This window comes from Glycine soja, chromosome 3 (assembly GCF_004193775.1).
Source record: "Glycine soja cultivar W05 chromosome 3, ASM419377v2, whole genome shotgun sequence".
Classification (NCBI taxonomy): domain Eukaryota; kingdom Viridiplantae; phylum Streptophyta; class Magnoliopsida; order Fabales; family Fabaceae; genus Glycine; species Glycine soja.
The window spans coordinates 18,479,481-18,551,569 of NC_041004.1; the positions used below are offsets into that span (position 1 = coordinate 18,479,481).

General features: G+C 35.9%; 4 protein-coding genes across 4 annotated transcripts; all 4 read right to left on the minus strand.

Annotated features, from left to right (window-relative positions):
• Nucleotides 1-2,955: 2,955 nt before the first annotated feature.
• On the minus strand, nucleotides 2,956-8,715 carry LOC114405005. The gene is made up of 2 exons (XM_028367708.1): nucleotides 4,359-8,715; nucleotides 2,956-3,155 (listed from the first exon to the last, which is right to left on the minus strand). The coding sequence occupies exons 1-2, from the start codon at nucleotides 8,503-8,505 to the stop codon at nucleotides 2,956-2,958; spliced, it is 4,347 nt and encodes a 1,448-aa protein (XP_028223509.1). The 5' UTR covers nucleotides 8,506-8,715.
• A 1,717-nt stretch (nucleotides 8,716-10,432) lies between these two features.
• LOC114406244 (UDP-glycosyltransferase 85A7-like) lies at nucleotides 10,433-11,733 on the minus strand. The gene has a single exon (XM_028368890.1). It carries the CDS (start codon nucleotides 11,664-11,666, stop codon nucleotides 11,124-11,126), a length of 543 nt encoding a protein of 180 aa, XP_028224691.1. The 5' UTR covers nucleotides 11,667-11,733; the 3' UTR covers nucleotides 10,433-11,123.
• Nucleotides 11,734-25,020: 13,287 nt separating this feature from the next.
• On the minus strand, nucleotides 25,021-31,195 carry LOC114406245 (GDSL esterase/lipase At5g33370-like). Its single transcript, XM_028368891.1, has 5 exons — nucleotides 30,836-31,195; nucleotides 30,234-30,361; nucleotides 29,652-29,894; nucleotides 27,303-27,555; nucleotides 25,021-25,377 (listed from the first exon to the last, which is right to left on the minus strand). Exons 1-5 carry the CDS (start codon nucleotides 31,095-31,097, stop codon nucleotides 25,145-25,147), a joined length of 1,119 nt encoding a protein of 372 aa, XP_028224692.1. The 5' UTR covers nucleotides 31,098-31,195; the 3' UTR covers nucleotides 25,021-25,144.
• A 5,595-nt stretch (nucleotides 31,196-36,790) lies between these two features.
• LOC114406246 lies at nucleotides 36,791-40,576 on the minus strand. The gene is made up of 9 exons (XM_028368894.1): nucleotides 40,471-40,576; nucleotides 39,698-39,782; nucleotides 39,541-39,606; nucleotides 39,327-39,424; nucleotides 39,172-39,209; nucleotides 38,966-39,053; nucleotides 38,403-38,738; nucleotides 37,452-37,517; nucleotides 36,791-37,314 (listed from the first exon to the last, which is right to left on the minus strand). The coding sequence occupies exons 2-9, from the start codon at nucleotides 39,765-39,767 to the stop codon at nucleotides 37,156-37,158; spliced, it is 921 nt and encodes a 306-aa protein (XP_028224695.1). The 5' UTR covers nucleotides 39,768-39,782; nucleotides 40,471-40,576; the 3' UTR covers nucleotides 36,791-37,155.
• Nucleotides 40,577-72,089: the final 31,513 nt, after the last annotated feature.

Here is a 72,089-nt window from a genome sequence, read left to right on the forward strand (position 1 = left end):
CTAGAGGCTTTACCTCCCACATTCCATGATCATCATCCCTTGATCCAACCACTCACTATTTTGCAATCTAAATGGGACCAGGCTTTTTCTCCCCCCATTTAGTGGGTGCTAGTACAATGGATGGGTCTATCTCCGGAAAGGTGGGATGAGCTTTCACAATCTTTTCACCTTGAGGACAAGGTGATTTTCCCAAGGGATGGCAATGATAGTGCGACTAACCACACCGAGGCTACCAACAATGAAAATTTAACAGACGAAGGGAAGGAGGAAATCAATTACAGTAGGCCCAAGAGGAACCAATATGTTTCAAGGATTAGAAATAGAGTTTGTTAGAAGATTCTGAAATTGTTAACAGAATCTAAGTTTGTTGGAGTGGATAATCATGAGCTGGCATAACTGTTAGTTTTGTCTTTTTTTCCATAACATTCTTCTCATTGTAGTGACAGAGGACCAACATGCTATGGGCACTCTAATATATATATATATATATATATATATATATATATATATAATGCCAAACGAATGAACGAAATACAAAGAAGAATTTTCCTTACTTTCATTGTTCCCTTTCAGGAGGCCTCTTGTCCTGGAATTCAAGTAAGCCAGTGTCTCTAATACCTTATGTCATATCATAACTAAGATCCTCCACCCAGTGCAGGAATCAATTTTTTTGAAGTCATCGGGAACCAAAAACACATTGATCACACCGATTGGTGGAGTCATTGTCACTGGCACATAGGCTATATTGGTGTTGTTGGTCTTTTTTTTATTCTATGGAAAAGAGAAACAAAGGCTATACTAAATCATCATCAAAGTATTGTATATTCGTAATAACATGTTGGATACCCCATATGTCTGTTTCAAAAATATGATTATTACGTCATTTCCAAATCCACCAAATGGTAGCCACAAAGAGATAGCAATGAGTACCTAAGAGTTGTGATCTAAGCCAAGAATAATTATTGGGAGAAAATAACAATCCCGAAGGCAGTGGAGAAAATCCTCAATGGGATTGGAGTAGGTTGGGCATGCAGCATTATTGGCCATGTTGCGTCTAAATCCCACTGCATTGGTGGGCAAAGAGTTATGAAGGATCAACTAGATCATTATGTGAATCTTTCTTGGGACTTTAAGCTTCTAGAGCCATTTAAAAGATGCATAGTGGTCAGCTGTAGAGCTGGGGAGGGAGTTAGATAGCCACTTGTAACCAGAAGCAGCTGAGTAATCACCATTCGAGGAGCTACTCTAGATCCAATAATCGCGAATGTCTGGATGAATATTAGTGTCAATTGCCTCCAGCATCTCCACAAAATTCCGAGGGACTCGAGTGTGAAGGTCGTTTATGTTCCAATGGCCCTCATGAATGAGGTTCTTGAGACACAGATCAATGTCTTCAATGACAAAACTAACTTTTTGGCACATAATCCAGCAGCAGATCAGTTATTGAACCACAAAGAGGTCTCCCCCGAGTCTAGTCGAAACTTGAATCCTTGTAAGGTGTTGTTGGTCTGGTTGCATTTTTGGTTTTTAATTTGATCAGCAAGATGCGTCATTTACTCTGAGCAAAAGCAATTCCAACTGCCGGAAAAAAAAAATACCGTGATAGATCAAATATCACATTATTTAAATAAAATAGTTGATGACAAAAGTCAAAACCAAATGAAAAAAATAATTTGGGAATCAAAATTAAATAAATTTTTGTTTAGAGACTTAAAAATAAAAACATCGATTAATTGGGAATTAAAAATATATTTTGCTCAAAAATAAATTACATGTGAATGTTTCATCAAACTCGTTAAAGACGTGATAAGTCATTAGATTGTTAATATAATTTTAATGTTATTAATTTATAAGTTTTATTTGACAATAAAACTAAAATAATTCATAGAGGAAAAATATAGGACAAAAAATGTTATAAATTTCCTTTGGAAACTAAACGTTTAATTTGCAAAAAAGTATAAAAACCAAAAACATAATTAGTCCTATAGATTATTATCTATTATTAAATTATTATATTAAATACTAAATTAATAAAGTTAAAAACTGCTTAAGGAAAATTTCACAAAACAAACAACAATAGGTTACAAATAAGTTAAACAAGATGAACTCAAGCTTTAATTATTTTTTTTAAGAAAATAAGGCCCATAAGTTTGGATCGTTTATGAAAACAAATGAAGCTTGAGTTATCTATTTTTATTATGAGCTAAGTCTAAATTTTTAATGTTCATCTCGTTTATACATCCGGTTGTAAACACCTTCCAAATGTTATTCTAAGTGTAAAACAACTAACTAATAGTTGGAAACAACTTTCAAGTGATATTCTAAGTGTAAATCAACGTAAAACAACTAATTGCAAATTAATAAGGAACCGAATAAAAAAATTATTGTACTACGAAAGACCAACTACATATATATAAAGCTGATTTTCGCATCAAGAAAGGTTAGCTATTTGATTATTTTACAACAATATTTCTTCTTCTCTACAACTGTATATCTCCAGATTAACCCTATTTATTATTAATACAAATAAATAATTGTATACCCCTTTTCGTAATTTATCACATAAAACCTTATTTTTTATTTGCATCCAAACGAATTTGATTCTGATTATAATCACTTTCAACAAACTTATAAAAAATTAATTCTAATTATAATCGATTATACATATAATTGATTACTAAATTAATCTAATTTTTACCGTTGCCCTAAACACACTCTAGGGGAAGTGCATTAATTCTTGGAAAAAGAGGGAGCAAGCCTATAAAAAAAATGGATGAAAGTGAATTCAATGAATAGATAGAGTCAACTAAGTCTACAAATTTTGATACATGAAGATGTTTAAATTCGGAAATGCACCAGGAAATACATTCAACCTCTTATACTAGTTCCTTACCTTCATTAAGCTTATGTCCTTGATCAAACTCTCCAAATTATGATAAGAAGAACCATTCTCTTTTAACCATGAAGAGCTTTTTTAGCAACATCATTTGCTAATCTCATGAGATCTTCATTCTCCATTATATCTCTCACCATCTTTTCTACAAAGAATCTATCACACGACCCATTCATATTGAGACCAATCTTCCACTGTTCACTCACACACCTACTGTTAACCGTTTGATCAGCAATCGACGGCCAACAAAGCATAGGCACTCCTTCGGCAATAGATTCCAATGTAGAGTTCCATCCACAATGGGTTAAAAACCCTCCCACAGCAGGATGGGCCAAAACCTCTTCTTGAGGTGCCAATTTACCAAAAAACCCCTTTCTTTAGTCCCTATCTCAAGCTCTATAGGTACATTTTTTTGGATTATTAAGTCCTTTTGGAGTACCAACAAGAAAGGCTTCAAACTGTTCACCAAACCATGCCAAAACTCCATTAATTGCTCATGTGATAGCTTCACCACAGTACCAAAGCTAACATACAAAACTGACTTTGCTTTTTGGTGGTCCAGCCAAGTTATGCAGCTTCTATCTTCTTGATGTGAACCTGAGTAGGAGTGGATGATGTGAACCTGAGTAGGAGTGGATCGTTTGATACAGGCTACGGAGGTTTGGATGACGCCACTTCCGGTGAAGGAAGATAAGTCAGGGTAGACGCCACAAGGATTACCTTGATAAGTCTGAGATTGGTTCAACAAGGAACTCAGAGAGAAACTCTCACCAAATTTTATCAAATGTCAAAAGTTTCTTTTATTGAAAACAAAAACAAATAGTGTATCTGAAGAAAAAGATAAAAATAGACATGGGCCTTCTAAACAGTTTGGGCCAAAATTACAATAAAAATAAATTATAACTAAAAACTTATTTAACTTGGGCCTTCAAGTTAGTTTGGGCCTTCAACAACAATTAGTAGTCTTGGTAGTGCCTCTGCCTCTGGGCCTTCATCTTTCTCCACTTGGGCCTTCAATCATCATCAATGGCAGCTATACAAATGACCAGCCTTGTCTCTATGACGTGTTGGGCTTGTTTAAGTCTGCCTCTGGTCATGGGACCTTCAAGTGCTTCATGGTCCTTGCCCTTGGTTATGTCCTCATCACTCCCTCCTTCTTGAAAAGGATTTGTCCTCAAATCCAAGGCTCCTCCATCTGCATCAAAAAGAGATAGATCAGACACATTGAAAGTGGCACTTACATTATACTCACTAGGCAAGTCAATCTTGTAGGCATTGTCGTTGATCTTCTCCAACACTTGGAATGGTCCGTCTCCTCTAGGTTGAAGCTTGGACTTCCTGTGTTTTGGGAACCTCTCCTTCCTCAGGTGTACCCAAACCCAATCACCTGGTTCAAGCACGACTTTCTTTCTGCTTTTGTTGGCTTGCCTTGCATAGCTCGCATTTTTCTTTTCAATTTGAACCTTCACTTGCTCATGCAACTTCTTCACATACTCAGCTTTAGCCTGTGCATCCTTATGCTTAAACATAGCAATGTTAGGCATAGGCAACAAATCAAGAGGAGTCAAAGGATTAAATCCATACACTATCTCAAATGGTGAACAATTAGTTGTGCTATGGACAGCCCGATTATAAGCAAACTCAACATGAGGCAAACAGGCTTCCCAAGATTTAAGATTTTTCTTTAAAACAGTCCTAAGCAGTGTGCCTAAAGTCCTATTGACTACCTCAGTTTGACCATCAGTTTGTGGGTGACAAGTAGTAGAAAACAACAATTTAGTACCAATCTTACCCCACAAGGTCCTCCAAAAGTGACTAAGGAATTTTGCATCCCTATCACTGACAATGCTCCTCGGTAATCCATGAAGCCGCACTATTTCTTTGAAAAACAAATCAGCCACATGACAAGCGTCATCCACTTTCTTGCAAGGGATGAAGTGTGCCATCTTAGAAAACCTGTCAACAACAACAAACACAGAATCCTTTCCATTCTTGGTTTTGGGCAGCCCCAAAACAAAGTCCATAGATATGTCAGTCCAAGGATATTCAGGAACAGGCAAAGGAGTATACAGTCCATGAGGTTTAACCTTAGATTTAGCTTGTTTACACACAATGCAATGACCACAAAACTTATGCACATCACGCCTCATATGAGGCCAAAAGAAATGCTCTTGCAGAATTTCCAGGGTCTTTTGAACCCCAAAGTGTCCCATCAACCCCCCCTCATGTGATTCACTCACAAGCAACTCTCTAATGGAACACTTAGGCACACACAATTTATTTGCTTTAAACAAGAATCCATTATGCCTATAGTAACCATTTTCAGAAAACTTTTCACATGCAGCAAAAATTTCAGCAAAGTCCACATCATGCACATACATGTCTTTCAAAGACTCGAGACCAAACAGTTTAGTTTCAAGCATAGCAAGTAAAGCATGTCTCCTAGACAGTGCATCAGCCACTACATTCCCTTTCCCCTTTTTATGTTTGATGACATATGGAAATTGCTCTAAAAACTCTACCCACTTAGCATGCCTCTTATTAAGCTTTCCTTGGCCTTTTAAGTATTTTAAGGACTCGTGATCACTATGGATGACAAACTCTTTGGGTAATAGGTAATGCTGCCAAGTTTGTAAAGCCCTAACCAAAGCATACAATTCCTTATCATAAGTTGAATAGTTAAGGGCATCGGCTCCTAACTTTTCACTAAAATAAGCTATCGGATGTCCCTCTTGCAATAAAACAGCCCCAATGCCCACATTTGACGCATCACACTCAATTTCAAATGATTTTGCAAAATTAGGCATAGCAAGAATGGGTGCATTAGTTAACCTATGTTTGAGGGCAGCAAAGGCCTCTTCTTGTTTCTTACCCCATTTGAAACCCACATTCTTCTTAACAACTTCAGTTAGAGGAGCAGCCAATGTACTAAAATCCTTAACAAATCTCCTATAGAAACTTGCTAAACCATGAAATCCCCTCACCTCACTCAGGGTCTTAGGTGTTGGCCATTCTTGGATGGCCTTAACCTTTTCCACATCCACCCGTACTCCCTCAGCACTAACAACAAAACCCAGAAACACCACATGATCAGTACAAAAGGAGCACTTTTCTAGGTTGGCATACAATTTTTCTTTCCTAAGCACACTTAAAACAGATTGCAAATGTTGAACATGCAAATCAAGACTAGTGCTATAGATAAGAATATCATCAAAGTACACCACCACAAATTTCCCAATAAATTCCCTTAAAACATGGTTCATCAATCTCATGAAAGTACTAGGTGCATTAGTCAAACCAAATGGCATAACCATCCACTCATACAAACCATATTTTGTTTTAAAGGCAGTTTTCCATTCATCTCCCTCTCTGATTCTAATCTGATTATAGCCACTTTTCAAATCAATTTTAGAAAACACACATGCACCATACAGTTCATCAAGAAGATCATCTAACCTGGGGATTGGGTGCCTATACTTGATGGTGATGTTGTTTATGGCTCTACAATCAGAACACATCCTCCATGAGCCGTCCTTCTTGGGTACTAGAATGACAGGTACAGCGCACGGACTCATACTATCTCTCACCCAACCTTTGCTCAGGAGTTCAGATACTTGCCTTTCGATCTCCTTAGTTTCTTGTGGGTTGCTCCTATAAGCTGGCCGATTGGGCAAGGACGCTCCGGGAATGAGATCAATGTGATGCTCAATTCCCCTCAATGGTGGCAAACCATCTGGTACACTTGCTGGAAACACATCATCAAAATCCTGCATAAGAGATTGAATACTAGAAGGCAATTTAAATTCATCAATTGGGTTAGCATGCAACATCTGACGTTGAGAAAACAATAAATAGAGGGGTTGTCTCGCACAAAGCACCCTCCTCACCTCCCTTTTTGTTGCTAAATAAAGCTGTTTGCCCTCAAGTGTTTCACTCTTTTTGTTTTCTCTCTTTTCCCTCTCAAGTGTTTCACTCTTTTTCTTTCCTCTCTTTTCCTTCTCAAGTGTCTCACTCTTCTTCCTCTCAAGTGTCTCACTCTTTTTCTTTTCTCTCATTTTTATCTGATCCTCACAAACCTCTTGAGGAGATAACGGTTTGAGAACAATCTTCTTGTCAGCTTGCTGGAAAGAGATTTTGTTGGTGAAGCCATCATGCACTGCCTTGGTATCATACTGCCACGGTCTTCCTAACAGCACATGGGTCGCTTCCATTGGGACCACATCACACAGCACCTTGTCATTATATCGCCCAATGGTGAGACACACCTCAACCTGTTGAGTCACTTTTACCTCTTCATCTTCACTAAGCCACTGAAGTTTGTATGGTCTAGGATGGGGCTTAGTTTCCAAATTCAGTTTGGTCACTAATGTGGAACTTGCAACATTGGTACAGCTTCCTCCATCAACAATTAAAGAGCATAGCTTACCATTAATTACACATCTGGTGTGGAAAATATTTTCTCTTTGATTGTCATCCAGTGGCTGCATTTGATTTCCCAACAGCCTTCTCACCATCAACATATCACCCTGCATAGCTTCCTCCTCATACTCTTCTTCTTCCACTTCTTCTTCACTGATTTCAGACTCACTAGTGATTTCTCCATCAGCCTTCATGATCATGGTCCTCCTGGTTGGACATTCAGAAGCAATATGTCCTCTGCCTAAGCACTTGAAACATTTTATGTTTCTGGTTCCAGTATTGGATGAGGAAGTGGAGGTGTTATGTTTGCTTCCACCTACACTGGGTGTTGCTGACTTTCCATACGGGGATGTGGCTGCAGGTCGGAACGAATTACCTCCCTCCTTCTTGGATCTGTTGGCCCAGTTTTGGTTGTAAGTATTGGGTGAGTTCCTCCTTGTTGCACTTCTTCTTTTAATTTGCTGTTCAACCCGAAGCGCCCTATGTAACAAGTCATCCAACACCACATACTCCTGTAATTCAACAACATCTCTGATTTCAGGGTTTAGACCATTCAGGAAACGAGCCATTGTGTCTTCGGAGTCCTCTTCGATGTTGGCCCTCACTAACGCCATTTCCATCTCTTTATAATATTCTTCCACGGTTAAATTCCCTTGGGACAGCCCTTGGAGTTTCTGTCGCATGGTTCTGTTATAGCTAGTGGGCACATACCTTTTTCTCATCACCCTTTTCATCTCAGTCCATGTATCTACCTCTCGTCGTTCCTCTCTCAACATTTCTCTTTGGTATTTATGCCACCAAACAAGGGCATAGTCGGAGAATTCAGCTGCTGCTAGCTTGACTTTCTGCGCATCAGTGTAGTCATTGCAGGCAAATACGTGCTCAGTCTTCATTTCCCAGTCCAGGTAGGCATCTGGATCACTTCTACCTTTGAAGGGAGGAACATTGAGCTTTACTCCCTCAACCCGGTTCTGCCTCGGTCCGTCATTACCGCCATTGTTACCTCTATTCCCATCTATATTTCGTCTAGCATTCTGATTGGCTTGGTTCTCCAAAGCTTCTAGTCGTCCATAGACCTCCTCTGTGGTACGGTCTAGCAAACGTTGCATCTGTGCATTCATCGCATCCACTAACAGACGTTGAGCGCCGTCCAACTGATGGTACTCGTCACCACCACCACCTGCTCCAGCCATAATTCAACAGGAAAAAAAAAATGTGCAATAAAAATTATTAAGGTTTCAGGACCTCACAACACTCTACTCACGTCTCTTAGATGGTAGTACACTCGTGTTTAATGCTCTCAATAGGCTTTTGTGTAATGTATTCCCTCTTGCCTTTTACCACTCGTGTTTCCTCTTAAGTTCCTGGATGGACCAAATTAGACACACAAGGTAATATAAAATAAAAGGAAAGACAATATAATGATCACAAACAGATTTGATTTGGGATAACAACTTGGACTTGATTTGGATAATAATATATTAGATTTGGATTTGGATAACAGGTGAGCTTTAATTTGGGTAACAGATATGATAACAAATAAGATATTATAGATAGGATAACAGATAAGATATTAGGTAGGATAACAGATAAGATATTAGATAGGATAACAGATAAGATATTAGGTAGGATAACAGATAAGATATTAGATAGGACAACAAATAGGACAAGTAAACTTCAAATGCTCATAACTTTTGCTACAGTTGTCCGTTTGAGGCCCACTATATATCAAAACGCTCAGAATTCAGAGGAGAATCTAGATAAGGGGATTTGTTCCACGATTTTCTTTCAAAAAACACCTCTAAATGCCTCAATTTCGTTTTCAAAGATCAAACACCCACTTTTTTTTTCAAAATTTTTGCAACTTTTTTTTTTTTTTTTTTTTGCAACTGTTTCCTTTTTTTCTTTCTTTCTTTCTCTTTCTTTCTTTCTTTTTTTTTCGTTTCTTTTTTTTTCTCTCTATTTTTTTTTTGTTTTTTTTTTCAGACGTCCAGCTATTAGAATTCGTTCAATAGGCAATCATCATTAGGCAAATTTGACAATTTAGCAATTCAGCAATTAGGCAATTTTTACCCCAAACAGAATTCGAATAGGCTGAAACAAAAGTTATGAACAAAAGACAGAATACAATATGATAGGCACAAGAACAAGAAACAAGAACTCAAACAATTTTATTTTTTTTTTACACAAAGTTTGAAAGACACAAGAAACAAGAACAAGAACGTGACAAGAACAAGAACAAGAACGCAAATAACAGAACAAGGACAAAAACACAAACCTAGACAAATTACGAAGAAAAAAAAATAGGATAGGATAGGATAGGATAGGATAGAACCTGTATCAAGAGCCGAAGCTCTGATACCAGATGATGTGAACCTGAGTAGGAGTGGATCGTTTGATACAGGCTACGGAGGTTTGGATGACGCCACTTCCGGTGAAGGAAGATAAGTCAGGGTAGACGCCACAAGGATTACCTTGATAAGTCTGAGATTGGTTCAACAAGGAACTCAGAGAGAAACTCTCACCAAATTTTATCAAATGTCAAAAGTTTCTTTTATTGAAAACAAAAACAAATACTTATAGTGTATCTGAAGAAAAAGATAAAAATAGACATGGGCCTTCTAAACAGTTTGGGCCAAAATTACAATAAAAATAAATTATAACTAAAAACTTATTTAACTTGGGCCTTCAAGTTAGTTTGAGCCTTCAACAACAATTAGTAGTCTTGGTAGTGCCTCTGCCTCTGGGCCTTCATCTTTCTCCACTTGGGCCTTCAATCATCATCAATGGCAGCTATACAAATGACCAGCCTTGTCTCTATGACGTGTTGGGCTTGTTTAAGTCTGCCTCTGGTCATGGGACCTTCAAGTGCTTCATGGTCCTTGCCCTTGGTTATGTCCTCATCACTTCTTTTCTCAAACGACCATCTTTGTGGGGTGATGAATTACTATTGGTTGTGATCATGGTCTTGCAGAGAGTGTGAATAGGACCAATAGAATACACTTTGGGAAATATAGTAGCAAGCTTAGTGATAATGGAGGGTTCAAGTTGCTCAAAAGTATTGAGTATAATAGCTGAAGCTTGGGTCATGGCTAAGGTTTCTTCGACAATTAAGTCCCTCATCCCGCCGGGATAGGGAAAGTCACAGTTTCTCAATAAATTCTCTAATCCTGGAATGTTTCCGGATGCACTTTTCAAATTTTTTGCATCTCAAGTCAATTGTGAAATTGTCAAAACTTGATAAGAGTATTGTTCTAGCAAATCTAATTGTCATTAATTAGAACGTAATAACTCAGACTAAATAATAATCATAGACTGTATATACATCGACTAAGATTTAAAATTGTGTCACTAAAAGAGTTTCACGACCTTTTTAAAACTTCACAACACTTGTGTCTTTTAATTTTTATCATTCATGTGTAACTTTTTGTGTTTGAAGTCATGTAATTTTATTAGTGTATTTGTATGTCTATAACTGATGATTAAATTAAGGCTTAAATATATTTAAAGTTATTGATAAATAATCAAATTTTATTTTGGATTTTTGATAAATTTTTTCGTTATTTTAAGTTTTTGTTGTGAGTTATCTAATGACGTGGTACCATAACAACTAATAACTTTTAATGATATTTGAAATATCAATTTATAAAGTAAAATATTATTATTTAATTTTGACTGAGACTCAAAACAAAAATTTTAATATATCTAATATTCAAATTAAAACAAAAAAATTTATCAGAAATTTAGAATAAAATTCGATTATTTATGAGAAGGAACCTTCAAACATATTTAAGCTTTAAATTAAACTTCCTTACTCACCTTGATTACTCCGAAGCAGTTGTGCTCCCTCCTGAGCAAGTTTACTCATGAAGATTGTGACCCAAGTGCAAGTGGGACTGTAGGTTCGGAAAGCAATCACTGGAATCCTAAACTCTTGTGCAACTCCCATGACAATCGTTGACATTAGTCCATCAACTATGATGCAAGATGGTTGCTGCCACCGATCACCATTTTTCTCGAGAAGTCTTGAGAACAATTCTCGGAACTCTTTGGCAACTAAGGATCTGGCGCTAGGAGTGATAAGCATTGGAAGGTAGTTTAGTAGGGCACCTTTTCTAGGATTGTCAGAGGGTATGCCATCAGTGATGGATGCAAAGAGGAAATCGGGAAATTGAGTGTGGAATGAGGGTAAATCTGTGAATTGGAGGAGGCGATTGTGGTTGTGATGTGTGTTCATGAAGGTGATTCTGTGGCCTCTATGGGAAAGAAGTTTGGCTAAATTAAACATGGGTTTGATGTGTCCTTCTGCTGGAAAGGGTATAGCTAATATGTGAGGTGTATCTGAGTGCTCCATGTTTTGTTCAATGGAGAGGCTGGAATTCAGTCAGTGAGACTAGATATGGATAAGCATAGGCAACAACTACATGAGTTTACGTTGATATGAATGTATATCACAGAAAGTTGGGTTTCTATAATTTTCCTATGTTGATAGTTTTAGTTTCTGTTGTCAACTAATAATGTCCTTGATAATGTTACAACTTAATGTTTTTTTTTACATTATTAAGGAATTTGACAAAAAAATAAATTAATAACACGTGACTTATTTTTTTAAATTTAGTTTGTTGGTCAACTAATTAGATGTCATGAATTGGAGTGGATAAATTAGAAATTAAAAAAAAATAGTTCACAAAAACAAATTATTCGTAACTATTCTGTCAAATTAATTTTTTGATGACATGACATGTTATTAGGCTGTCAAAGTGATTATTATGTAATTAAATTGTCTAAAAATGGTGATAGTGAGGTCACAAATGGTAAATATTTTGTTTTGGGACAAAGTTAATTTTGGAAGAAAAAAAATTAGGGACAAAACATAATTATCCTTATAGATTATTATAGAGTATTAAATTGTTTTTATTAAATACAAAAATTGATGGATTTAAAAGAAAGTTTAAGATAAATTTTCGCAAAATAAAAAATGATAAGTTGTAAATGACTTAAACAAGTAAAACACAAATTTTAATTTTTTATAATCAATCAAACCTAATTTTTAGTTAGATTAGTATAAATTTTAGTTGTCTCACCTATTTTTTCCACAAATCAAGCCTAAATTTTTATTGACTTTTGTTTACACCCTAGTTGTAAAAAACTTTTAAGCAATCTTTTTAAGTGTAAAACAACTAATCACTAATTATTGCCAAGGAACCAAATAAAATTATTATATTGTAAAAGATCAACAACATAGATTTTAGTCTTCATATCTTGATACATGTCGATGATTAAATTGGGAAATGCACTACAAAATACATTCAATGATGACGACAGACGTGGGAGACCTAATTACGGGAAATAAATTTTGTTTGTTAGATTTATTGGTTTTCAATATCAACCATTGAATTTATTTTTTTACTTTTCTATTTTTTTCTCCTTTTGTTTAGATTTCATTTATCCCTCTATTCCTGTAACAAAGTCTCACCTAGGGTTTACCAGACATAGCCCAAGAACATTCAATTAAGATAATTGTAATCTGCCTTCTTAGATCAGTCTTAGGGTTCTTATATACACAATCTCCCTTCTGAGCCTAGCATAATGATTACTTTCATCCTTAATTCCTTATAAATCACTAATATGGATATCTTGTAATGGTTTTCCCTAGGTAATCATTACCATGTTATGGAGGTTATAAAGGTGATCATTACTGGTGTGGGGGTGGGTCGTCCAAAAACCAACCGTTAAAGGATGAATGGGAGACCTATGGGGTGGACAAAAATCTGTAGATAGAAGGTTATATGATGGAAGTCTTGAGCCGATCGGCATACGACCAGTGCGGTACATCATTATTCTCTTGGTGATTATACAATAAGCACGTTGTTGAACTTTGTTATCCGTTGTGTTATATTTTTCCATTCATTTCTTTAATTAATTGTTGTTGAATTCTGAACAAGTTGTGATAATTACATCGTTATAGTTTTTCCTTTCATTCTCAATAATATATGTCCTATGATGGTGAGCTTTGCTACGATTTCCGAAATAAGAGTTTCAAAGGCAACAAGTCAAGAGGAGGATCTTCTCCATAGAGGTACAAAGAAGATTAAGGAAGGTGCAAAGGTATATATGAAGGGATCCTCTATGTCCTTTGCAGATAAACTTCTTCAACCTATGGGACGGGGTGACATGTCTATCGAGACGGCTATGAATTTGCATAAGGATGTGATGAATGAAGTTCCTAAGGAGAAAGAAGTATTGGAACTCACGAGAAGGATGGTCCGATCATCCCTTTGTCTAATGTATCACTTTTACACTGGTCTTCTCTTTCACTAAATAGGTTAGTTGTGAACGTATGGGGGGAGACAGGTGAACTTCCATATTATTGGAGAAAAGGTTCAACGTTAATGGGCAAGAAGTGGTACTATTCAGATTAGTAACCTTCATGATGGATACTACCAGGTGGTTTTTAGTAGTCAAGAGGACTACAACTTTGCTCTCTTTGAGGGACCTTATTGGCTAATCACTAGTTGGTGCAACGGTGGAAGCTGTTTTGTCTTATGAATGTGGATAAAATGAAGAAGGTAGCAATTTGGATCAGAATACAAAGGATTCCAATTGAAGTGTATAATAGAGTTGGCTCAAGCTTGGGAAAATTCCTTAAGATTGATCGGTTGATGTTAATTCATTCAAGAGGAAAATTCGCAAGAATGTGTTGAGTTAGACTTGGAAAAACCGTTGGAATCTCACATTAATGTTCGAGGTCATAAGCTAAATTGAAATATGAGGGACTCCATTCCATTTGCTTCCAGTGCAGATATGTTGGTCCTAGAAAAGGGAGTTGTACGAACTTGGTAATAGTGTTGGCGATGACACAAGATGTTAGATGGGCAATGAGTTAAGGGATTACAATGGTGAACATGTTGGAGAAGTTGAAGGAAAAGGGCTAACATCAATGTGACAAAGGCTGTTGAAATGGATACAATTAGGTCCAATCAAGGAATTAATGATAATGATAGACATTATGGAGTATGGATGATCGCCCAACAAAATTTTAGGAGAAAAAGAAGGGATGCGGGATTAAAAAAATGGAGCTTGTGAAGGTAGTTATGAGAAAAACTAATAACAGAAAGATTCCTATTATCTCTACTGAATCTGGAAATTCAAGAACTTCGGGATCTCGCTTTGATGTTATTTCTGATAATGGGAAACAAGTTTTTGAATCCACAAATTATGTTGACATTGAAGCAACATTTAATTCAAAGTGTAGGGTCCATGGAGGGGATAATTCAGGTGCAACAATGAAGGTTAATTCTAGAAAGAAGACTAACCACATGAAGGAGTCTTTGGCTGCATCAGGAAGCAAAAAGAATATGGCCCTACATTAGCATCTCGAATTGTGCAAGCTAATTTCAAAGGAGATAATGAGAAACAGGTCAAGGTTTGGAATGTATATGGCAGGAAGAATCCACAAAAAGGAAAAGGAAAAGAACTTAATAAAGAAGGGAAGGCAAATTTTAAAAAGAATAATACTCCTAAAATAAAATATAAGGAGCAGGTCGGTGTTGTGATAAAAGTCACAGTGAGTGCGAAAGAAGTACCAGTTGAGGAAAAGAAGAAACGAAACTATGACGAAACCTTTAACTTCTAAATATGAATTTTCCCAATTCTGACAGTGGAGGAGGTATAGTTCCTTGTGTTTAAGTTCAGATAGATAAGGATGTTATAGCCTAAGCTGCATGTAGAAGTAATTTATATGAAGGTGCTACTCCTTCTCAAGATAAGTCAAAAGCACCCATGGATGCCATGATTACAGATGATGGGGACTTTGATTCTCACACAACTGGGGGGTATGGATCTCAAGGTATTAGATATCAAAGTGAAGAATGAAAATAGATTGAATTAATTGGTGAATGTTCTACAAGAAATGGTTTATATACAAAGGATTCAATAAAAAACAGAAAAAGAGTAACTAACTAACTACATATCTGTCATAACAGTTTGACAGCTAATTATAACTAACTAAAGCTATATTTACAATAAAATTGTAATACCCCCCCCCCCCTCAAGTTGGGGAATAGATGTTAATCATTCCCAACTTGGCGATGAAGTTACCAAAAATTGGTCCTGAAAGAGCTTTTGTAAAGACATCAGTAACTTGGTGTTGCCTCTTGACATGGACAAGTCTGATGGCACTGGATTGAACAAACTCCCTGATGAAATGGTGGTCTATGTCAATGTGTTTGGACTGTTCGTGGTGCGTAGGGTTGGAGGCAAGGCTTATAGCAGATTTATTATCACAAAACAACATCACAGAGGGAAATCAATTTCAAAGTGAAGAAGTAACCTTCTCAACCAAACAACTTCACTAGTAACAGAATACAAAGCACGATATTCAGCCTCAGTTGACGATTTAGAAACAGTTGGTTGTTTCTTAGAATGTCAAGAGAAAAGGTTGTTCCCTAAAAACACACAAAAGCTAGAAGTGGACCTTTTGGTATCAACACAGTTGGCCCAATCAGCATCAGCAAAGGTAGTGAGTTTGAGAAAGTTCTAAGCAGGGAAAAATAAGCCTTGTCCTGGAGCAGATTTGAGATACTTTGGAAGATGATGGACAACATTTAGGTGAGAAACTCTTGGTTCTTTCATATATTGAATCAAGCGATTCACAGCAAATGTTATATTAGGACGTGAAATGGTCAGATAAATCATTCTACCAATTAACCTTTTATACACTGAGGGATCAGCGAGTAAGTCTCCATCATCAAGATTGTGCTTCAAGTTGGGATCCATTAGAAGATTGGAAGGTTTGCATGCCAAGAAACTTGTATCTTCCAAAAGAGATAGAGAGTATTTTCTCTGGAAGAGTGAGATACCTCTATTGGATTTAGCTATTTCTAAGCCAAGAAAATATTTCAAAGTACCAAGGATCTTCAATTGAAACATAGATTACAATTGGGTTTGAATAGCTTGCACAGAGGCAGAATTTGGTCCTGACAGGATGATGTCATCTACATACACTAGTAGAATGACTAAGGAATTCCCTGAACCAATGGTGAATAAGGAGTAGTCATGCTTGGACTGATGGAACCCATGACTAAGAAAGGCAGTGGAGAACTTACAAAACCATTGTCTAGAAGCTTGTCTAAGTCCTTACAATGATTTGTTCAATTTGCATACCAAGGAAGAATTTTCTAACTTGTAACCTTTGGAAGTTCCATATAAACTTCTTCAAACAAATATCCATTCAAAAAAACATTATTAACATCTAATTAGAGAAAGGCACCAGTTTGTAGCAGCAACAACACAGAGAAAAACTCTCACAGTGGTAAGCTTGGCCACTAGAGAAAAAGTATCAGAGAAATCGATTCCATCTTGTTGAGTATATCCTTTGGCAACCAATGAGCTTTGTATCTATCCACAGAGCCATCCATTTTATATTTAACCTTATACATCCAGCTACAACCTATACAATGCTTATCAGGTGGTAAGGGAACAAGTGTCCAGGTGGAATTTGCCTCAAGAGCTTTGATTTCCTCATTCATTGCCTGACGCCACTCAGGATAGGGGGCAGCTTGATGATAAAATTGAGGTTCATATACAACTAAAATCTGGTTAATGAGAGCTCTGTAAGGGGAGCTAAGAGCCAATAAGGAACAATGATGCTGGATCGGATATGCAATCTTAGATTTTGGTGTAACATAGTCAGACAAGTATAAGGGAGGCTTAGTGTGGCGTGTACTCTTTCTTAAAGTGACAGAAGGAAAATGGTCAAGTTGATTTGGGCTAGGGACTAAGGGTGGATCACTTGGATCTTAGATAGAGCTCACCGATGTTTGTGTTGGTTGGCTAGTATTCTGGTCAGGGTTAGGTAATGTATTCATGAGAGGGATGGGGACAACTAAATCAAGTAAGGAATCAGGAATGACTTGGTTCTGTGAAATGGTTTGAAAGGGGAAAATTGATTCATGGAAAACAACATCTCTAGACACAAAAAACTTCTTAGTGTCCAAGCTATACAATTTGTATCCCTTATAACCTTTTGGATAGCAAACAAATACTGCAGGTACTGCTCTAGGAGAGAACTTGTTCCTTGATGATGGAAGAGTTGAGGCAAAGGCCAAACAACCAAAAATCCTCAAGGCATGATAATCTAGTCCCTTCTTAAACAAAATGTTGAAGGGTGAGTTGTGTTTCAGTAGTGGTGAAAGAGTTCTGTTGATGAGAAAGGTTGCAGTGGTAACACAATCTCCCCAAAATGATATAGGGACTATAGATTGAAAGTACAAAGCTCTAGCTACATTGAGCAGATGTTGATGCTTCCTTTCAACTACTAAATTTTGTTCTGGTCTCTCAACACATGAAAATTGATGAAGAGTGCCTATGGAAGCCAAAAACTCAATGAGAGCAAGCTCTTTAGCATTATCATATCTGAGGCACTTGATGGAAACACCAAACTGAGTCTGAACCATGGTGAAAAACTGTTTCACATAGATTGAAGCTTCAGATTTGTGTTTAAGTAGAAATAGCCAAGTGAATCTTGAGCATTCATCAACCAATGTAATGAAAAATCTCTTCCCTTCATATGTAGGGTGGGCATAGGGACCCCATATATCACAGTGGAGTAAGTCAAAAGGTAAATCAAATAAATTGTTAGAGTTAGGAAAGGATAATCTTCTAAATTTAGTAAGTGGACAAACAGAACAATTAGAAGAAGAGAAATTAGGAGAGAATTGTAAACCAATTTTATTATTCAAATGACTGAAAACTTTGTCTGATATATGACCAAACCTAGAGTGCCAAATATGAGAATTTTTACAAAGAGTGAAATTTATGTGTGAATTGATAACAGAAAAAGTAAATTTGCAATCATGAGTGTCCTTGAGGTCTAGGACATAAAGGCCTTGGATGAGATCCCCTCTACCAATCCTCTTGCAAGCTTGCTTCTCCTGAATATCAAATTCATTTTGGAAAAAAGAAATGGACAAATTAGGATTAGTTAGTAGGGCACTAATTGAAATTAAATTGAATTTTAATTTAGGAATGTAAGCAACATTATGCAAGACTAAGGTGTTGGTTAAGTAAACTGAACCAATGGCAAGAATGGGTATAATGTCACTATTAGGCAGAGTTACAGTTTTATCAAAAACAAGCTGATAAGATAAAAAATTATGAACATAGCAAGTAATATGAATGCTTGCACCAGAATCTAAAATCCAACAATCATGAAGAAAATTGGAAGTGGAAGTAGAAAGAATCATACCACTGGAGGAAGAAACACCCTGAGGAATGAAAGCATTTTAGCATGACTTTGTAAAAGATTCATCATTTGGCTATATTGTTGAGCAGGAAGTTGAAACTATGAACCCAAGTCAACAGAAGAGGGTTGTGGTTGAAGCATATCAACAAACACTTGGTGAGCAACCTTGTGTGATGGTTCAGAGGAAGAAAAAGATTGCTTCTTGACCTCTGAGGAATATCCATTCTTCTTATAATTTGGAGGATAGCCATGCAACTTGAAACAACTATCTTGAGTATGACCTAACATACCACAATGAGCACACAAGAGGCGGTTCTTGGAAGAGCCTTTGGAGCGATTATTAGAATTATTTCTTGCATCAGAAGAACTCTTGAATGCAAAAACATGTGAAACCTCATAAGCAGAAGTTCCAGATGTGGATGCACCAACCTCTTTTTGCTTTTTTTCTTGAACAATTAAGGCAAAAACCTTAGTAATTGGGGGAAAGGGATCCATGGAAAAAATTTGACCTCTGATAGTAGAGAAAGATTCGTTCAGCCCCATCAAGAACCGCATAGCATACTCTAGCCGCTCAAAATCGCACCATGGTTTAATTCCTCCACAGGTGCAGCAATGTGATGGTTTCATTTTTTATAGCGACTCCCAGAGAGAACGAAGCTTGGAGTAGAAGGAAGAAAAAGACACGACCCTTGTTGTAGAGTGATTAATTCATGCTTAAGCTGAAAAATCAAAGGACCATTACGTTGTTCGAAACATTCCTTGAGATCATCCCAAATTGCTTTGGCAGAAGAACAGTGTAAGATGCTCACTAGCATCTCCTTTGATAACGAATTAAGGAGCTAGGATGAGACATCATTGCGATGCCACAAAGCATGGGTGGAATGACCCAAAGCAAATTCAGGAATTGAACCATCGACAAACCCATATTTGTTTTTCTCGTGAAGAGCCATGCACATTGCTTTCTTCCAAGAATTGTAGTTTTCACCTATGAGGGAGTGTGAAACTAGAGCAATTCCAGGATTATCAGATGAATGAAGAATTAAGGGGTTAGAATCATCAATGGCAGCCATGACCAAGGAGAGAAGGAAAAAAACGATTTAGAAGAAAACAATCATGAAGAAGAAGGTAATACACGGAAAGAAGCTTCAAGAGGAAGCAATAGACGCGAAATAAGTAACTTCTAATACCATATCAGATATCAAAGTGAAGAATGAAAACAAATTGAATTAATTGGTGAATGTGCTACAAGAAATGGTTGTTTATATACAAAGGATTCAATAAAAAATAGAAAAAAGAGTAACTAATTAACTGCATATTTGTCATAACAGTTTGACAACTAATTATAACTAACTAAAGCTATATTTACAATAGAATCACAATACAAGTTGCAAGGGATACTGAGTTACCAAACCAAACCATTAATTCTTTATGAGTGTTATAAGTTTGAATTGTCGACGAACAATTTCTAGGGGGTTTGGAATTTTGATCAAAGATATGATGAAGCAATATAAATCCTCTTTTGTGATTCTTATGGAGATTCATACTAGTGGTGAGAGCCATGACTATCATAAAAATGTTTGGTCTTCATGGTTCTTTTATTCAGGATGCCAATGGTCATTCAAAAGGTATTTGGTGTTCATGGAAATGAGAGGATTGGACTATGGGGGTTCTTAGAAACTTAACTCTGTTTGTTCATATGAAAGTGAATAGGAGGAATTCTCGAGAGTGGGTCTTAACGGTTGTGTTCGGGGCTCCTCAGTTTGCAAGGAGATAATTGTTATGAGACGAGTTATATGATGTTAGTAATGATTAGTCAGGTGGTTGGGCTATAATTTGGGATTTTAATAACACTCTAACTCCTAGTGAAAGCATAAGATGAGCAAATTCTCAGGGCCATCGTGATACTGAGGATTTCCGTGATTTCCTTTGTCTCATAAATTTGATAGACATGGGATACCAAGGTGATAGTATAACTTGGAGGAATGGAAGAATGGGTGTTAGGTTGGACAAAAGCCTTATTAGTCTTGATTGGAGACTTATGTTCCAAGATGCTATGATAGTCCATCTTGGATGGATGAAGTCTGGTCACATGCCTCTTCTCTTGAGGTTAGATTCTCATACCAAAAAGAACTAGCATATGAGGCTCTTCTTATTTGAAGCAGCATGATTAATGCATGAAGATTTTCTAGGTTTTGTTAGGAAGAAATAGGAGCACGTCCATGAAACTTCTAATTGGTCTAGAAATATTATAATTTCTCATACCAGTTAAAGATATGGAATAAGGAGACTTTTGAGTGCTTATGGAAAAGGAAAGCTTATTTGAAAAATGAGCTTGAGAGGTTGGATATTAGGAGAGGTGTTGGGATTGATTCCTTTCTTGATTCGAAATACAGTAGTATTTGGAAAGAGTATGAGCAGGTTCTAGCAAAGGAGGAAGTTCATTGGTATACAAAATCTAAGGCTAAATGGCTTCATTTGGGGGATCGCAACCCCAAGTCCTTTCATGGTGTGACTATTATCCGTCGAAGGAGGAATAGGTATGATATGATTAAAGATGGTGATGGTAATTGGGTGGTGGATTCCGAGAAGTTGGAGGAGATGGCTACTAAGTTCTATAAGGACTTGTATACAAAGGATTTCATATATCTTCCTTTGGTGACATCTCATGCGTTTCCAAAATTAAGGGATGAGGCCAGAGAGGAGTTAAGGAGGATTCCATCACTAAGAGAAATCTATTAGACCATCAAACAAATGGGGAGTCTCAAGGCTCTTGGCCCTGATGGATTCTAAGCGGTGTTCTTTCAGAAAAACTAGAAAGTGGTTGGAAAGGACTTCTATAAATTCATGCAAGGGGGTTTTTCAAAATCATCAAACAGTTGTTGAGGTAAATAAGACTTTTATAACTCTCATTCCTAAGAAAGAGGATGTGAGTTTTATGAAAGACTTTAGACTTATCAACTTATGTAATGTGGTGTATAAGGTTATTACTAGGCTTCTCTCCTTAAGAATTAGATCGTATATGACTCATTTGATTGAGCCTTGTCAACCTAGTTTTGTTCCTGATCAACAAAGTGGAGATAATATTGTTGTAGTCTAGTTTTGTTCCTGATCGCACTTGACCTTTGCAGATGACTTGCTTTTGTTTGCGGGAGCTTCTCTAGAATAAGTCCACTTGATTCATAATATTTTAAATTTATTTTGCAAGAGTTCTGGTCAGAAGATTAGCTTAGAGAAATCTCGTATGCATTTCTCTAAAAATGTTTGAGTGTCACATAGGAATCAATCGAGCGAGGAGATGGGTAATCAAGCGAGGAAATGGGTAATCAGTGTACTGATGACCTTGGAAAATACCTTAGGGTACCTATTTTTCATAAAAAGGTATCACGAGGAACATTCCAACTTATCATGGACGAAGTCCATCAACGGTTAAGTACGTGGAAAGCTAGAACTCTTTTCTTTGCTGGTAGGGTGACCCTTGCGAAATCTGTTTTGCAAGCTTTACCTTTTCATGTGATGCAAATAACTTTGCTTCCAAAAATGGTGTGTGATGATATTGACAAGGCTTGTCGCAGATTTATTTTGGGAGATATAGATAATGGCAAGAAGATTCACCTAGTTGCATGGGATACTGTTTTCTCCCCTAAGGATAAAGGCAGTTTATGTCTGAGGAAGGCACGGGATGTCAATATGGCTTTTATGTTTCGAGCTAATTGGAGATTCTGTAATAGAGATCCCCCTCCTTTGTCAGCTATTATCCAGGAGAAGTATGGTTGCCGTACTGATTTGATACCTAATATTAAGACGAATAAGCTTGGGAGCAATTTGTTACGAATAATAAAGACCCCATGCAGCTGGCATAGTACGTGAAGGTAGTGCACAACACTAGCATCGTGCTTTCTAGAAGATATGTAGGTAGTGGAGTAAAGGAATATGGTTGTTAGGATATTCCATTATGTTATCTTTTTTGTTTTGCTTATGGGGCCCTTGTTCCCTTGACAACAACTATATATGTGGATGGATTCTACGCTTCCAATATCAGAAAATATCAAAGCAAGTTCTCCCTTAGTCTCTCTCTCGCTCTCTCCCTCTTCTTCTATGGAGGTTCCTAGCCCTCGAAGCTAGGTTGTTCCCGTTCCTGTGCTTGGTTCGTAACATTTGGTGCTTTCATTGAGAGCCCATGGCTTCCTTCCATGGCTGCCATACCAACTTCCATGGCTACCACTCACTGTATGGAGCTTCCATGGCTGCCTTCCATGGCTACCACTCGCCATACGGAGCTTCCACCTTCCACTACCACCACCCACACTACTCGTCGCCAAACGAAGCTTCAATGGCTGCCGAGGACCGCCTTGAGGCCATCTTGACCAAACTTGATGCCGCTACACGCCGCCTCGACTCCCAACTGGACGCCCTTCTCCTCCGACTGCCTCGGCGACCCGGCCACCACTACCCTCCGCAGTCTCCATGCTCTACACCCATACAACCAAGTCCCACACCATCCCCACCTCTGTCGCGGACTCCGCCGCCACCTCCGCCATTTCCGGCGCAACCACCGCTGACTCCACCGTCGCCTCTGTTGCTGACTACACCACCGCCTCCGCCGCTCAAGCCAACACCACCACCACCCGCACTCAGGCCGAACCACGCCGCACCCTTACCAGTTCTGTTTTCCATGCCGGTTCTTCACTTTGCCGCCCACAGCAAGCACCAAGTGGCCCACGCGTCGTCCTCCATCTTCAACCAGCTCGGCCACACCCGTGTCGTGGCTTCCCTCAACAACCTCTCACGTATTGTTGTTCATTATGGTCGTGAGGCGGCTCCGCATGACAAGCTTTTGGGACATAGAGACATGGCACTGTTGGAGAAGAGCAATGTGCCCTATGGATCGACCTTGGTTGCACGTGAGCGCCAATCGACTGCTTTTGCATTAGGGACAGTGGCTGACCCAAAGGACCCTCACCGATACAGACCTTGGGATCCTGGAGGACCTCGACAGACTCAAAACACCTTGACGACAAGGTGTTTTTGAAGGGCATGAAAATGTTACGAATAACAGAGACCCCATGCAATTGGCATAGTACGTGAAGGTAGTGCACAACACTAGCATCGTGCTTTCTAGAAGATATGTAGGTAGTGGAATAAGGGAATATGGTTGTTAGGATATTCCATTTTGTTATCTTTTCTGTTTTGCTTGTGGGGCCCTTGTTCCCTTGACAGCAACTATATATGTGGATGGATTGTGCGCTTTCAATATCAGAAAATATCAAAGCAAGTTCTCCCTTAGTCTCTCTCTCGCTCTCTCCTTCTTCTTCTATGGAGGTTCCTAGCCCTCGAAGCTAGGTTGTTCCCGTTCCCGTGCTTGGTTCGTAACACAATTTCTAGAGAGGCATGTGTGCCAGTTGGGAGGTGTTCTGCAGAAATACGGTTAGTGTGTTGGGTGCTGGATCCAAAGTGAAATTCTAGAGAGACAACGTACTGCACAAGGAATTGTGATTCCTTATTGAATATTGAATCCAGGGATGTCCCGGAAGATGTGTTGAATGCCTCGGTTGAGTTTTATTATGATACAATAATTTTCATAATTATTTACCTGTGTCCTTTGTTCGCAACATATTAGGTATGAACCCTCCAAGAACAGAAGCTGGTTTGGATACAATAGCTTGGAAAGGAACTGCTGATGGTTCCTTTACTTTGAAGTCAGCTTATGGTGTTGTTTGTGATCTGCAAGTGACTTCTGATATTAACTTATTTAAGCTGGTGCATAGATGGCCAGGTCCGGAAAGAATTAGAATGTTCTTATGGAAGATTAGTCATGAAAGTATTTTGACAAATGCCAAGAGAATGAGAATTGGCATGAGTGTGAATGATGCGTGTTCTGCATGTCAAGCTGAAGCTGAGGCTCTCTTGCATCTTTTCCGGGACTGTAATGATTGTAAGCAGGTGTGGAATTGTTATATTAGAAGCCAACATAGGAATGTTTTCTATACATGCAAAGATTGGAGAAGGTGTCTAGAGATGAATTTATCTGATTCCCGATTGGTCAAAAGGGTCATCAATGGAAAGCTCTTCGAGTTGATTCCGATTCTAAGGAGGCCATAGATCTTCTTGAGGGCGGTTGTGTTGGTGATCATCAGTCCACAACCTGGTAGCAGAAATTCTAGATGTGCATAGTCGTATAGGTTATGTCACATGGAATCATGTTCTCAGAGATGCAAATAAAGCTGCAGATGTAATGGCTAAGAGAGCTTTGAGCTTAATTGAAGTTAGATCAGATTGTATTGCTGCTGTGTTGAGATATGATTCTATGTGCTTGTCTCCCAGAGGTTTTTAATCCTCTGGTATTTAATCACCAAAAAAAAGAACAACAATATATGTCCTGTTATTCAACACACATTCGTGCTGCGAATTAATTTTTTAAAATTTGCACATATAACAAGTTGGCAAGTTAATTTGAACACCGATAAAAAAAAAAATAATACTTAAGTAATTAACGTCATAGTTTTAAACATTCAAGAAAAATACAATATCTTGTAGGAACTAGGTGTGCATAGACAAGAAAAGAAGACAACTCATACAGTAATGGTGCATTAGGTTGTAGAATCTAAAGCAATAATTGTACTAAGGTTCATAGGGTGCATGTATTCGGTGGATCCAGTCATGAATTTATCCACGATCAATCTATTTGCTCTCTCTGATGGATGGAAGGGGTCCCAAAATGCATATAAATCCCTGTTTGGGCACAAGTTTGAAGCTGGAGTGCAGAGTCCGATTCCATTGTATGCTCCTTGACCACAGCATGCTACTTTTGACGTGACAAACCCTGTGTGTGGAATAAAAAGGTTAATACATGCTTTCAAATTGGAACTTTGCTTAGCAATTATGCTTCACGCCGATTTCTCAAATTATTAAATCAACAAAAGTTAGTTGAAAAGCATAATTGGGTTTTTATTTGGTTTTACATCAGGAATACTTGATTCTCATCTAAGTAAAAGTTACAATTTTAGTAGTTTGTGTTTTTATTAAAGAGAAATTTTTGAGTCTCGAACGTGTGTCTCAACACACACTGAAATGATAGCAAGAACAATGTTAACACTCTGTTTTAGTTAAAATATTATTTTGATTCTTTTTCTAAAATTGTTTGTTTTAGCTTGATCTCTTAAATTTAAAAAATTTTCCTTTTGGTATCTTAAAATATTATGTAAGACCAAAATTCTTCCGTCACTTTTTTTACAAATGATGTTTATTTTAGTTAATTGTCATGTGTCATCAACTTAACTAGTGAGGCAGTTAGATAAAAGAAGACTAACTTGATTTAATAATACATTCTAAGAGAACTTTTCAAATTTAAATAATCAAAGGGAAAAAAAAATCAAATGAGAAACCAAAGTTATATTTTAAGTTTTTTTTAACACATTTTCATTATTGATCACGAAGTTCATGGGTTAAAAATTAGTATATTGAGAGAGTATACAGTCAATAAAGTAAAGAATTTCTCATTTTCATATAAGCAAGAATCCCACGTGGTAATATTAATGTTTACAGCAAGCATGACCACACTAGAATTTACTGAGGGAAGCCACCAAGCTTCTTAAATATGTCTTGTTAATTGTTATCGACCATAGGCCAGAGCAACCATTATATGTCATGGTCCCCGTCCCCTGTAGCCAAATACCCCACACCATTTAACCTGATTTTTACAAAACAGTTTATTTTGGGTATGGTAAATAAATGCAGCCAATCGTTCTTAAATATCTTCTCCTTTTATTTTATTTTTCAGACTTTTGCAGTTTTTTTTATATAAAATAAGGAAATTCTCTGAAGTTGATACTTGCATGTGGATAAGAAAATGAAATATGTTCAAATCAACAGATGAATCATTCGATTTCAACCCTTTTTTTTAACTGTCAACATGTTAAATATATATTATTGTATATTAACTTTTCAGTTAATCAGTGTTGCAAATTACACACTCTGAATTATTTATCATAAGGTAATGAACACATTTAAAGAAAATATTATCTTTTATACTTATAAACATTATTAAATAAGCTTCCTTCATTAAATTATTTCCTCACAGTATAAATTAAAAACTCTAATTTAAAGAGTGTGAAGCTCTCATTCTTCTTAATTTCTCGTATTATAGAGTTTCTCAACATATTGTTTTCTTTTCAAGGTGCATTTCACACGCATTTTTGGTAATGAAAAAAGTTTAATTATTATACACGTTAAATGTAAAATTTATTTTTTATATTGTTAACCTATCACAATTTATAGTATATACGTATAACTTTTAAGTAGTTAAAATAAGACTTTAACTTTTTTAAGATATGAAATTTTGTGATTAGTTAAAAGTGTAAAAGATTTTTACATTGTCAATGTCAATCTATATCAATTAAATTCAAAAAACTTGTGTGTCAAATATGCCATTATTAACTAATTATTTTTGGGTTCAAAAGAAATTAAATTAAGAAAAAAACTTTCTCTCTGTAATTACAAAATTTGCTAAAAAAAATATATTGACACTAATCATATATCATAATTTAATTTTTTTATCAATAAATATTAGTTATTTATTTGTTAATTTTTGTTAGAAAAAAGATGCAACTTATTCCTCCCTTCTTTCACCTTTTTACTATCAAACTAAACTTATGTTTCATATCATAATTTAATTCTAATTGGAAACAGGAAGGATTTACCATATTAGAACACAAAAGCAAAGGTTAATGACATAGATCGATAACATACCATAGGCTTGTGGGTTACTAACGAAATCCAAATGCATGGTGAAGGCGTTTGCGGAAATGAAGACATCGGAGCCAATTTGAGTGTTAAGTTCGTGCAGTAGTTGGACGAGTTGAGGATTGAACAGGTTAACGGCTCGTTGCAGCTCAGTCGCACATTCTCCGTTTTGGCTGTGCATAGCCAATTCTGCTGGCACGCAACCCAGTGGTCCCGTGCCTGTCACTAGAACCCTTCGTGCCCCCAATTCATACAGATTCTGCCAAAGTGCATTTATTAATTTCCTTGTTACAACACACAACAAAAATATTTAATTGATTGTTGTAAGATTCTTTTTTTTCTTTGTTATACATGGTATTGATACCATTTTTTTTTAAGTAATAACAAATTTTTGTCTCGAATGACGAATACACATATAAGATAAATGTTTCTTTTTTTAATATAATTTATTTCATAAATCAGAATTTGAATCTTGGATTACTTGATTAAGAGACACAAATCTCTCTCACTTGTATCAATCATTATTGATTTTGATTATTACAAAAATGCCTCAACAATCTTCAATTGTTTGTTATAACATATTAGTACAGAACAAAAATCATTCCAGGAGATATAGCTTAGTTAGCAACACATGGAGGAATATTTTTTAAGTAATTAATTTTTACAAATATCTTTTTACATGATAAATAAAACTTGAATACTTGTTTTGTAGAGATGAGTAAAAAATATGGATATGTGATGATCTAAAACTATCTAATAAATTTTTCGTAGAGATAAAATTTGAGCTTCTAAACATATATTTGAGAAAGAATAAAGAAGTTTAAATATAAATAAATCTCAAATTGGATATTAATTCTATAATGTAAAGGTATCTTAAAATTTCATCTGAGTCAAAAACACTACTTACAACATGAATTCTCTTCTACTCTATGCTTTTTTAGAAGAAAAACATGGTGAGCAAAATTACCTAAATTTCACCAACAAAAAAATATTATTAATTTTTTTAATAAAAAAGATCATATATATCTGTGAAAAACTTGATATAATCTCTATTTTTTAATGTATAAAAAGTCCCTCTATAAAAAAATTATTTTAAACTTGACTTATTGTTGGATCCTTATGATGGAAATTAAGGTAGGAGAGAGAATAGCAAAATAAGAAAAAGAGAGAGAAGTTTAAGAGAAATGCTGCTAGAGGAACTAAATACATTAATTAATATAGGTAAATAAACTATAAATGCCTAAAATCGAAATACCAAGAGAGAGAGAAGACGGCACGCATTAATTATCCATATGTAAAATGGTTGTGCTCACTAATGCTTACATCGCATTTTGAGTGACAGAATTCATGTGGGTTTTAATATCAATCAGCAAAATGCACGCTGCCTTCAACTACCAAATGAATCTCAACATAACATGCTACTTACAAAGTCTACATCTCAATCATGACCTATCATAACATACATGAGAGGATCTTCTCCCATATAATTAAAATAGTAGTAATACGCTGTCTGTTTTTTTTGAGAGAGTTGCTATGGTCCTCTTGAATTCTGTTATTGTGAAACATTTATTAACTGCTAAGTGCTAAGTACTCTCATAAGATATGATGAAGTAATATTCACTACTAATAAAAAAAATAAAAAAAATTGTATATTCACAAGTTTTCTTGATTGATTTTTATAATAACTGATGTAACCTCTTAAAGAAATATTTGAGAGTTTATTATTCCATTTCAGAAAATTTCACATGTACGAATAAATTTAAATTCTTGTATAACATTCTTTTCCAATCATTCTTACCTAGCCAAGAACATATTTCATTTTGTGTATATATTTTAAACAAATTGAATGTGTATATAAACTTTTTATTTAATTTTTTTTATAACGTTTAGGAAAATTAGAAAAAAATTTGTATGAGGATATAAACAATCATATTTATTTTTCTAAGTTGATTATTAGATGCAATTTTCCTTTTTTTTCCCTCATTTTTTCAGCCATTGTACGTCCTTTTATGGTTACATGACCCACTCATGTCAGGCTGTAGCAGCAGTTATGGTTCAAGAAAAAATAGTAATGATATATAAACTTTTCATATATTAAATATTTTATTAACACCTAGCTATCATTTCTTTTCGTCTTTTTTTTTTCTTACATTATCATTCATCATACTTATCTATCTCTTTCTCTCAAAAGTATCGATATGTATCGATCATGACCTATAAAAATGTAACATTATTTTACTCAGCAATAAATAAAAGAAATATATTTGTGGGTTGTAAATCTTTTGATATCTTGTTTAATTTCCATGAATAAAAAAATATTAACCTAAATACAAGCAGAGTAGAAGGATGGGATACCGCAAGAATTTTACGATACTCCGAAATGAGGAAGACAACGTAGTCTGGAAGAGCATATTCGCGGGATCTGGCAGAGAAAGGAACCAAATAATAGTTGTTGACAAAATCATTGCCACCTAAGGTTATGAGCACCAATGCTTTGTTCACTAAATTTCGAGTCTGCTCTTCTCCAATTAGTGCACTCACCCTCTGCTGATACTGTTTGAAGTATGCCAATTGTTCTGTAATTCGGATTATGTTTATCTGAAAATGAAAATGTAGATAGTTAGATAGATAACTGCTTAATGGTCACATTGATTCTCTTATTAAACTTTAATCAGCAATATATTATTACAGGAATATTAGAAACACTATTTTCTAGCACTCCTTAAAATTCATTGAAAAATGACCAATTTTAGTGAATTCTATTTTCATTTAACGATTCTCTCCCTTAATTTATAAGTGTGACCCATTAACATTGATGATTTTTAATAAATTTCCACACATTAAGTCTATTTTTGAAAGAATAATATCAATAATTCATTGTAATATTATTACTAAAATATATATGTGTACGTGTGCGTGAGTCTATTTTTGACTTACAAACTGAATTCCAGTGTCGTTGAGAATTCCTATCCCAGCAGAAGCAAAGTTTGCACCAACAAGCAGCCTTTCACCATTGAGCTGTGGACTCAAATATGGTAATGTGGGTTCTGAGCCAATTTTCTCACCTACATACATGACACGGTTTATATGCATGGCTTAAAAGATTAAACAGTTTATCTATATACCCGCGGATTAAAAATGCTCACATATAGGTATAAATTAAAACAAAATGTTAAGAAGAAAGCAACTAAAAATAACTATAAAATGAGGTTACAAAAAAAATCAAGAATTAAATTTGCTTCTGATCCTTCTAAAATTTCCAATTTTAACCCCTCTAATTTTGAAATGTTTACTTTTTTATCTCACTTACTATCTAAATTGTTTTCACCCTCTATAAAGTATTATCTAAAACACTTTTTGAGCCTCAAAAGTAAATGCATTTTGAAGAACAAAAGATAAACATTTTGGAGGGAGAAAAATGAAAGAAAAAAAAAAACACTTTTAAAGAAACTAAAATTGAACTTTGAAAATTTTGGAAGGAATCAAAAACATAATTCTACGGCAAAATTAATAACATATAGCATGCATGAGCACTCAACTGATAAGGTCAGGCATGTTGAGGCCATTGGAGAAACGACCAGAGGCTCTATGAGATGCAGAATCAATGCCATAAGGATATGAATCGGCACGCGCCGTGGTGGCCAAGAAATTGTTGTTCCCGTTGTCTACAAGCGAATCGCCAAACACGAAAAATGCTCGTGCTGCTTCCGCTTGTGGAGCAACAATAATGCTGATCAAGGTGATCAACAAACATAAACATAAGAATTTAGAAGAAACAAGGCTTTTGTTGTTTTGTTCCATGGGAGTACTTAGTGTCTCTAGGAAACCAAACCACAAGAAAATGGTGAATGCTCTCCTTATCTCCTACTGTGATCCTGCTTCTGAACGGGAATGTTAGGTGGCTTATATAATGTTCTCGAACAATTGTTGTGATCTTTGTTGTGGCTAATTAAATTATGGCTTTGGCTACCACTAGAAGAAAAAGAAATGGTGTCATTATAATAATGCCTGAAAACGTTTTTTACAAGCATACTAATATTGTAAGATAAGAAATTATACACTCATTGGCACTATAAAAATTTTATATTATATCCAATATGATAAATTTTTTAACTTTTATAATAACTACTTTAAAAATCACATTAAAGTGAATTATAATTAATAATGAATAATGGTGTAAAAGTGTTTTTTATTATAATGATCATTAAATTCTATTATCAAAGTAGAGATATAAGATTGGCATGATTGGAGAAGAATAAAAGGAAAGATCACAAATTTATATCTTATCAACTGATATTTCTAATAAAACTAATAAAATTAATATTTGTTGATAAAAAAATAATATTGTTGAAGTTATTGGATTTTTTTTTAATTTTAGAACGAATTATTTAAAGTTTCTCTTCTAGCTAGGTAATAATGAACAATGTGTAGCTGGTGATAATGTTTTAAATCGTTCATAAAAATTGAGCTATGTGTACAATTTTACAGAGGTTCAATTGTACTTAACGGTGCGACTGTGTAAAATTCAACATGGCCTACAGTGAATAGTGCATGCACACTACTTAAATCTCCAAAATAAGATTCTAGATCTACACATCAACAAGAAAGCAGAATTAAGTGATGACTTAAATGATGCTCAATCAAAGTTTCATAAAACGGTCCGATGGTGTTTTTGAGTGTAACATCAAAATTTTTGGGTTGTCTGTGATCGTAATTTGGGTGCAACATAAAAAAAGCTGAATTAATTGTATTTGTCGGTAATTTTTCACAATATGAAGGAACCGTACGAATCAACAACCATTTTTTTAAACCTTTATGTATCCTTGTTATATACTCCCCTCCTTTTTTAATAAGTTTATTTTTTGAAATTTGTTTGTCTTTTATTCAAGATTATTATCTAATATTTAGATGTATTTATTATTATTTTTATACATTCGTACTTAAACATTCTCTCTACATTATTGAAAAGTAATTAAGTGAAGAAAAAGATAAGAAAAAGATTATTTTATAATAATAGTATAAATAATTGACAAATTTAATATAATTAACTAAATTAATTATATTTTTAATTATAAGATAATTTCAATTAATTCATGTCTCTTAAGAAAAATGATTAACTTAGTTAATTGAATTAAATATTTTAATTATTTGTACTATTATTTTAAAATTATCCTTTTTATTTTTCTATCTATTTAATTATTTTTCATTAATTTTTTAAAATAATAATTAACAATGTTTAGGAGAAAAAAATAATCAATACATTTAAAAATTAAAAATATATATATATAAAGGAATAAATAATTTTTTAAAAAATAATAATTAACAATATTTAGGAGAAAAAATAATCAATGCATTTAAAAATTAATATATATATATATATATATATATATATATATATATATATAAAGGAATAAATAAATTTTTGAAAAGAGATTTATAATTAAGAATATATAAAGTAGTATTATTTTCTATATATAGTGAATAGGAGTCACACCAATCCGAAAATAAACATTAAACAGCCCCCCCCCCCCCCCCCCCCCCCCCCCCTAAAATCCATGACCAAGATCTAACCTTAATAAGATTAGTGTACAAACCAAATCAACAGCTATAATATAGCTTATTATACAACTATACACAATTAATTGACTTAATTATAATCTTATATAATGCTCAATTATTGTTGTATGTTCACTCTCAATCATGTATTATCTCGTAATACAAAACAATGTTTTTACTTTTAAATTTACTACTTACAGTCAATTCTAACAATGTGCCGAATTGCAACTGACTGATAATGTTACAAAGTATCAAAATTGAACTACACCAGCTAGCTAGAACTGATAAGAGCTTCAATTATTTTTATTGGTGTTACTGTGTTTTAAATGCAACATGGCCTACAGCTAGCTGTTCTTTACTACGCTTATCTCTTCACTTGCACTGGTATGTGCTGTCATAGTGTAACCGTAGTTATTATTATCTACTTTTTGTTGGTTTTCAGAATTTTCTGCTGCAAAGTACTGTTGGCCCAACAGGGTGGTTCGAGCAATGAGTTTATTAGAGATAAATTCTCATCAGAAGATTTGTATAATGCATGCAATCATCATTACTTTTAAGAGGTTTAACGACAGCAGATATCTCTGTATCTCCTACATACATGTTCATATTTCCTAGTCTACACGAGTAGCACATTATATATGTTTTTATTGTATATACCACACGTATCTTTTATGGGATGTGAGTAAAATTTTTACTGACAATAAAACTTTTCCATAAAATATTTATCACAATTACATGTCTAAAATTTAATACAGGTCTAAAACTCAAACTTAAAATCATTAATTAAATTAAAATTCATCCATGCCCTTGTGGTAACACATTATATTTTCCCGATATCTTTTTTCGGTGGAGCATATCTTCTCGAGTTTATATCGAAGTTTATAATCTATGTGCATAATAATTGAGTACAAGAGGTTAAATGAGACAAACCAGTTTTAATTAAGAGGCTATTACGGGTCTTGTCTCAGCTAGCCATGCAACCTCATTAAAACCAATTTATAAAACATAGGTGGAGTTAGGTGGTGAAATTTATTTCAGTTTTCAAATATAATAAAAAAAATATCTTAATTGGTTTGAGCACCATGTATGTACTCCTTCTCAAACAATCAAACTCAAACTACATCACTTTATAAATTTGATATTATTTTTTTTCAAATACTTTAACACGAGATAATATTGGTTCTATTGAAATACAAGTATAGAGCATGTTGAGAGAAATGATTACGTGAATTGGGTCAAGTTAGGGTTAAGTAACTTTATGGACATCATTGGATACTTTAAATTAAAAATAATTTTCGCTCAAAGAGAAATTATCATGTGAAAGAAATTTACTTGAGGAAGAGATTATTAAAATATAAGTGTAAACTAAAATTTTACAATGAATAAAAATAAAAAAGTTAAATACCATATAAATAAAGAAAAAAATCATAAACATGAAACTAAAGATTTTGAATTATAGTGTGTGATATTAGTTCACTTGTGAAATTTATCATGATTCATTAGTAAAAATCTCCGCAACATTTAATCCCCTCATATTATACACCAGTTTTAATGATGCTCATCAAGTAAACTTTAAACAAAAACAAAGGAAAAAAAATATTAACTTTATCACTTGACTCAATCCACACAGATTTGATCTGAAATAATCAATTTTTATATTGCATTTAATGCAACCTGGTTAACCTAAATAAATTGTTTCAACCTTCTTTTCCAGTGTACATGTGATTTGTTAAGACTTTTATTTTATACAAAATGACACTTTTTTTCTTTCATTGAATTTTTCGGCACGAGAAAGTTTAGGTGGAGCTTGGTTTGATGAGGCGTTTTCTATTTTCATTTTATTTTTTATTTTTTATTTTTTTAAAACAATTTTCATTTTTAAATTTTCAAAATTTAAAAAATATGTTTGTTTTGACTTCTTATTTTTATTTTTTCTAAAAACAAAAATATTGAAAATAAGTTAATCTGATTAATTTTGATTTAAAAATCATAAACATTTTGTGTTATAATTTAAAATAATAAGAATATATGTATATTTTTATTGATAAACATTTTGTAAATAAAATTATAAAATAATGAACATAATACCCCCACCGTCCACCTGTAACTAGGACGTTTCTCTTCCTACCTTGGTTGGGGAAAGGGGTTGAAGATAAAGTTACAGGTGGTAGCAGGCTAGCAGCAAAGAGGAGAAGATTGTTGGAAACGGTGATAGATTGAGCGGAGATATTGTGGGAAAGGAAAGGGATGGAAGCTGCTTCGAGGAGGAAAAAGTAACGCAAGACATTTTGCTTAAAATTACATACATTGAAAACAACTTTTTCTCGTTTTCAATTTTAAGGACGTTTCCGAAAATGTTTTCTAAAATCTTAACAAACATATTTTTTTAGTTTTATTTTCTGTTTTTTTACCGAAAATGAAAATAGAAAACGAGGGAACCAAGTGCCACCTTAGGGTTTGAACTTTCAAGTTTGATTAAGGCCATCACGATCTCTCCATAGTCCATTCTGAAGTTAAGGTAAAATTAAACACCCAAGTCACTTAATAACAGTTGAGTGTAGGGTTATGTATCATCTAATAACAAGAATAAATCCTAGGATTCGAATGTAATTCACAATTCAAAAAATTTATATAACCATATATAAGCTAATATATATGAGATATGCATGCCTCCTCCCGTTGCCAATTAAATGGGGCAAACCTTTCGTGAAAGCAAAGAAAGGGCCAAGCTGATTTTGTGAGGAGAGAAAAACAGCATTATACAACAATTAGAAAGTTGCATTGAGAAATTATATATGTGGTGAATTGGTGATGTTTGTTTCACATTAATGAACTCTGCATAAATTTTGCTACGTACAATATTTATTTTGCTGCGTCCAACTAACCATAAATGTAATGGCTAAAAGTAATATATATATATATATATATATATATATATATATATATATATATATATATATCGGTGGTAATAAAAAGAAAGAGTAAGGTTTTGAGAGACGTGGTCATTCTAAATATCATCAAAGGAAATGCCCTGTTTCTTCTGTGATTTCAGACTTTTTGTTTCAGTTCAGTAATGTTACACGATCAGAATTCTTACTAAAATTTGTCTATACTAAGAAGTTTTTGAGAGGTCTATACTAAGAAGTTAAAATAGTAAAATATATAGATTTACTTAAAGGCTAAAGATAATGTCAGAATAAAAAGAATACAGTCAAATATTTTCACAAAATTTTGGGTATTTCATTTTTTTGGTAATTTCTTTTTATGCATTAAACATTTCTACCAAAAAATACACAGCGTTGCGTTTTATTTTTCTTTTCTTTCTAAACAGTTTATGAAAAAGTCATGCAAATAAAAGAGTCTCTCTCTATCTATATGTGTGCATGCAAGAGTAGTGATTAGTGTGACATTCTCTATCCCTCACATGTACATAAATAACTAAATCATATAAAAATACTGATAAATAAATTTACGTGAATAAAAGATTCATATTCACTTTATTATTATCAAATAAAATTTTTTAAAAGTATACCTGGTTTAGAACAAGACCATGAAAGTTTATAAATTTTTTTTTATTAAATCAATAAGATAAAATAAAATAATATCATGTAATTAAAATAAAAACTCAAAACATATTTAATGCTTAAATCTTCAAAAAAAAAAAGTTGCTAAATTACAATATAAACAAATCATTCGCCGAGAGCATTTTTTGCAAGTGTTTTTAAGAAATTTTTAAGTTTTTTATTTCTTATCTTTTTTAATCTATCATTTTCATCTTTATTTTTTAAATTTAATTTTAATATTTTAAAAAAATATCAATAATAAAAAATAATCTTATATTATAATAATAAAAATTTTATGTTTAAAAATATTTATTTATTATAAATTTTAATTATATAAAATAAATATTTATCTCATTCGTTGCAACCAATAAAATATAAGTTACTAACGTTTTATTTTGTTAAGAACCATGCATTAACATCAAGTACAATAACTACAACATGTGAAGCCCGTCTACTATTAACGGTTTGCTTATAGCAATATCATTATTGGTCTCAAGGCAAGACAGTCCTTCCACTCAACCAAACCAACCACTACTCATTTGAAAATGAACGAAGAAATCTAACTCATTGATTGAATAGGATCTGTGAATGTTATCAAATCTCTGATATTGAATGCAATGATCCTATAGATTAAAAAAAAAAACATTTGAAGATGGAAAACCCTGTGGCTGACTGCTTCTTTATTTCTACATAGATTTTCAATTTATTAACGATACTAAAAGGGGCATTCTTGCGAAGTCTCAAGCTATATCTGATGTCTCCACTGCAAGCTTCTCAGTTCCCGGGCATGCAACTTGTGCTTTTATGTCAGCTTCCCACAGTTCAGGCACTGCCTCCTTAAGGTTGTGAATGCTTTCCATGGCATAATCAGCACCTTTAACCCTGTAGGATCTACCAACCTGGATATAGCAATCAATGAGCACATAGCTCAAATTAGTTTTTGGTGGGTTCAGACATACTTTAAAGGCAACCAGTGATGGTTTCTTAAAGTAAGTCAGATTTTAGCTACTTCAAAAAAATATCAATAATAACATACCAACACAGTGTGAAGGCCCAATCGTTTTCCAGATTGTATGTTGCGGACACTATCCTCAAAGAACAACTGAATATGACAAAATGTAAGCAAAACAGGTAAAGAAAATGTTTAAATAAGTTTCTAGCATTAGTATAAAAATAATATTTTGTCACCGAATCTACATCGGTTACAAATATAGAGAAGTTTGGTTTTGACCTTCAACTTTTTTTTTGTTTTCATAAATTTATTTTGGTTTAAATATAGTTTTGTCCATTAAATTTAGGTTACAATTGTTTTTTTTCTCTTTAATTTAAATTTGTTTTTCAAAGTTCCTCCATTTCAAAATATTACTCTTTTTAATCCTTCTTGTGGTAAAAGAAATCCCATTAATTGTGCATTTAAAATGCTAAAAATTAATAAGTTAGGGTTAACTAAAAAAGTTTCTTTTTTAAAATTGAGAAACTAATAAAAGGAAGAAAAAATAAATTATACACTTAATATAAAAAATTTTATATCGTCGTCCGATCATAAGTTATTATATATGATAAAATTATTAACTTTTATGATAATTACTTTAAAAATCATATCAATGATGATTTATGATTAAATGATGTTGTAAAACTATTTTATACCGTCAGTGCAAGATTATTAAACTCAAAAATAAATTTAAATTTAAGAAACTAAAAATATATTTAAGACATTTATTTTCGTAAAATAATTTTTATAATTATTTAACGATAAGATAACATGCATATGATAATCGCAACTGAACGGTCATTGATGGAAAAGAATGTGAGATATCTAGATATATGTCATTTCATGTAATTTTCAAAACTATTAAAATTTATAAAGATTTTAATTAATAAAATTTTAGAAACTAAAACTAAAATTTGCCATATTTGTAAGTACTAATAAACATATTAAACCAAATAAAACAATTAGATCATAAAGCCGAAAGGTTGATTTTCTTACGGTTCTTTGTGGGTTAAGGTTGGCCATCTTGAGGGCCAATTTAATGGCATGTTCGGATGGTTTGCAGATAATTGGTGTCTCTGGCAGGACTGCACTGGGTTCAGGTTGAGCAAAATGCTCTATGATGTCAAAGATTTCAGAGCATTCTACACCATTTTTGGGTGTTGGATTTATGCTCTTTGAACCCTCAAACTTTATGTCAGCTTCATAATAAAAAACAGTGCTCTTTTGGATAGGATTAAGGGTCTCAAAGCATATCATTCCTTCAAAGCAGTCTTCCAACCCAAGTCTTTCAAGTGCCTTAATCGTATGGACTTTGTCTGAGTTTGTGAAAATCTATTGACAAAAACAATTGTTGAAATTACAAGGATTTAATTAGAAAAGGAAGAAAAGAGAATAAGCCGATGAGTATGATTTGGAATTAATACTAGACTGATAATCCTGATTAAATAACTTGCATACAAATAATAAAATATGGAGTTAAGCATGCTTTTGGTCCTTGAAAGTATTACAAATTTTAGTTTTATAGTCAATTTAATTTTTTTTTGTTATAAACAACTTACAAGCTTTCTATAGGGGAGACTCAGCAGCAGATTCCTCAGAACTGGGTCTGGCTTTAAGTTCTCATAAGGTAATTTCCCATGAACAAAACTGTCAACAGAATTTCAAGAGTCAATGTCACTATTTCAATTTCAAAATAGACACAACGATTGAAGAAATTCACTAATTATCCATGTGAAAGAGATGGGAGAAAAAGAAGCAAAAGTACCTGTAATATTCTTCATAGTCAATGTCATATCCAATAGCCTGAATGGAAAAAAGTGAAACATATATAAGACAATAAATAAATTCTTAGTATTTTCAGAATTTAACCATGATTAAAACTTATTTAAGAGAAAGTGCTGTAAAACAAGGAAATGATACCCTTAGACCAGCAATAGTAGTTCCATAGTTACTGTAAAGGAGGTTGACCAATTCACCAGTTTTACTTGGTTCTGCGCCAAGCTTCTCGACCATGTAGTCTAATAAGATCAATGATATACCACTCATGTCAAATAAATTAAATTCAACAGCAATTTATAAAGACATTAATGAGAAAATTGTAGCACAACTGCAGAAGTGTGGCACAGTTCCTTACCTTTAATATTTTTGTCAATTGCATTTGCAAGACCAGAATTGAGAGGATACAAAGTATCATCTAAATCTGAAAAATAATGGTAGTTGTAGCAGCATGCACAAATTAATATGAAATTTCCAATTAGGTACTAGAAAAATGTTCTGGTTACAAGGCTTACCAAATAGAAGGCAATCATATTTTGGTCTCTGAGCCTGTTGTGTGATCTGATCCTCATTCTTCATTTCCATTGGAAAACCGAAAACCTTAACATACAGAACAGAAAACCTAGTGAATAGAAGTTTCATCACAAATATATGGAACCCGCGCGCCAAAATTTATATGGGAATTCATTTTGATTCTCAATATACAGTTAAAGTAAATATAAAATCAAAAGATAACACTTTTCTGAAATGCATGTTTTTTAGGCTCGTAATAACAAGGAAAGCAAGGTAATAAATATGAGGGAATTTCTAAATAACAAGAGTTTTGGTATTTAATTACTCTAAAGTTCAAACATTTGATGCATGCTAATGAATTTTGAGAATTTCAAAAGAAAAATGTCAAGACCATACTCATTGTATTCATGGAGCATTAATGTCAATTATTGTTCAATGATCCTCATGGGTGACTAAAAATCAAAAGACAATCTTTTCAAAGACTGAAAAATAAAACAAAAGAGCAAAATGTGCTCTGAAAAAAAAAATAGAAAGATCGAGTTTATACACGTGTAAATCCTGCATTTGGAATCTTTTCCATTCTTAAATGAAGAGAAAACACAACATCCAAGTAATTTTTATGCAGAAAACATCACATTAACTTGACAAACTTTATGGCTATCTATCTGAGATAGCTTGAGCAGAAAATGGAAACATTTTTTGCCGTCTTAAAAGTTAAATATGCCAAGGAGTCTTTGATTCTCTTGAGCCTTAAAATATTGCAATCTGAGCCAACCTTTCGTTCTTGCTAGCTTCACTTTTTCCTATACCGAAATCAAACTCTAACCAAAGCATGCAAGAATCTCAAATTGCTAGAAGCATATATATATAGGTGAAATTGATGTGTTGGTGGTATGTAAATAGCCACAGGTTCACGAGGAAGTGGGGGCAAGGCTCTATCCTCAGGGTTCATGCATGCTTCAATTCCACTAACTAACATGCATTGGTTACATTGAAAACCATGAAGACACGTAGTCTATGGTCTTCATTTACTTCAAGAATATGCCACCTACCCATTTTCATGCATGATGATGATGAACTTCGCTTCCATTTTTCTCATTTCCTTAAAACTTGAAAGTCGAAATGGAGCTTCCCAATCTCAGCGTATAACAAATATTGTGGTGCACCATAATATTTTAAAATAAAATTCGTCAAAAAGTGGAAAAAAATTGGGAGTAAAATTTGTTAAAAGGTAAAAAATATAATTAAGTTAAGATGTCACGTCAGCAATAAAGTTTGCAATTTTTTAAAAGTAAAGGGTAAAAATTAATTTATTAGGATAAAATTCATTAAGAAATTAAAAATTAAAGTTAAAAGTGCTATTGGAGATAAAATATGTCAAATTAATTTATTAAGATAAAATTTACCAAAAAAATTACGATGATGACACTTGTAATAAAATGAAGAGGACCCATAATGATAAAAAAATGATTAAATATGATTATGGTCCTTCAAATATATATTAATCTAGGTTTTAGTTCTTCAAAAATAATTTTATTGTATTTAGTTTTTGAAATTTTCAAAATTCTTTTTTAAGTCCTCTATTTGACTTCGTCAATTATTTCAATAATGCAAGAGTTGTTTCAATATTAATTAGTATTTATTTTTTTGCATTAATTAGTATTTCAGTATATCATGCAAGAATAAAAAGAATGTTAAAATATGTTTTTCATTTCAAAAATATATCAAAGTTTGAATTTTTTCCATTGTAAAAATTTTTGTCCTCATAAAATTATAATGTGTTACTTTTTTTTATCAAAAGTGCTAATTGTTTTTCACACCTTATTTTGTAAACAAATATCTTAGCCTTTCTTTATGATTTTTGTTGATAATTGTGATTTTTGTTAATAAATTGTATACACTTGTTTTAGAAAGTAAAAAAGATAATTTTTTATGTTTTTCTATAAATTTAGATGTTATCAAAGCAGAGTTGAATCATTAAATGATGAAGAGCTATAGAGATTATCTTGCCACAAGATAAGCTTTTGCCACAACATAATAGGACCCTTGATGAGTTGAAAATGGTGAAGATTTGCCACAATCAATCTAGAAAGCTTAGAATTAAGAGAAACTTGTTACAACGAGTTGTCTATTCGCCTTAAGGAATAAGGTCCAGAGGCATGAAGATCAAGTGCAGAATTCTTAGTTCAAAGGTGTAGTTTCGCAAAATCCTCTGAGGCACAAAAGATAATGTAATCTCAACTCTATTTAAAGAGCTTGTAATATCCTTAATTTGTAAAGACATTTTGGTTAATTTGTGAACTCTTAGAAATAAAATCTTGAACTTCTCTCTCTCTCTCTCTCTCTCTCTCTCTCTCTCTCTTTTCTCCTTTCCCTCTATATTCCATTGTTGCTCTTTTGAGATTCTATTTGGATCCTTCATGGTCCAAATGAGCTAAATTTCATAGTTGTTGAGTGATTGAAGTATATAATTCAAGTATAAAATATATATTTTTTAATCAATTTTCATTGTTTATGTGGTCATATTTCAATTCTATGCTTAGATGCATGTTAGGAGTAATCAACCTAATTTTTAGGGATTTTGATTGTTTGGAAACAAGTTTAAATCCTAGATCTTAATTGAAATTGTGCAAGACTTTGATGTTGGGAATGGATCAAATACTTACATAAGTATAGTATAGAATCACTGGTCTAGCTCTGAATTTTTAGATCTAAATCACACATAAGGAACTAGGTATTTGTCTTGGAACTAAAGGATTAATCACTAAGAAATTATAATTAGTCATTGTAGTTTGAATTTTGGTTGCATTAAACTAAGAGATTGATTAGGAATGAGTTTCATATGAGGAATTCTATAGATTTCATCTCAACAACTCTTTTCTATGTTTGATTTTATTTTTGCTCCAAAAATTATGTCTGAAAACCAAAAACAGTTTAGTTTTACCATAGTGAATTGACACATCACTAACGTAAAACCTTCTTTTCAAAAAAATTGTAACTCAACCCATTTGGCACAATAAATTGATAACTCGCTGCATTGAATGTCTATAAAAGTTGTATGTAGTGAAGCCAGGTGTAGAGCTCGACGAGCTTGATGTGGAAGATGAAGACATGACAAAAAAAAGGATGTTTTAGGAGGCAACACCACCTTTTATCTGCTAGAGAATGACGAGGTGGCAATGATGAAATCAAAACCATTGGTTGAGGCAATGCGATGATAACCCTCTTTTCCTAACTATCAAAATTTGCTCGATGCGTGGTACACCTTTAACAATCTCTAATTTTGGATTTGGGTTTGGATTTGTCTTGGCACACACACACATATATTCTTTAATTTATGGTGGCTTTTAACCTCTATAAATTATGTTTTTGATTTTTGCATTTTTTTTCTTCTACAATTTGTGGATGGCTTTTAACCCCTAGAAATTATATTTTAATATATAACTTAAAAAATTTCATGTTGGTTCGGATGAGTCCAAGTCCAGCTTCAGGTCAAAAAGTCACATTATAATTTTTATAGGAATAAAATTCAAACTTTGGTACATTTATAAGGACAAAAAAACATATTTTAGCTTTAAAAAAATATCAAATTACAACTCTATTATTTTCAAACAAGTAGATACAAAAACTTATATATTATCTTTGTTGTTGGTGGAACTTATTATGGGGACAAACATTAGTATCCATTGACTATAATAGGTTGAGTATGAATCATATGGTTCACAATATGTAAAAATTGCTTACATTTAATAAGAAATATTAAAGGAGTTAAATAAATAGCTTAAAAAGAAAATTTTAAAAATTTTTAAGGATCTCTATTATTTTCAAACAAGTAGATACAAAAACTTATATATTATCTATGTTGTTGGTGGAACTTATTATGGGAACAAACATTAGGAGATGTATTGGCTATAGTATGAGTCTTTACAATATGTAAAAATTGCTTACATTTAATAAGAAATATTAAAGGAGTTAAATAAATGACTTAAAAAGAAATTTTTAAAAAAATTCAAGGATCTCTATTATTTTCAAACAAGTAGATACAAAAACTTATATAATATCTCTATTGTTGGTGGATCTTACTATGGGAACAAACATTAGTAGATGCATTGGCTATAATAGGTTGAGTATATATGGGTCATATGATTTACAATATGTTAAAATTGCATACATTTAATAAGAAATATTAAAGGATTTAAATAAATGGCTTAAAAATAATTTTTTTTAAAAATTTCAAGGATCTTTATTATTTTCAAACAAGTAGATACAAAAACTTATATGTTATCTCTATTGTTGGTGGAACTTATTATGGGAACAAACATTAGTAGATGCATTGGCTATAATAGGTTGAGTATGAGTCATATGGTTTACAATATGTAAAAATTGTTTACATTTAATAAAAAATATTGACATTGTTAAATAAATGATTTAAAAGAAATTTTTTAAAATTTTAAAGATTAAGATTATATTTGACAAAATTAACTAAAAGTTGAAAAGTTAGTTATAAACTGAAAAATGACTTATTAAATTATAAGTATTGATAAATTTTTTTATTAAAATAACAAAAAAATATAAAATAACAAAAAATAATAAAATCATGATTTATTTAAAAAATTTAACAAAAAAAGTAAATATATATATTGAGGATAAAAATAAAAGAAAATATAAAAATTAGAAACTAATATTTTAAAAATATTATTTTAAGTAAAATTTTAAAAAGCACTGAAAATTATTAAAAATGCATATTTATCAAATATTCAAACAAATTTTTTAACTAATACAAAAATTAGAAATTAATTAAAATATTTTATTAAATCGAATTAGTTTTTTTTTTAAAAAAAATTAAACCAAATATAAGTCAAGAGGAGCAAAAATTCAACATTATATATATCCAACAATCCAACATTTTGTCTGCTTTAATATCCAGGATCACGTTCTCAGATATCTGTCTTGGAAAGACGAAACCATTTGCAGTTCCACAGGGCCATCGATTGGGCCGCAAAAGTCATCACTGTTGTTTCCTGACTTCGTGTATCTTTTCGATGTATCCCGTGTCCTATTGAATTACTTTGCCCCACTGAAATAGAATACAGGATTGTGGCCCAATGCTCCCTCCATATTGGCTTTTGTCATAATTTCTTTTATCATATTCATCTGTTTACTTATTTATTTTTTTAACATGTAAATTTAATTATGATATCTTGAATAAATAAAATTTAAAAATAGTATTGAATTTTAGAAATTAATAAAATAGAATAAAAATGTGTTAAAAGTTATTACTATTGTTACAAAATCATGCTACTAAAAATTCTTCCTCTTAAACTCTGCAAGCCATATATACGAGGGGAAGAAAAAAAATGAAACTAAAAATTTTGTTTTTTGTAAAATGAAAGAGGAGTGAAAATATTCTTTTAAAATGGTAGGACCTATGTTATTTCATATTTATTTTCGTTCATTTTTCTATCTTCGTCCTTATCTCATTCTATTTTTCTTCGATTAAATATCTTGAATTTTTAATTTTTTTCTTATCTCATACTAATTTTCTTGAATTAAATATTTTTAATTTCTGATCTCTCTCCTTATCTCATTCTATGTTTCTTTATTAATAAATATCTTTCATTTCTATATTTTTACCTTTTTCACTTCAAATTTTGTATTTCCATTCATCCTATTCATTCTACCAAATCTTTTCCATTCATGCTTTGGAATCTTTTCCATTCTTAAATGAAGAGAAAACACAACATCCAAGTAATTTTTATGCAGAAAGCATCACATTAACATGACAAATTTTATGGCTATCTATCTGAGATAGCTAGAGCAGAAAATGGAAACATTTTTTGCCGTCTTAAAAGTTAAATATGCCAAGGAGTCTTTGATTCTCTTGAGCCTTAAAATATTGCAATCTGAGCCAACCTTTCGTTCTTGCTAGCTTCACTTTTTCCTATACCGAAATCAAACTGTGTGTGTGTTTGTGTGTGTGTGTGTGAAAATGATGTGTTGGTGGTAAATAGCCACAGGTTCATGAGGAACTGGGGGCAAGGCTCTATCCTCAGGGTTCATGCATGCTTCCACTAACTAACATGCATTGGTTACATTGAAAACCATGAAGACACGTAGTCTATGGTCTTCATTTACTTCAAGAATATGCCACCTACCCATTTTCATGCATGATGATGATGAACTTCGATCGCTTCCATTTTTCTCATTTCCTTAAAACTTGAAAGTCGAAATGGAGCTTCCCAATCTCAGCGTATAACAAATATTGTGGTGCACCATAATATTTTAAAATAAAATTCGTCAAAAAGTGGAAAAAAATTGGGAGTAAAATTTGTTAAAAGGTAAAAAATATAATTAAGTTAAGATGTCTCGTCAGCAATAAAGTTTGCAATTTTTTAAAAGTAAAGGGTAAAAAATTAATTTATTAGGATAAAATTCATTAAGAAATTAAAAATTAAAGTTAATAGTGCTATTGGAGATAAAATATGTCAAATTAATTTATTAAGATAAAATTTACCAAAAAAATTAGGATGATGACACTTATAATAAAACCAAGAGGACCCATAATGATAATAAAAAATGATTAAATATGATTATGGTCCTTCAAATATATATTATTCTAGGTTTTAGTTCTTCAAAAATAATTTTATTGTATTTGATTTTTGAAATTTTTAAAATTCTTTTTTTAAGTCCTCTATTTGACTTCGTCAATTATTTCAATGCCGCAAGAGTTGTTTCAATATTAATTAGTATCATCTAAAATATCATCAAATGAAAACAATAATTATTCGCTTATTGCGACTAGGGATGAGATGGGTATTTTACCCACAATTTTTTGCGGGAATGAGTATGGTGTGAGTATTATAGTATCCAACCTTCCTCACCTCACATATATGTCATATATATTAAATATTAAGTAATTAAAATATATATTTTACTTAAGTATATAATTTATATTATACATATACTCTTTTATAAAAAAAATTATATTTTTCTGATTTTATGACTAATAATAACAATCTAACATAGAGTAGTAAATTTGTTTCATGTTATATTTAAGAATATTAAACTATTGTTTACTTTTATGTATAAATTTATGAATTTTTTGAAAAATTCTTTTAATATTGACTTTCACTTATAAATCAATATTTTGTGTTGTTTGTGGCTCTAAATTAGTAGTGTAGATTTGTATATATTTAATGACATATCTTTTCAATTTACTTGTATTAATTTTTATAATAGTATTTATTTATTAATTTTATACATAATTAAAGTGCGGGTATGAATATATAGGTACCCAATGCATACAGGATGAGAATTAATGTAGCTACTTGTGTTTGTATGAGGCCAAGTATGTGTATTTTTTTTAAATGTTGTTATGGGAACATGTATTTTCAGACCCTAATTACCATCTCCACATAAGGGTGGGTATACAAACATAGATATGTGAACCAACCCATTAAACTTGTGGACCTTATAGGTAATGAGCCTTTTTTTTAAAAATTCGCATATGAATATTGGGTTTTTGAGTTCGACTCGTGAAGCCCATAGACCTAGCAGGCTTTATTTGCGGACTATCCACTTAACTTGCCTAAGTCTAATGTTCAAGTATTGTTAATTTGTTATGTTAAGATTTTGATCTTTAATTTAGATTGTTATTGTTAATTTGTTATGTTTAAAATGTTGGTATATTTTAGTTGATAATTGTTTTTCACACTTTATTTTGTGAGCAATTATCCTAGCTCTTCTTTAGAATTTTTGTACACAATTGTCGTTTTTGTTAATAAATTTTATAAATTGGTTTTAGAAACTTAAAAAGATACTTTTCATGTTTTTGTGTAAATTTGGATGTTAAAGAGCAAATTTTGATCATCAAAGAATGAAGAGATGCTGATTGACATGATCTTCCACAACAAGATGTGCTTTCGCTACAATGAAACATGACTCTTGATAAGCTAAAACTGATAGAGGTTTGCCTCAACAAACTTGAACTTTGCCATAACGAATCTACAGAGTTGAAGATCTTGAAATTTAAGAGAAACTAACCCTAAGGAGTCATATGTTGGCCCCAGCGAACAAGGTTCATAACCATCAAGATCAAGTGCATAAGTCCTAAGTGTATAAATGTAATTTTGTTGCACCAAAACTTCTGAGGCACAAAAAAATAATTTAATATTCACTCTATTTAAAGAGTATGTAACATCCTTTGTATATACTTTTGGTTCATTTGTGAATTTTACAAATAGAATCTTGAACTCTCTCTCTCTCTCTCTCTCTCTCTCTTTTCTCCCTTCCCTCTTTTTTCCTTCGTTGTTACTATCTCAAAGCTCTATTTGGATCCTTCATGATCCAAATGAGCTAAATTTCACTGCCGAATGATTGAAGTAGAATTCAAGTATGTAATTCTCTATTTTCTGATCAATTCTCATAGTTAATGTAATGCTATTTCAATTCTATGCTTATATGCATGTTAGGAGTGATCAACCTAACTTTTAGGGATTTGAATTGTCTGGAAACAAGTTCAAATCCTAGATTTGAATTGAAATTGTGTAAGGCTTTGATGTTAAGAATGGATCAAATACTTGCTTTTATAGTGAATCACTGATCTAGCTCTGAGTTTTTAGATCTAAATCACCTAAGGAATTAGGGATTTGGCTTAGAACTCAAGGATTAATCACTAAGGAATTAAGATTATTCATTGTAATTTGAATTTTTGTTGCATTGAACTAGGAGATTGATTAAGAATGAGTTTCATATGAAGAATTCTATGGATTTCATTTTAGCAACACTTTTCTATGTTTGATTTCATTTTCGCTCAAAAAATTGTGTTTGAAAACCAAAAACAATTTAGTTTTTCCATAATGAATTAACACCTCACTAATGCAAAACCTTCTTAAAAAAAAACTAAAACTCAACCTATTCACCACATCAAATTGATAACTCGTTGCAACAAATGTGTATAAGAATTATTTGCAACAAGGGAGGGTGGCTCACTTGGGCGAGAGAGGGGTGAGGGAGGACAATGAAGTGCAAAGCTTGACAAGCTTGATGTGGAAGAGGAAGACATGACTAAGGAAGTTGTTCCAGGTGGCCACCTTGTCTCTACTGGAGAACAATGAAGTGGTGATGATGAAATTAGAACGTTGGTTGTGGCAATGCAACACTATTAGAATTCACACATTGCGGTGGTAACACCTTTAACAATCTCCAATTTTGGATTTGTTTTGGTCTCTTTATTTGGGTTTGTTATGATGTTTGATGGTAGTGACACCGTGTTATTAGGAAGAGGCTTCGATATTTGCATATTTGTTTATGTAATTTGTGGTGGTTTTTAACCTCCACAAATTATGTTTCAATTTTTGCATTATTTTTTTTGGTTTCTTCTATAATTTGTGGAGGATTTTTAACCTCCATAAACTGCATTTTAATATATAACATAAAAAATGTCATGTAGGTTCAAATGAGTTCAAGCCTAGCTCTAGGGAAAAAAGTAACACATTATAATTTTAAGAGGATAGAAAATTGCATAAAATCTGAACTTTGGTATATTTATAGGGACAAAAAATATATCTTAGCTAAAAGGAATATCAAATTGCAATTCTATTATTTTCAAACGAGTAGATACAATAACTTATATATTACCTCTGTTGTTGGTGAAACTTATTATGGGAACAAACATTAGTAGATGTATTGACTATAATAGTTTGAGTCTCAGTCGTATGGTTTACAATATGTAAAAATTGCTTACATTTACCAAGAAATATTAACAGAGTTAAATAAATAGATCAAAAGAAATTTTTTAGGGATTCACTAATCTAGCTTTGAGTATCTAGGTTTAAATCACAAAGGAATTAAGTTTAGTCATTGTAGTTTGGATCTTGGTTGCATTGAATTAGGAGATTGATTGGAAACGAGTTTCATGTAAAGAATTCTATGGTTTTGATATTAGAAACACTTTTCTCTATTTGAATCCATTTTCGCTTTAGAATCTTCTTTCAAAACCTAAAACAATTTAGTTTTGCCATAAAAAACTAACGACTTGTTATAGTGAAATCTTTCTTTCCCAAAACCTAAAACTTAACACATTTGTCCTAGCAAGTTGATAACTCGTTGCAACAAATGTGTATAAAAATTGTTTGATGATTTCCTTTATGTTACACATACTCTCTGTGGATGCGATAACTCAATACATAGTGTTTCTTTTTATAATTAAACTCGGTTCACTTGCCTATTATGTATGAAGCATTACAATATTCAGTTTGATTTGATGGTAGACAACATGATGAGAGTGACTGTAAAAAATCATGGTGAGTTCACCACAAAAACTATTTGTTGTTTTCCAAATATCATGGTGAGTTTAACTCACTAGCATTCCAAACACACGTTGTGGTTGATAAATTGTATTTTTAGGAACCTTTTCATAAAAATTGTTTCTTATTTCTATAGACTAACATGACAACGCTATAATTTTTTAGGAACCTAATAGGGATGAAAATTCTACTCAAATCCTATGGTACTCAAAAAATATTTGTAATAAGTAGGATAAATACCTTGCATAAAACGGGAATGGGGATGTTGTGAGGAGTTACTTGTTAAAGTTAATGGGTACTTTAGTACCCCATACTTGCACATAATATGTATATATATATATATATACACACACACACACACATAAGCTCACTGTAATAATGAAATCCAACTGTAAATAGATGACTTACAATGGACTAAGAGTTTGTCTACAATATAGTTGGCTAAGCTCACTATAACCTGAGGGTAATATAGTGAGTTTAGTTGTTAGTAATTTCACCGTTGATAATATACAAGATTTAGTCACCAATAAGTGATGAATAAAACTAGACCTTGGCTAGCATGTGTAATAAATTACAGCAGTCTAAACCCATTGTAATACAATTGGTTTTTTTTTTTTTTTTTTATAGTTGACCAAACCCACTATATTATAATTGGTTTAGCCATTGGTAATGTGTTTTCTGCACAATAAAAACTCATTGTAATATAGTGGGTTTAACCTTTAGTAATTATGTTTTTTTTTCAAATTAATTTTTTTTATGAAATTTTCAAAACCTGTAAAAACAATGCCTATTTAAACATAATATAAAAACAATACCTATTTAAAGAAACAATTAATCCATGCCAATATTTCATATAAGTACTTCACAGTAGAATATAGTTGCCATAATACAAATCCATATAAGTACTTTCTACTAAGTCATATAAAAAAATCACTAAAGTGCTTCTATGAAGTATAAAGTATAAAAAAAAACACATAAGTATGGTACTAAGTCATAATACAAAAAATCTTATATATAAGTGTCATGTCTCTAATGACTAGGTGTGATGGTATTTGTCATCACGATCAAAGTATTCCTCATTGTCTGAATCGTGATGATGATGTGATTGAAGACACTGGCTAAGGTCACTCACATATGCATTAAGTTCCCTAATGCTGTTGAGCATCTTTTCTTGTGTCTTTTGATGTTGTTCTTGTTGCTCTTTCATTTGTTGTTCAATTCTTTCATTTGCTAGTGAGATTTGCTCAGCCACTCACTTTGGAGCAATGGTTTTAGATGACCTACAAGATGCTCGATTCACTTGTGTTAGTGATTCCACACTAAGCCTATAATGGGAGGACACGTTTCCTACCCCATAAAGACGTCCCCAAGGCCTTCAGCAACATCATCCCACAATTTTCCTCTTGATGTAGGTTTAATTGCCTATGTCCCACCACTAGAGCATTCTTGTAATTTCTTTCGAAAGTCTCCCTAATTAAATGAAAAAAAATCAGTCACAGTTAATTTTTTACTAAAAAATTAAATAATTTATATTGCATGTTAACTTACATAGGTTTTTTCTTTGATCTCTTATCCACCCAAGTGTTGTCCTTTTTCCTACTGCGTGTCTCTTTGAACAGCTTCACAATGTGGGGAGGTTTTCCAAACCTATGAAACTTTAAAATATTTAGATATATAAGTATGTCATATAAAAATCATAAAAGCACACTTATTACACTACTAAAATGCACCAACACATATACACACACAAAATGCACCAAATTTAATGGTTCAACACACTTAAAAGTTATTAATACAAATATCAAAGTAATTAAATGGTTAGTACACTTAAAAAGTTATTAATACACCCACTTACTACACTAGTTTAGCACACAAAATGCACCAAATTTAATGGTTCAACACACTTAATGCACCAAATATATAAGTATGATTTCATGAACAAGGCAATTTCAATATTCAACACATTTGGTAAATAACAAGGTAATTAATTAGTTAGTTGGTTGGTTGTTGCAAGGTTTTACATATCAACTTATGCTTTCATGAACCTATTGCTGACAACACTGAAAATTACGGTTAAGTACTACTCTAGAAGACTATGTAAATCATTTATCATGAACCCATTGCTACCAACACACAATATGCACTAATTTTATGGGTTCATATTCATACCAATAAAAATTAAAGAAGCATTTATACCAATGTAAAACATACCAAATGCACTATCCAATCAAGGGCTGAGATAGATCCCCTTGTGTGCATAGATCGCCCTTGTTCAGATGAATAATTCTTCTTGGCTTGGATGGAGAACTTCTGAAAAACCACAGAATCCCAATGTCGTAAAAGGTCATTCCATATTGTCTCACCTATTCATTGAGGACGAATCTGATCACCTCGCACCTCTAAAAGAATTTGAGATAGATGCTTTGATCCTTTAGATTTGAAATTTTCCTTAACTTGATATTCATCTTCGGGTTTCCAAGCAACAAGTTTCTAAAATATAAAAAAACATAAATCAAAGTGCATTAATTATATATGTATATATTGATCACTATAGAAGAATTTACCCTGAACATCTCAAACATTTTATCAACTTTTTTTGTTGGATTGCTTTCCAAAAAATATAGGCAACCCTAAATTGTGACTTTATGACAGATATGATGGTTGATGAAGCCACTCTACTTGGACAAAACCTGCACAAACATAAAACCATACAAATCATAAACTAAAAGTATAACAAACCACTAACATAATCATTAAACTAGGTCAATTAGTGCATGGCTTACCTCTTCCTCCTCATTCTCTATATCATCATAATCATGGTCTATATCATGTGGCACACAATTAGAATGGTGTGATGGTTGACCTTGTGATTCTATACAAGTAGAACTAATACCTAGTGTAGGGATCATTACAAAGGCACCAAATTGTGCAATAGACTCTAAAGGAGTAGAGGTTGACATTGTTACACCCTATTGTAAAGAAGGAATATGTTGCTATCTACCATGAGAGGGTATATTATACTGCATAGTATGATGTACATCCTGTTGAGATGTAATAGGATGTGTTGCTCTAAAGGACGCTTTCATTACTTGTTGGGCAACCTTAGTAACTTTATGTCCTAGAACAAACTTCTTCTTCTTCCTTAGTGGCACTTGGTTGGGCGAACTTCTTTATTATGATTCATTGGTTCCATCTGCATACTTGAAAAATATGAGTATGTGACAACAATGAATTTAAACATGTGCTTTGTAAATTAAAACTAGTAGTAATTGAACCTAATAAAAATTCACGAAAAAATAATTATAACAAAATAAATGTTACAACCCATACTTTGGAATCATATGTTTTGTAAAAAAAAAAAGCAATAAAGGTAATAACAAAATACACCATAAGATAAGAAAGCCTAATCAAATTATAGGTTTCTAAGAAGGCACAATAGACTTTAAACAACTTCATTAGAAAAGTCATCATTAACATCAACATCATGCTCATTGCCAAGTTCCAAGTCATTATTTTCTCCCATTGGATGTTCATCATATCAACATCATCATCATAATTAGGGATGGGATCAACTTGTTCATAATCATTTGTTTCATTACATAGGTCATTCAAAACATCAACTTCTATTATTTCTTCTACATGCAACATTAAATCATTTTAATGAGGTTGTTCCTCATCAAATTCAAGATGACCCCAAGGTTTTGTTTTTATTGCTACACACTAACCATATTTGCTTGTCACCATTTCTCAATAAGAAACATAGTATGCTTGTCTAGCTTTTTATGGAATGATGAATGGATAAAAAGGATCATATCACCTACTTATCTTAATTTCCACATTATTTTATTGTAGAGGTACTTTGTAAGGCAAACCATGATATTCCAATTCAAAAAAATTTCAATGAATCCATAGAGATCAAATTCTTCTCCATCGATATCTCCCTTGACATACACACTACTATTAATGCTTTTTTTTTTTTACCCACACTCCATGCTTGCATGAGGAATTTGTATCCATTGACAAAGTACTCATGCCAACTTGCATCAACTTTGCATCATTCACCCCATTCAGTAGATTACAAACCTACGCATTGTATTTCCTCAACAATCTTATCACACATACATCATTTAATGAATTGAATTTTTATATAGTTAAGGGACTTACCCATTCCTCAAACCATTTTAAAATTCATCATGTATATGAGAAGGAGCTTCTTCTTCAGTGATATAGTTATATTGAAAAAATACAATGTACATATGTATATATGCATTTAAGTGCTTAGTAAATAAAAATTAATTAATTAGTACATATACATATACAAACAATTACTTACTCTAGATATGGCTTAACCTCATTGTAGTTGATAAGAACATGTACATGAGCAAATTCAAATTACTTATTTGTCAACCAATAAACATCATGTTGATCACTGGGGCATCCAAGTTGGTTGAAGATTGATAATGTTGATTGGACACTATCATTCATTCCATGACCCTCATTTCTATTATTTCTTGGTGCTAGTGACAAATTTCTAAAATGATGGGAGCAGAAATATGTTGTTTTGTGTTGTAAGTATGCGCTACAAATTGAACCTTCTACTCTTGCCTTATTTTTCACAGTTTTCTTAAAGTCTCCCATGATTCTATAAAATTTAGAATTAGGTAGTTGTCATACCCTAATTTCGTCTGGGGACCATCCGTTTGTTGGGATGCGACCCTCATTTGACCACTTTGAGGTACTTGGCACCCATCGTTAGGTAATCCGTGAAGTTTCGTGACATGCCGGAAGTCAAAAGAAAGCATTGTTGCACAATCCGTGAAGTTCCGAGACATGCCGGAAGTCAAAAGGAAGTGTTAATGCGCAATCCGTAAAGTTCCGTAACATCCCGGAAGTCAAAAAAGGGATGTTTACGTAATTCGTAAGGTTTCGTGACATTACGGAAAGAAAACAAGTATCGTTACGAAATTCGTAAAGTTCCATAATGTTATGGAAAAAGAATCAACAAAAAAGGCAGGGGTGTATTTAGTAAACAGGGGGTGTAAATAGCAACCAGGCCCACTTGGGCCTTCCAGGAAGTTCTCCAGAAGGCGGTGCCTTCTGGAGGAAGCAACCTAGCTCGCCTGGGTGAGCTGGGTGGCAAGCTACTCCCTCATTTTCCTATAAATAGGGGGAGGAGGGGAGAACAAAAATGTTCAACCCTCCTGGTATCTGAGAATCACTTAAAATTTGTGAGAAAAATTATTTCCGTGAAAAAAATCCAAGCCGAGGTGCTTCCGTAACGCTTCCGAGACGTTTCCGTGGGTGATTTCGCGAAGATTTTCAACCGTTCTTCGTTCGTTCTTCGGTATTCAAAAGGTAAGTTCTCGAAATTGAACTTTTCAATTCATTCTATGTACCCTTAGTGGTCCTCATTTGTTTCACGTGCTTTTATTTTCATTTCGTTTACTTTCCGTACTCCCTTTTGACGTGCTTTAGTCATTTATTTAAGTCATTTTCTCGCCTAATAAAAAATAAAATAAATTTTCACCGATCATTCTTATTGTAACATCTTTTAATTTCTGTTAAAATGAAATCCGACCGTTCGGTCATGCCGTAACCACGTTTAAAACAAAAAAAAAGAGGTAAAATAATAATATAATAACCAAAAAAAAAATCTTTTAGTAAAATAATCAAAAAAATCAATCGGACGTTTTTCTTTGGGATTTTTCTTTCTTAATCAAATTGACTAATAACCAAAGTCAAACTAAGGCTAAAATAATTCATAAATCAAACTTTTGTCATTACCTAAAAAAGCCATTTTTAAAGGTCCAACGCCCTGAAATGGTCTTTTCCGCTTTTATTGATTAAACGTAGATTTCTAAAGGCCTAAAATCAACATGTAGCTTTATTACCTCTTTCAAAAAATAATAAGAGATCATTAATGGCCCAATGCCTTAATGTTTTCTCTCCTTTCAAAAGAATCGAAAGATTGTTTAATGGTCCAACGCCTTAAATGACCTTTCATTCAATAAAAATATATCTTGCAAAAAAGGGATAAAAACTTTTTAACCAACGTTTGGTTCTCAAAGAACTACGTAGGTTTGATTTCCTTATCACAATTGAGGAATACGTAGGAGCGAGGGAAACACCCTCGTCGACCACAAAAAGATAAAAATATAAAAAGGCATAAAAAACATAAGAATGTAAAAAAAAGGGAAAATAACATAAATTGAAGTCATATTTGCACATTTGATTAAAGGCTGCCGTCTCTTGCGACGGACGTGTGGGGTGCTAATACCTTCCCCGTGCATAAATACAACTCCCGAACCTTTCACTTAAAGCTCGTAGACCACGTCTTTTTTTGGTTTTTCTGACGTTTTCCTCGAATAAACATTGGAGGCGACTCCGCGCGTATTCCTTTCTTGGAAGATGCATCCCGCGAGTCACACGTCGCCCTCCCGCCGAAGGGTAGGTTGCGACAGTTGGAGACTCCACTAGGGACTATTTTTAGAGAGTTAGGCCATTTAATCTTGTGCAATGTTTTATCATGACTTTCTCCTTTGTTGGTTTCCCTTTATTTTTCTTATGTTCTTGTATATATAACTCTTTGATGCTTTTAGTGTGTTTTAAAATGTATGCATGAGGTAAATATATATTCATTTGATGCACACAAACACCAACACTATTTGCACACACGGTGAGTTGAAAAAAGGCCCTATACCCGGGTTCGTGGGAACATAAGGAGTGAAGGTGAATCTGTGATCATGCTAGGTCTCCGACTTGCTTGATTACAGTGAACCCTCATCTAGAGTTTTTCTCTTTGATAACATATTGTTGCTAGTAGTCCCTACTGCTGCAATATGTTCTTCGAAGGGGATGATACCTCTAGAGACCATCAAGAGAGATATGACCACCTTGGGAATTATCACTAAAAGCCTTTTTAACTTCCTCCTATATAGGTCCCTTGAATAGGGGCACGGAGCAGACACGTTGCGTGCCATTTTTCACACTGCCATGCATAAGTGTCATGTACCCTTTTGCTTATATTTGTTTGTGAATATTGTCGTGCTATGTACATCCCTGTGTTGTGCCCTTCGCATATGCATCATGCACGGGTTCTGTCTTGATCCTTTCTCTTTGGCAAACCAATAGAGGGTCCGTGTCACCTTCTTAAATACATACGTCGGGCACTGTGCTACCCCAAGACGTTGTATCTAAGAAGGAGACAATTTCCCGGGCTCTCGTATTCATAGATTGCATCTGTGTCATATGCATTTCTTCATGCATTCATCCATTCCACCCATGATAGATGTCAGAATTTTGATTCGCACTAGATTTTGTTTCACTTTAGTAAAACATGGGATCAAGTCAAACGCCTTCGCTTAAAAAGAGGTTCTATCAAGTCAAGGTCAAGAGCCTAGGAATCACCAGTCTAAAGGAGCTAGGGCAGTTGATGGGTCAGCTCCAGCGACAAGCTTTTTGCAAAGCTTACGGTAAAATCTGGGACCTAGCCATGGCAGAAGTCTCCACAGAGGCCATTGCCTCCCTCGCCCAGTATTATGATCAGCCGTTGAGATGCTTCACCTTTGGGGACTTCCAGCTATCACCCATGGTGGAAGAATTTGAAGAGATCCTAGGATGTCCTCTAGGGGGAAGGAGACCATACCTCTTCTCAGGGTTCTATCCCTCCTTAGCTTGAATTTCTAAGATAGTCCAAATCTTGGCGCAGGAATTAGACCACAGAAAGTAAGTCGAAAATGGGGTGGTTGGAATACTGAGAAAATATTTGGAGGCAAAAGCAAGAATCTTGGCAGGTAGGGACGAATGGGCCCCGTTCATAGACATTCTCGCACTGTTGATCTTCGGAGGAGTCCTCTTTCCAAATGTGGATGGGTTGGTGGACCTAGCAGCGATCGACGCTTTTCTCGCCTATCATGACCACAAGGAAAGCCCGATTGTCGCTATGCTAGCCGACCTATATGACTCCTTTGACCGAAGATGTGAGAAGAGCAGTACGAGGATTGTTTGCTGTACTTCGGCTCTTTATGTATGGTTGGTTTCACACCTTTTTCGCCAAGAGGTGAGGTATGCTTGCCCGCTAGAAAGCCACCGTTCATGCACAGAGAAATGAGGGGCAAATTGGGACCGACTCTTAGCAAACAAAGAAGGAGCATTTGTCAACTGGTTCCCTCGATGGAAAGAAGGAAGAACCGGGGTTCTTATTTCGTGTGGAGGATTTCCGAATGTTCCCTTGATAGGGACAAAGGGTTGCATCAGTTACAATCCCGTTCTTGCTATAAGGCAGCTTGGCTACCCTATGAGAGAGGCACCACTAGAGGAGGAGCTCGTGCCTGTCATTTCACGAGGTTTCAATAAGACCAACATGGAGACACATCAGAAGGTCTGCAAGGCATGAGAGGTATTGCAAAAGAAGGACAAAGAACTCAGGGGCAGTAACAATGGGCCCATCGATGGCTACCGTAAGTGGTTGAAAGCCCACATGCAAGGTTTGGATTGGCTCCCGAGTTTGAGAACCGCTAAAAGGGAGGAAGTTGAGGCATCAGAGGAAGACGAAGAGGTGCAGGCCCTTAGGGCAGAACTCGAGCAAGCCCAAACAGTCAAAGAAAGGTTCAAATCAGCAGCTCTGAAGATCCGAAAGGAGAATGCCGAACTGAGAGATATAAATATAGCAACCACCAAAGCCTTGGAACAAGAGACCAAGAGGGTTCGTAGGGAGGAGCACGACCGGAACAAGTTCCGAGGGGCTCTGTGGGGTAGCAACAACGAGCTTAAGCTCCGGAGAGAGGAAAGGGACCAATCACGAGTAGACAGTTTGATCTTGAAAGATGAGTTGAAGGTTTGCTCAAGGTCCAAAAGAAACCTGTCTCAGCGGTTATGCGAGACAGAGACCAACATGTTAGCTATTGTCAGCAAATACCAAGAAGAGCTAAATCTAGCCACGACCCACGAGCATAAAGTGGCGGACGAGTATGCCCAAGTGTACGCGGAAAAGGAGGCTAGAGGAATGGTGATCGACTCGTTACATCAAGAGGCAACAATGTGGATGGACCGATTTTCTCTTACCTTGAGCGGGAGTCAAGAACTTCCCCGATTGCTAGCCAAGGCCAAAGCGATGGCGGACACTTACTCCGCCCCCGAGGAGATCCATAGACTTCTCGGCTATTGTCAGCATATGATAGATTTAATGGCCCATATAATTAGAAACCGCTAGGAAGCTTGTATTGTCACTCAGATCTTGACTAGTTATAACTTTCTGAATAAAATTTATCCCATATTTTTACTCAAAAGATCAGTGCAAATCAAATCACTCCCGCATTTTATCTCTAGCATGCATTCATTTTTGTACTTACTCCTCACATTTGGTTTTTTTAGGAAAAACACCATAACTAAACGCGCCCCAAGGCATCCCTATCGCACCAGATCCAAATCTAGAACGATGGGTGATCAAGAGGAGACACAGGAACAGATGAAAGCCGACATGTCGGCTTTGAAAGAGCAAATGGCTTCCATGATGGAGGCCATGTTAGGAATGAGACAACTCATGGAGAAAAACATGGCCACCGCTGCCGGTGTTAGTTCGGCTGCCGAAGCAGACCCAACTCTCCTAGCTACCGCGCACTATGCCCCCCCAAATGCGGTAGGACGAGAAAGGAGCACACTGGGGCACACCAGCAACCCTCATTTGGGATACAACCGGGTGGCTTATCCTTATGGATTACCACCTAATTACACGCCGCCAGTCATGCATGATGACGTGGGTCATGTCTCTTCCCCCATCCTTGAAGGGGAGCCTCCTCGATAGCCCGATGAGGTCCATGAAGATCATCGAGAGTATGCCCAAGGGGATGTTGATTTCTACCCCTCGATCCCCGTCGAGGGGTCGGCACCCAACACATTGCCTCAGCACAACCTCACAGCACAACCAATATTCTTGTCCACAAAAGGACCACCCCCGGCAGCGGAAGAAAGAAGGAAACTCGATCTCCTCGAGGAGAGATTGAGAGCTGTTGAAGGCTTTGGTGACTATCCGTTCACGGACATGACGAATCTTTGCTTGGTACCGAATGTCGTCATCCCCCCAAAATTCAAGGTACCTGATTTCGAAAAGTATAAAGGGACGACTTGTCCTAAGAACCATCTCAAGATGTATTATCGCAAGATGGGGGTGCACTCTAGGGATGAAAAGTTGTTAATGCACTTTTTCCAAGATAGCTTGGCTGGAGCCGCAGTTATTTGGTACACTAATCTGGAAGCTTCCCGCATCCGTACCTGGAAGGACCTGATTACTGCTTTCCTGAGGAAATATCAGTATAATTCCGATATGGCTCCCGATCGCACTCAGCTACAGAACATGGTTAAGAAGGAAAGTGAGACCTTTAAAGAGTACGCACAATGGTGGAGAGACCTGGCAGCACAAGTGGCCCCTCCCATGGTCGAAAGGGAGATGATTACCATGATGGTAGACACCTTGCCAGTGTTTTACTATGAGAAGTTGGTAGGCTACATGCCTTCCAGCTTCACGAACTTGGTATTCGCCGGGGAAAGAATCAAAGTAGGGTTGAAAAGAGGGAAGTTTGATTACGTCTCCTCCACAAGTGCCAATGCTAGGAGAATCAGAGCAACTGGGGCAAAAAGGAAGGAAGGAGATACCCATACCATCTCTTCGGCGCCCGCATGGGTCAAGCCCCCGCAGACCTCTCATGGTACACATCAGTACGCACAACATCATTCGAGCTTCTCAGCTCGCGTTGGGAACTCCTCCAATTTAGCACCCGTTCCCATCTAGAGGGAGGCCCCCCAAGCTTCGGCTCCAACCACAACTCGCTCGGCCAGCAATGCCCACTTTGGTGCCGGTTCCAACGCGATGAGGAACTTTCCATCGAGGCCGATTCCAAAATTCACCCCGATCCCAATGACGTACGAAGACCTCTTGTCGTCCCTCATCGCCAACCAATGGCCGTAATAACTCCCGAGAAGATCTACCAACATCCTTTCCCAAAGTGGTATGACCCTGACGCAACTTGCGCGTACCATGGGAAAACCCTGGGCCACTCCACCGAAAAATGCCTGGCCCTTAAATAAAGGTCCAACATTTGATAGACGCTAGATGGCTGAGTTTCAAGAGGATTGGCCCAACGTAAAAACAAACCCGCTTGCCAATCATGGAGGAGGAGCAGTTAATGCCATTGAGTCGGATAGGCCGCGCAGGTCTAAGCCTTTAAAGGACGTGGCAACCCCTAGGAGGTTTATCTATGAGGCACTACAAAAGAGGGGTGTAATTCCCCACGGTGGGCATGAAGAGGATTCTTGTTTGTTACATCCCGGCGAGCTACATAACATGTAAACATGTTTAGCAGTGGGGGACCTTTTGCAACAGATGATAGATCAAGGCTGACTGGAAGTCGGCGATGAGGGGAGGGAAGAGCAGCATATATGTATGCAGTCCGCAGATGAGAGAAGTTTTGAAAGGCCTAAACCTTTGGTGATATATTTCACCAAGGACGCAGCTCCACAAAAGCCCCGATATCCCTCGGTAGCTAAACCTGTTCCTTTCCCATACCGAAACAGCCATGCAGTCCCGTGGAGGTATGCACCTCCAAGTGAAAGGAAAGAAGAGGCCACCGACATCAGCTCGTTGTCAGCCAAGGTGACCAATATCACGGGGCTGAGCGGTGTGACCCACAGCGGTCGCGTGTTTGCACCCCCCGACCTGCCGACACAACCCGCAAACGTTAAGGGGAAGGAAAAGGTGGTGGAAGAACAAAATGGCAAATCGACCCTTACTCCGCACGAGGATATTCCAGTGAATGGTCTTCCGGAGAAAAGGGATGGCTGTGGCAAGAAGGAAGTGTCGCTAGAGGAAGCAAGCAAGTTTCTCCGCATTATTCAGCAAAGCAAGTTCAAGATCATTGAGCAGCTCAACAAAACCCCGGCCAGGGTCTCTTTTTTGGAACTACTCATGAGCTCTGAGCCTCATCGGACTTTGCTAGTAAAGGTCTTGAACGAAGCCCATGTGGCCCAAGATATCTCTGTAGAAGGCTTTGGAGGATTCGTCAATAATATCACCGCCAACAACTATCTCGCCTTCGCCGAAGAAGAAATCCCGGCCGAGGGGAGAGGGCATAACAGGGCTTTGCATGTATCAGTCAAATGCATGGACCACGTCGTGGCCAAGGTGCTCATTGGTAACAGTTCTAGTTTAAACGTAATGCCCAAAAGCACGTTGGAGAAATTACCGTTTAATGCTTCCCATCTAGAACCAAGTTCCATGGTGGTCTGTGCCTTCGACGGCACCCGCCGAGAGGTTAGGGGAGAGATCGACCTCCCTGTACAGATAGGACCCCATACCTGTCAGGTTACCTTTCAAATAATGGATATTAACCCTGCTTACAGCTGCCTTTTGGGACGTCCGTGGATCCACTCGGCGGGAGTCATTCCCTCTACACTTCACCAAAAGTTGAAATTCGTAGTAGAGGGACATTTGGTTATCATATCGGGCGAGGAAGACATCTTGGTGAGTTGCTCGTCCTCTATGCCATATGTGGAAGCCGCGGAGGAGTCATTAGAAACAGCCTTCTAGTCTTTTGAGGTGGTAAGCATTGCCTCTGTAGATTCCTTCTCTGGGCAACCTTGCCTGTCCGGTACGGCAGTAATGGTGGCCCGAGTGATGTTGGGGAATGGTTATGAGCCCATAATGGGTTTAGGCAAGGACAACGGCGGCAGAACCAGCCTGATAAGCGCCAGAGGAAACCGTGGGAAGTTTGGGTTAGGCTATAAACCCACACAAGTGGACATAAGGAAAAGCGTTGCAGGAAGGAAGAGCGGAGGTCCAGGCTCACGATTGGGATGAGAAGTCAAAGGAGGCCCACCCCGCCACATCAGTAGGAGCTTTATAAGTGCGGGTCTAGGACACGAAGGCCAAGTCATTGCGATATGCGAAGATGATTCTCTGAGTGGGTTGGATTTGGTATGACCATGCCCTCCTGGTTTCCGACTAGGAAATTGGCGAGTGGAGGAGCGCCCAGACATTTACGCGACAAGCATAATGTAACCCTTTGTGGCTTTTAAACTCTACAGTTGGGCCTAGGCTTTAGAGTTTCTTTTTGTTAAGGCTTTATGTCTTTTGTTCCTAAGTTTATAATACAAAGATCTTTCTTCATCTGTTCCTACGTCTCTATCCATTCTCATCCATTTGCATGTTTATTTCTTTACGTTTAAAACGCCAGATCCGACGACGAGTCCCTCGAAGGTACTAATACCTGGGACCCGACCATCGATTTCGAGCAAGAAACAGATCAGATGGGGGATGAAGAGAATGAAGATGTAGGACTTCCCCCGGAGTTGGAAAAGATAGTCGCCCATGAGGACCAAGAAATGGGGCCTCATCAAGAAGAGACGGAAATAGTTGACTTAGGAACCGGCAATGGGAAAAAGGAAGTAAAGATAGGCACGGGTATGACCGCCCCCATCCGTGAAGAATTGACAGCCTTGCTAAAAGACTACCAAGACATCTTTGCTTGGTCGTACCAAGATATGCTCGGTTTGAGTTCTGATATCGTACAACACAGATTACCTCTAAATCCCGAGTGTTCCCCGGTAAAACAGAAACTGAGGAGGATGAAGCTCGAGACATCCTTGAAAATAAAAGAAGAGGTAAAGAAACAATTTGACGCTGGTTTTTTGGCTGTCACTCGGTACCCAGAATGGGTTGCCAACATTGTACCGGTCCCTAAGAAGGACGGGAAAGTGCGAATGTGTGTGGATTATCGGGACCTGAATCGAGCCAGTCCCAAAGACAATTTTCCTCTGCTGCACATCAATATCCTCGTGGATAATACGGCCAATTTTGCTTTGTTTTCCTTCATGGATGGGTTCTCCGGTTACAATCAGATAAAAATGGAGCCGGAGGATATGGGAAAGACTACCTTCGTCACCCTGTGGGGGATGTTCTGTTATAAGGTGATGTCCTTTGGACTCAAGAATGCCGGGGCAACTTATCAATGGGCTATGGTGGCTTTGTTCCATGATATGATGCACCGAGAAATCAAAGTCTATGTGGATGACATAATTGCCAAGTCTAAGACCGAGGAGGAACACCTTGTCAACCTGCGGAAGTTGTTCGAAAGGCTTAGGAGGTATCAATTGAGGTTAAACCCCGCTAAGTACACCTTCGGGGTCAAATCAGGGAAATTGCTAGGTTTCATCGTGAGCCAGAAAGGGATAGAGGTGGACCCCGAAAAGGTGAAGGCCATCCTTGAGATGCTGGAACCCCGTACCGAGAGGCAGGTCCGAGGTTTCCTGGGACGTTTGAATTATATTGCCAGATTCATATCACAGCTCACCGCTATTTGTGAGCCATTGTTCAAACTCTTACGCAAAAACCAAACCATCCGTTGGAACGAGGATTGTCAAGAGGCATTTGGAAGGATCAAACAGTGTCTCATGAACCCTCCTGTGCTTATGCCGCCGATACCCGGAAGGCCTCTCATCTTGTATATGACGATTTTGGACGAATCGGTTGGATGTATGCTGGGGCAACATGACGAGTCCGGGAAGAGAGAGCGCGCTGTCTACTACTTGAGTAAGAAGTTCACAGCCTGTGAAATGAATTACTCCCTACTCGAAAGAACGTGTTGTGCTTTAGTCTGGGCGTCCCACCGTCTAAGACAATACATGCTGAGCCATACCACCTGGTTGATATCCAAGATGGACCCGGTTAAGTACATCTTTGAGAAGCCTGCTCTCACAGGACAGATCGCCTGGTGGCAAGTCTTGCTATTCGAGTTTGATATAGTTTGCGTCACCCAAAAGGCGATAAAAGGAAGCGCCTTGGCAGATTATTTGGCTCAGCAGCCTCTCAACGACTATCAGCCCATGCATACCGAATTCCCAGATGAGGACATCATGGCCTTGTTTGAGGAAAAACTAGACGTGGACCGGGACAAGTGGACCGTGTGGTTTGATGGAGCAACAAACGTTCTAGGCCATGGCATTGGAGCAGTATTGATCTCTCTAGACAATCAATGTATACCTTTCACAGCCAGGCTGGGGTTTGATTGCACCAACAATATGGCTGAGTATGAAGCATGTGCCCTAGCCATCTAGGCAGCAATTGACTCTAATGTCAAACCGCTCAAACTATACGGGGACTCGGCACTGGTGATTCATCAGCTGAGAGGGGAATGGGAAACTAGAGACCACAAGCTGATTCCCTACAAAGCCTATATCAAGGAGTTGGCTGGTTCCTTTAATGAAATATCCTTCCATCATGTTCCCCGGGAGGAAAATCAAATGGCGGATGCGCTTGCTACTTTGGTGTCCATGTTCCAGCTAACACCGCATGGGGACCTACCATACATTGAGTTCTGGTGTCGTGGCAGACCCGCGCATTGTTGTCAGGTGGAAGAGGAACGGGACGGTAAGCCTTGGTATTTCAATATCAAGCGATTCGTTGAAAGCAAAGAGTACCCACCGGGCGCTTCCGATAATGACAAAAGGACATTGAGGAGATTGGCGGCCGGTTTCTTCATGAGCGGGAGCATACTATATAAAAGAAACCATGACATGACCCTCTTGCGATGCGTTGATGCCAAAGAGGCAAACCACATGATCGAGGAAGTCCACGAAGGTTCGTTTGGAACGCACGCCAATGGGCATGCTATGGCCAGGAAGATCCTGAGAGCAGGTTATTACTGGCTCACCATGGAAAGTGATTGCTACATCCATGTAAGGAAATGCCATAAATGTCAAGCGATAGCAGACAATGTCAATGCTCCGCCACATCCTCTGAATGTCATGTCCGTCCTTTGGCCTTTTTCCATATGGGGGATAGACGTCATAGGGGCCATCGAACCCAAGGCTTCGAACGATCATCGCTTCATTCTAGTGGCAATAGATTATTTCACCAAATGGGTCGAAGCGGCTTCCTACACCAATGTCACGAGGAGTGTAGTGGTCAGATTCATAAAGAGGGAGCTGATTTGTCGGTATGGACTCCCTAGGAAGATCATTACTAACAATGGCACCAATCTGAATAACAAAATGATGCAGGAAATGTGCACGAATTTCAAAATCCAGCATCACAATTCCACACCCTACCGAACAAAGATGAATGGAGCCGTGGAAGCAGCCAATAAGAATATTAAGAAAATTATTCAGAAGATGACAGTGTCATACAAAGATTGACATGAGATGTTGCCTTTTGCCCTGCATGGATACCGAACTTTGGTACGAACTTCTACTGGGGCAACACCATACTCCTTGGTTCATGGAATGGAAGTGGTACTCCCGTTTGAGGTAGAAGTCCTCTCCCAAAGGATACTAGCAGAATCAGGCTTAGAAGAATCAAAGTGGGCTCAAACACGCTACGACCAACTCAACCTTATTGAAGGTAAGCGCTTGACGGCCATGAGCCATGGGTGCCTGTATCAACAATGAATGAAGAATGCGTTCGACAAGAAGGTGCGCTTGCGCAAGTTCCACGAGGGGGACCTTATGCTGAAAAAGATGTCCCACGCTATTAAAGATAATCAAGGGAAGTGGGCCCCGAACTACGAAGGGCCTTTCGTTGTGAAAAAGGCTTTTTCCAAAGGGGCCCTGGTGCTCACCAACATGGATGGCGAGGAGCTACCTTCACCCGTGAACTCCGATGTTGTCAGGCGATACTACGCTTAGAATCTGGGGCAATTGAGGATATCGCGACATGTTATTTTTTCTTGTGTGTTCTTCTTGGTTTCCCCCTGGGATTCCTGTCCGCTGTAATTTTCTCGTCACAGTCTTTTAAAAGAGGAGAACATGAGATTGAGGCTTCAGTGCTCACTTTGTGCTTTAAACCATGTGCAGTTTGTGATAACCTTAGCCTTTTCGCTTAGTCCATAGGATGCCCCAAGCACTTAATTAAAACTAAACCTGACCAGCTTTCACTAAAAAGATTGTTGCATTTGAAAACACTCATGCACATGCATACGCATGCACATTTTGTGATGACAGGGGCTGAATCGTCTTAGGCAGTGGTCAGATGCTGGGACGAAGCTGAAGGTAGAAACCAATCAAGGTAAAACGGTAACGCGGCCATAGTTTTGCTGCGCGATGTCATTTCCTACTTTCAGGTACTTAGGGACGTACGCAAGTAAAGGCTAGGGTCACGACCGATAGATCGTCGTCCCTTGCCCAACTTTGGACCAACGGAAAGCGCCGCTGGGAGGCAGCCTAGTATCCTTTAAATTCCCAGTAATTATTACTGTTGTGTCTTTAAAGTAAATATTGGATGCCTAATCTACCCTGAGTGGGTTCGAGTAAGCGAACACCGACCCGTAGAGAACCATACTTATGCCTTCCCCCCCCCCCCCCAAAAAAAGTACAGGTTAGCTCGCCTGGGCGAGCACCCCTGCACCTGGAAATATAAAAAACGAGGGAGGGGGAGTTTTTCTCCACCCAAAACTCTCCTCCACTCACTCAAAAAACGCCAACACCACGGGAATTATGGATTTTCACCCCTAGGCCACCATTTTTTCGCTTTTGCTTCCATTCTTAGTGTTGCTACTCACTCCATAAAGTAAGTATCTCATTCTTGGGCTTTCTAGCTTTCCATTGGTGTATCTTAGTCTTCTTTTAGTGCTTTAAATTGTGTGAATGTGCCCAAATCTATGGAGCAATTTTGGCTTTGTTTTATGCTTGTTGGTTTGAGTTAGGGGGTTGTAAGGGATGGCCCTAGGCCTATGGTGCATTCTGAGATAATGGGGCATGCCACATTGCCCCCATTCCCTTGCTATTCATGTCCAAACATGCGCCCACCAGGTGTTTGGTGAAATGCCTCAATGGCGTTTGCGCATAATTTTGTGAAACTTAGCTTGTGGAACGAATTATGCACATATGGCTGCCATTGTGAGTGTGTGGGAAATTTTGTAAAAGCTAGACTAAAGTGCCAAAAGCATGACTTACGCCTAGGAATCTAAGTTTTTGGTTTTGAATGTAAAAGATGCATGAATATTAGAACATGTTTGTGAGGTTTTTGACTAGAATTTGAATTTTCTGCCTCATGAGGAGTACCTTGCACCTAGGTAGCATGAAAAATACCTTTCAATGGTATGTATATATGTTGAATATATAGCATGAAAATGCCTTGCAAAGTGTGTGAATATATAGCAAAAAAATATCTTTTCAATAGTATGTATATATGTTGAATATATAGCATGAAAATGCCTTGCAAAGTGTGTGAATATATAGCAAAAAAATATCTTTTCAATAGTATGTATATATGTTGAATATATAGCATGAAAATGCCTTGCAAAGTGTGTGAATATATAGCAAAAAAATGCCTTTCAAAATGTGTATTGCGTAAAAATGCCTTTCAAAATATGTATATTTGTGAGTAGGTAGCATAAGGAGCCTTTCAAAAGAAATGAGCACGTATGTGGGATGTAGCATGAAAATGCTTGTCAAAAACATACGGGGATATGTGTCATAAAATTCCTTTCACCAAAAATTATGTATGTGTGTGTGTAAATGCATGTATATAGGTATGTGTCATAAAATAGCACATGCCCCAATATGATTGTTTTGTAAAGTGCATGTTGACACTCGCACCATATAAGTGTTGTTTGGCTCTTGTTTGTAATGATTGGTATTTCCTTGTAAATTAACTTTCCAAATGTTTGTCCTCGCAGGAAATGGCTCCGAAAAAGCTTTCCGCGAAGAGATCTAGGAAGGATGTTGCGGCTGAAGGGACCAGTGTCGCCCCCGAGTTTGATAGCCACCGTTTCAGAAGCGCCGAACACCAGCAGCGCTTCGAGGCCATCAAAGGATGGTCGTTCCATAGAGAGAGACGCGTCCAGCTCAGGGACGATGAGTACGCATATTTTTAGGAAGAGATAGCTTGCCGACATTGGACGTCGCTGGTGACTCCCATGGCTAAGTTTGACCCTGAGATAGTCCTGGAGTTTTATGCTAATGCTTGGCCCACATAAGAGGGAGTGCAAGACATGCGGTCATGGGTGAGGGGTCAGTGGATTCCCTTTGACGCAGATGCCCTCAGCCAGTTCCTGGGTGACCCGCTAGTGTTAGAGGAAGGCTAGGAGTGCGAGTTTAGTAAGAGGAGGAACAGGGCCGATGGGTTCGACGAGGAGGCCATTGCCCAGCTATTATGCACACTGGGGCAGGATTTTGTCTGGACCGCTACAGGAAGGCGGGTGCGGATCATGCGCACCAGCATGACCACCTTGACCCAGATATGGATGACATTGCTGCTCAGTAATGTCTTGCCTAGTGATCATAACTCCAACCTTCCTCTGCCGAAGTGTTAGCTGGTGTATGCCATCCTGACACGGATGAGCGTCCATGTGGCTCAGTTGATTGCTGATGCCATATATTTATTTGCAGGTATGCTACCCACCAGGCACCCTCTAGACCCGGATAAGTCTAACAGGGCCCTGGGGTTTCTGGCATTGATCACGGGCCTCTGACAGTCATTCGGGGTTCCCGTCACTCCTAGTAAGGTGATCCGACCGCCGATCACCCGAGCCTTCATTGACAAGTATTGCACGCCTAGGCAGGCGCAGGGTGATGCACCATAGGCCACAGACGCACCGCCACCACCTTATCAGGCTGATCCCGCTGGGTCATTAGGCATGGAGCGTTATCTACAACACTTGGTTCGCCAGCAGGTGGCCAACCACCAGGGGCAGGCACAGATACATGAGTGTCTCTACCAGCTCAGCCTCAGTCAGCAGGGGTAGGGTTTCGCTCCTTTTGCATGCCCTACTCCAGATCAGTTTATGGCTGAGGTCGAATGGCCCGGAGATTGGCCTGAGGCCCAGGCAGGGGAGGCGCCTGCAGGGTCCCCCGATGATGCAGAGGAGGCTCGTATGGATGAGGAGATGACGGACTTGCTCGGTTTCTTGGGAGGAAGCGGAGCCACGTGACCGAGGTCACCACTTTTTTTTATTGACATTTTTCTGTTAGTTTGCTATTGACGTTTTCTGTTATTGTCTATATTACTGTTGACACTATTATTTTATGTTTTTGTTCGTATGGTTACTAACATTACTATTATTATCGTTCGTTTCTGTTAGAAATTTTTGGCGTTATGGCTCTCAGTTATTTCGTCACCGTTTTTGCGACTTACCATTTCGTGCGTTTTTTGTTTACCTTGTGGTTAGACGTAAGTAGGTAGTGTGCGCCCTCGTCCGCACGACCTTTTCAGAGAGAAAAAGAGAAAAAAAAGGAGAGAGGAAATGAACAAATGATAAATAACTTAAAAAAGAAAAAAAGAGGAAAAGGAAAGAGAGCGAGTAAGAAAAGAAAAAGAAGGAAGGAAAAAAGAAAATAATAAAATAAAAAGTTGTCTTGCTAGAAAACAACATGCTTGTGAAAAGAGATAACTTCCAAATTTTCTTTGAAAAAATTCACTGATCATAACCAGTTTTTGAAAAAATGTGTATACACTTGAAGGGTGAATGTGGTGAAAGTTTTCCCGAACGCCCAAAAATGGACTCGGATGAATGCCCGAATTGATAAAAGAACATATTTTGGAAACACTGGGTTGACTATAATAGAGAAAATGAATCCTGAGCCCTAGTATCACATGACCATAAAAACTTGATGCTTGAGTGTCCACATAGGTGCATGCATGACCAGTTTTGCGTAAAATTTCCTAATCATCATTGTTGCATGTGTATCATGGAAATAATGTGAGACATCCCCTTTATCCCCGAACCGCTGGCCAAACCCGAACCCTGACATATGTCATGTCCAGCTGCTCTACAAACCTTAAGCCGAAATGCCAACTTACCTTAAACCTTGACCCAGGGTGAGAATGTCCATCCTTGCTCTCGGAAGAAAACAAAAAAAAAAGAGAGAGAAAAGACAAAGTTCCCAATCAAAAATCGGAAGAAAACAAAAGAAAAAAAATTCCCGATCAAGGATTGGAAGAAAAACAGAAGAAATATGAAAAAAGGTCTTTGGACCAGATAACATCTGAACAATACAGAGTTGTCACCAAGTGTCGCAACCTACCCTTCGGCGGGAGGGCGACGCGTGACTCGCGGGATGCGTGTTCCACGAAAGGAATACGCGCGGAGTCGCCACCAACGTTTATTTGAGGAAAACGTCGGAAAAACCGGAAAAGACGCGATCTACAAACTTTTAAGTGAAAGGCTCGGGAGTTGTATTTACGCGCGGGGAAGGTATTAGCACCCCACACGTCTGTCACAAGGGACGACAGCCTTTAATCGAATGTGCAAACATGACTTTGATTTTTACATTCCCTTTTATGTCCTTATATCCTTTATAACCTTTTTATATTTTTTTCTCTTTTTGTGGTCGACAAGGGTGTTTCCCTTTGCTCCTACGTATTCCTCAATTGGGATGAGAAAATCAGACCTACGTAGTTCTTTCTTATGCGTGAATCAAGTGATTCTTTTTACTTGAAAGGTGATCATTTTAAGGCGTTGGACCTTAAAAATGACCCATTTTACTTAATAAGAAATTGAAGTGATAAACTTTCAAAAACCTATTTTTATGGACGAGCTTGACTAGGCGAGTTGATTTTAGCCTTAGTTTCACCTTAGTTATTAGTCAATTCGATTAAGAATGAGAAATCCCAAAGAGAAAACGTTCGATTGATTTTTCGCTTTACTTTACTAAAAAATATTTTTTTGGTTATTATATTATTATTTTATCTCTTTTTGATTTCCAACGTGGTTACGGCACGACCGAATGGTCGGAATTCATTTTAACCGAAGTTAACGGATACTACAATTCAAACGTTCGGTGGAAATTTATTTTATTTTTAAGTTAAGCGAGAAATGACTTAAGTAAAATGGCTTAAGCACGTCAAGAGGGGGTATAAAAAGTAAATGAAACGAGAATAGAAATACACAAAACACAATGTGGACCACCACGGGTACATAGAATGAATCGAAAAGCTTGGTTCGAGGTACTTACCCATTGAAGATCGAAGAACGATGAAGAACGAATGAAGAACGTCGAAGAACGGTCAAAACCTTTGCGAAGTTCCTCACCGAAAACGTTACGAAAACGTTTCGGAAGCGCCTCGGCTTAGATTTTCTTCACGGAAACAATTTTTCCA

Bases quoted from the DNA above. Each gene is read 5' to 3' on its own strand.
- LOC114405005 (XM_028367708.1), bottom strand. From the start codon at position 8,505: ATGGCTGGAGCAGGTGGTGGTGGTGACGAGTACCATCAGTTGGACGGC. The intron at 3,156-4,358 runs AGGTTCAAATTG...CTATTGCCGAAG, and splicing joins GAAGTTGCATGAGCAAGTGA to GAGTGCCTATGCTTTGTTGG.
- LOC114406244 (XM_028368890.1), bottom strand. From the start codon at position 11,666: ATGGAGCACTCAGATACACCTCACATATTAGCTATACCCTTTCCAGCA.
- LOC114406245 (XM_028368891.1), bottom strand. From the start codon at position 31,097: ATGGAACAAAACAACAAAAGCCTTGTTTCTTCTAAATTCTTATGTTTA. The intron at 30,362-30,835 runs GTTGAGTGCTCA...TCATGTATGTAG, and splicing joins CAACATGCCTGACCTTATCA to GTGAGAAAATTGGCTCAGAA. The intron at 29,895-30,233 runs GTAAGTCAAAAA...TTTCATTTTCAG, and splicing joins ACGACACTGGAATTCAGTTT to ATAAACATAATCCGAATTAC.
- LOC114406246 (XM_028368894.1), bottom strand. From the start codon at position 39,767: ATGGAAATGAAGAATGAGGATCAGATCACACAACAGGCTCAGAGACCA. The intron at 39,425-39,540 runs GTAAGGAACTGT...TGATCTTATTAG, and splicing joins AATTGACAAAAATATTAAAG to ACTACATGGTCGAGAAGCTT. The intron at 39,210-39,326 runs GTATCATTTCCT...TTTTCCATTCAG, and splicing joins CTACTATTGCTGGTCTAAGG to GCTATTGGATATGACATTGA.